The following is a 67982-nucleotide window of genomic DNA, read 5'->3' as shown; positions in this document are numbered from 1 at the left end:
TATATTTCCTAATTCAGTTTGACGAATGAGTGACAGCTTGACACTTCATTCGGCAAGATTAATAGAACGACACAATATTTACGTGGCAGAGACAGCCAATTATCCCACCATCTATCATCCAGATTATCTTTCTGATTGAAAACTACTCGTCCATGTAATCGGAATTATTTGGAATTAGAAGAGAATTTATGGCTTCTTGTGTCACTTTTCCTGGACGGTGGTAAATTAGAAATATTAGATACATAAAGAGAGTATAGGAAATGGGATAAATAGAGGCGTGGAATTAATGTCACACATTTCCATTTTATTTTTTATTTTTGGCAGTCTCTGTGCCCCTGAATGAACCCCCATTTTGAATCACTGTTTTATGTGTTATCTTCACATATTATGAAAACATACTGTAGGTTATATTTTCTGTTGATAATTCTGTAGAGTATATAAGAGTTGTCACAACATTTATCCTGCATTTTCTTTGCAAAAGAATGTATATATGTTTGATGGAACAAACAGTTATTTTAATTAGAAAGCTGAATTAAATGTGTTCAACTATGAAGACAGTAATGAATAGATCCTATCTACAGAGATAGCCTTGTGTGTATTGATCTCTGGCTATGTTTTTAAATGTCCATCTCACTCAAGGCAGAACCGACATTAGTTTACTCCTTCAACCTCTGTCCTTCAGCCTCTGTTGATTAATTCGCCTAACTCTTTTCTCTCTCACCCTACAATACTTTGTATTCTGTTTTCATACATCACCTTTTTGTACCATTCTCTTCTCAAACTTTCACCACTTGATTAATTTACCTAATCTCTCAGCTCTGCTTAATGTCTTTGAGTGCCTACTTTTCACAGCCAAACCACATTTTCATTCTGCTTTTTATGGAAATCAAAAGAACAGAACAAATCAAGTGTAGCCGCAGACTGTACAGGTTTGTTATGTGGTTGTCAGGCTGTTGTCAAATCAGCTGTGACACTGCAGATGGACAGGGTTCACAGTAAAGCTATGGCACGTCTCAGCATCTCGCTGCAGGAATCAATATGCTCCACTTCTGCAGAATTTGAGACTTGTTTTTAAACAGCTCTATCGTAAATTAAAATAGACTTATAATGTAATCTGGTGCCAAAGTGGTCAATAGCTGAACCAAAAATAAATGTACCTAATATTTGTTATGGTGCATGAATTGACTGAGCATTTTTCGCTGTAGGTCTTTAGTAATGAAATTTGGAAAGTGACGTTTCATCCATTTAGTAAATCCTGGCAGTCTAAAAGCCTAGCACTCAGTCATTTCTTGTTTTAGAAATGGTGAAAATTGCCACATATAACAATGTTGCTGGGCTTTGATTTTATTGGCCAGAGTGCGTTCAGACTTGTAAATGGGATTATGCCATCCCAATATAGTGCTTCAACAACTCGCTTGTTTATTTTTATCCTCTTATTAGGCGAGTTGAATCCTTAAAGGGTGCCAAAATTATCCTGCAAACCGCTGACAGGGAAAAATGAAAGGTCTCTAACGGTTATTATAAGCAATCTGTCTGCATTGAAGCACAATGTGACTGCTGCGCTTGCGATACCAACGAGGTGACCTCAGTGAGATGGAGGAGGAGAGACATGTTGAAAGTCAGACACACCGTCTGGATGGGACCACCAGGAATATACACACACCTCGCGCGCCACGTTCACACCACATCCACCCCGAAAAGGACACTCGCCATGGACTGTGATCCAAGTCTTCATATGACTGTTTAAACAATGTATCCCATAAACTCTTCTGAATATTTTACTGGAACAATTACATGTTCAAAATTACATCAGAGTCTTCATAATTGTCCAGTGTTTTATAAACAAGCTACAGTATAAACATATATGCATAGAGGCTAAACTTTTGTCATTGTATCCAGTCTTTCATGGCAGTCTGTGCAGAATTTCATGATATTACTCTGTGGATTAAGCTTGATTAAAGGAGGTAGTGATCTTGCTATGGAATAATACAGTAGAGGCAGTGCAGGGTGGGGTGTGAAGTGGAAGTTTAAATTTCTGATTAACAGAACAATAAACAAACACAGAGTTCTCTCATGCCAGCAAAAGCCTATCAAGATTCACTTTAGTGAGATTAATTCAGATTGCAAAACAGGTAAAGCTGGATTTACTCTTGACAGTGAAGAAAAGAAAAATCGATGATACTCATCAAGTAAACACATCAGAACCAAAAGATGACTAATGTGTTTTGCTGTCAGCTTCACTGTCAGTGTACCAGGAGAGCCTCCTGTTTTTTTTTTGTGTTTCCGATAATATTCTTTTAACAAAAAACATTTAACTTGGCTCGTTTTTATTTATTTATTTTTAATGTTAACAGATAATAGAAATTAAATTGGAGTAGATGGGGTTTTTCTCTGCTGCCATGAGCGATCGTGATTGGAAAGTTTAAAAACCACTAAGATAATATATTATTTCAAATTTCATGATTTTAATATTCAACTAGACACGGGAATTTGTTGAGTAATGACAAAGAAAAGCGTTATAGGTGATTCATTCCTTCGCCCCACAGTCTGATGCATGTCATGAAGTTGCTCTTTGTCAAACTTCTTTATCATAGATGTGTGCAGACTGCCGCAGGAGTTGGTATTTTGGATATATCTCATGAGTTAAGCAGAGCCAGATCACTCTGCTGGTTGACTCCATGAACCCCAGGGAGCAAATTAACAGTATCGAGCTCTTGGCTTAGCTGTAACCTTTCCCCCATCCTGACTGACATTTGTGTTTTCCTTTGCCTTGGGCCTGGGCGTATGGCAGCCTGTGAGAGGATGCACAGAGAGATGCTGCATATGTTTAACAACTGCCTGTGTGTGTTAGAGAAGGGGTTTTGTCTGTGTGTGATGTGAGAATGTGTAAATGTCTGTGCATGTGTGTTTGTCTGTGAGCCAGTCCAGCTGTTGTGTGGGGGCTGCCTCTGCTGTGAAACTGAAACTTTGTGCAGGAGGCGGCTTAAGCGGAGGGGTCGCGACCTCAGACCATGGCACAGATTCACAACTCTGTCTGGGACGTATCCAGAGAGACACTGGTGAAAACAAGAGCCTCTAAAGAGATTGGATATATTGTTCTTGAGTTGAGAAATCTTGTCATGGTCTTGTCACATTATCATTATGCTGGTACAGTACAGCTGATGTCTAATGTATTTTTTCAAGTTCTCTTTGCTCTGCAAGTGAGAAAGTTTGGGAGGGATGTGCTCAGTGGTGTAATGTAACTTAGGTACAATACAATTTTGATTTCCCTCATACTTACTGTACACTCCACTGCATTATTCAGGGAAATCTTGGACTTTTTTTTTACACACTACAGGACTTTTATTTGACAGCTATAATTAGTAGGGAGGTTAAAGATTAAGATTTCAAATTCAAACATAATCATGTATTATAAAAGTTTAAAATGAAAATAGTTAAAATCAGCTTCACCTCGACCAACATCAAAATGCTTCTTATATGTTTTGTGCATCAGCACCAATCCAATAATACTCTGACTGGGGCCATTCTGCTGCATACAAGCACTTAAATTTTTGATACTTCAAGTACATTTTGTTGACAGAACTTTGAATGCAGAGCTTTTACTTGTACTGGATAATTTTTACACTGTAGTATCGGTCATTTTACTTATTCAAAGGGCAGGATGTGAATACTTCTTTTATCACAGGATGTGCTTGTAATTTTTGATTATGTCCAGCTCTTGTTTCTTCTGTATGGACATGTTGTTGGACACACTGAATAACAGCTATGGTTACATGTGTAGTCACATTATTTAGAGCTCATGTTTGAAGGAAATAAATCATCACTGTATTAGCCCTGGTTATGATTTCAATATATTGCACCGTATATTTACTTCAGTAGTGGAAAAAAAGTAGCCAGAATGTCGTCATTATTTTTACGCTCTTTGTTCACATGCTATATTTTCATTGCTGTTGAGCTATAAAATTTAGACCACAGAGCGTAATGCTGTGACTGGATGATAAAGCTGCACTGAAACAAGTGTAATTGAAGTTTTGAGGAGTGAAGGGGACACAGTGGATTTTAGTTCCCAGACCAGCTGAAGTGGTGGGGGACAAGAGGGATGGAAATACGGTTGAGTATATGAACCTTACAGTGGAGCTGTCATGGTGCTAATGGAGGAAGTGGAGCAGAGGGTCAGAAGTCCTCGGCACCTGTGTGGAAGATTAATGACCACGGAGCCGTGGGAGGGAAAGACAGACAGACAGAGAGAGAAACTCTGAAACAGGCCCTGGCCTATCTGACTAACTCAAAGGTCAGAGCTACTTGACCTTTGCTAGGAAGCTACCATATTAAATACATTATATCTGTGGACTTGTGCCACTAGTTCTAGTCTTAGGTAATCATATAAACACATAACATATGTTAAAACTTGCCTGTGAACAAGCTTCAACATCACCCGGGATCATCATGTTACATGCAAAGTCTATGTAAGAGCAGTGAGATTCATATTCAGTACAAGCTGTTGTCCCTTTAGACCATAAAAGGTGCTCTCAGGCAGCGATGACAGTAGAGACCTTTAGGATTACCTCAGTAGCATGTAGCGCCACAGAAAAGAGATATCATCATTATCTCGACACAAAGGCGGCCCTCACATTGTTAAAACAATTTGCCGCTTGCTAATGTAGGCTGTCAGAGTGCCGCACAGGTCTAGTTCCAAGAGTTAAGTTGTAGGGTCCCCCCCCTTCCACTCCCCCCCTCCCCATCCCTGCCTGCCTGCCTGGGGAATCACGGCGGGTACGAGGCTCATTTCCTCATCAAACACAGGACGAGTGATTTGGAATATTTATGAGGCTCCCAATTTAAGTTAAACATTTAACAAAAAAGCATCCGATTAAAATGAGGCAGCAGAAAGGGTTAAAGTCCCTGTGGGCAGCCAAGGCTAAAAATTAAACATGGCATGCTGGAGATGAATTAAAGTAGCAGGTCTAAGACAGATTTCAGCTCAGTGGCATTACTGTATAGAAGCTGTGGTGATGTGGTATATGTTGAAACAAGCTTTTCATTGACTGTGACTAGAATTCTAATTAGGTATGAAGAGATAATGCTTTGATAAAGTGACTGCAAGATCATTTTTGAATAATCTGCATGCTAATGTGAGAATTTCATATAAATGAGACATCATACTAAATGTAAGAAAATCACACAAAAATGACGTACTCAATATTTTTTTTATCTGTTCTGCAATTTAGAAATTTTCACTGTGTGAAAAAATACATCCCATGAAGAAAACATTTCATTTGAGTCTCTTAACAGAAATTAGATGATCATTATGTGATATGGTTAACTGGTGAGCTAGTTAATAATTTTCAATCACTAACCAGAACATTGCAAATGGAAAAAAAAACCCTGATAAGCACACTACATCTAAATGTTGAATATAGATAATTACAATAAATGTATCCTCCAACAGTTTTGTTGAATCCTAGCGTGCAGATATCACAATAAGGATATCAGAGCTAGTAACCCTGCTTAGGTCAGAGGGCACATGTAACACAACGCCATATTGACTTTATTGATAATCTATGGCTCCCTTTCATTCTTTCCCTCCTCTCTTCTACTCTCTGTAGCAGCAGATCAGTGAGCGGCTGAGAAGGAGGGGTCAGCCCAGCTCCTGGTCTGCTCAGTAACTCTCCCTACTTCCTGTTTAATCACCGGCCCCTCTGGGATATTCTGCCGTCCATCTATCACACCCAGAAAAAGTTCAGGTGCTCTATATCGCTGAGAGATGAAGGACTTATGTCAGGCGTGTGTGTGTGTCTCTTCAGTATGTGCCCCTACTCTGGTGCACTGGTTTCTCTGAGATGCATATGAGATTGTGAATAACCTTTACTGGATAATTTGAATGTATACGTGTAGTGCTGTTCTTCTGTGCGTGTTGTACTGGATGTACTGGAAATAACCACAGGTTTTTATGACATGTTCTGGTAGAAATACATCTCCTTGTGATCTTACAGCCATCATCCTGGGATATTCCCTCACTCACCTCAATAAGACGCCACAGAGATAGCAGATCAGCTCAGAACTTAAAGGAATAGTTCAACATTTTTGGAAATACTGTCAGTTGAAGCTATAGCTACTAGCCGATTAGCTTAGCTTTCTTGCCAGAAATTAAAGGCGGAGAAGATCAATACTATTTACGTGTCTGTATGCTTAATATGTAACCAGCAGCCAGTTAGTTTAGCTTAAAGCATAAAGAGTTGAAACAAGGAAAGACAGCTAGCCTGACTCTGTCCAAAGGTAACAACAGTAATACCTGTTTTATTATTGTGACCAGTTTATATTAAATCATTTTTTAAACGCTCCCCTGCAGAGGAGGAATGTTGTTTGTTTATGTTTTCACTGGCAGCCCTGAGGGAAGTGACTGATGCCTAAACCAGAGAGACACCGCCTCAGGCCATCATATGTTGCCCTCCAAGGTTCCCTAATGCAATCTGCATCCACCAGTGTGTGTGGGGGCATGTATATCCAGTATCTATCTATTTTTAAGATATAAATGTTTTATTTTTTGACAAGGTGCCTGAATTCAAAGACTGTGTATCTGTGGAACAGTTGAGAGTTGGCACTAATTTACATTTTCATAAAAAGACACAGAAGCTGTCTTTAGCGCTGTAGCTGCTGCTAAATGACAATAACTGAGACTCAGTTAACACCTGTTAGTGCCAAGCATTAAGAGAATTTATCACGGTGTCTGATTTATTAGAATGTCCCCTTGGTTGATGCAAATGGTTTTCTGCTATTATCTTGTAGCCTGGAATGAAGGTCTTCCAAAGGCAGCCCCCCTATTGTGGCGGTGTGATCTCATTTTCTCAGCAGAGAGGTGAACTGCTAGCCTCCCTCTGATCCACCTGGCAGGAGGGGAGTTTGGACTGAGACAAGCTGGCCAGCCCACTGACCTCTGGGTAAAATCTCTGGCTGCGCTGGGCAGGCAGCCGGTGTGGGCCAGTGGTGGGGCACGAACAACTGAAGCAATAGGGCTGTGATTAGCTGACATGGCGGCTGGGTTTTGCAAGCTGTCCTATTCTCAGGCGTGGGTGGGCAAAGGGGCAGAGCAACTAAAATGGGAATGAATGTATTGATCCTGCTAGCGTTATGAGAATGACACACACAAGCTATTTTTACAGGAGGGGGGACACAGTGCTGGCAAAGGCAATCTGCCTGTGACGTAGATAAGCTCCTAAAGGGTATGGAGCCAGTGAATGGGAGAAAGATGCAGGCGTGATTTAAAGGTATAGTAGTTTTAGAATATTGAATGTTTCCAAGAGTTAAAGGGGAGACGATCAATACCACTCTAAATACTCTATATAACTACAATCAGCAGCCAGTTAGCTTAGCTTTGCACAAAGACTGGAAACATGGCAAAACAGCTAGCCTGGCTCTGTCCAAAGGTAACCAAATCATTAAAAGCACCGCTAAAACTCACTAATCAGCATATCATTTCTTGTTGGTGTTCCATTCATCATACTGTTTTACAGAGGTATTTACAGTATGTACTGTTCTTAGCCGTGTATAGTAACTTCCTGTACTGGCAACCTCAGGGTGACAACGAGACTCCAGGACAACATACAACCAAGGAATAATATGGCACATTAACAAATTTTAGAGGTGCTGGTACTATTGGACAGAGTTGGGCTTGCTGTTTCCCCTAGTGTTTGTACAAAGCTAAGCTGGCTGGCTGCTGGGGTACCTTCATTTTTATTACAGGTATGAGAGCAGTATCAATGTTCTCATCAAACTCTCTGAAAGAAAGTGAATAAATTAAATAACTAAATGTGAATTAATGCATGAGTCTGAATTGATTTAGGAGGGATCACCATTCAGTGTGAGCATAATACCAATGATTCATTGTTATTATGTAAGAATATTACAGCAGCAGTATACTTTCCGAACGATGGGCGATGTCACAACAAGATCTCTGTCACAGTGCTACAAAGCTGTCCTCTGCCACCTCCCCTCCCTCCTCGCTGGCCTTTTACTGCCCAGGGGAAGCGCGCTGCTCCTATTGGAATGCTGCAGCCTGCCGACAGCCCGAGTTCAGAGGAGGCTTATTCTCACTCACGCCACTCACTGAACTCCTCCACTCTTTTTGCATAAAGTAATTGCTGTCAGGGAGTGTGCACTGCAGAGAGTTGCTTGGGCTCCACAAGCACAGAGGGTGAGATTAGGGAATAAAAGAGCTAAGTCAGTGCTACTTAGGCACTCCCAGATCCTGCCTCTGTCATTGTGCTGCTATGGATGAGGGCTGACAGTGATGAATATTGGCCAAAAGTTGGTATTCCACATGATGATTTTCCCTAATGAGAATTGATGAATGCGGGAGGGGGGGACTCAGGATTGTGTGATGAGAGGAGGGACCACTCATTAGAAGCCAGTTATGCTAAGCTGAGCGGCTTTAAGGTGGGCAGGGCTGCTGGCTGAGCTATGCCACTCCAGCAGTTCTTCAAAAAATATCAGCTGATATCGCTGATCAATACTGCCTCGCACAGAAGAGTGTCAAATGAGATATATCCATAAGCGGAAAGAAATCAATAAAGAAACTCCTCCCTGTGCACAGAAAGCATTTAGCAATACTGCCCACAGAGCAGTGCATTTATAAATAGTGTGTCAGCTACTACATATGTTATCAGAGATCTATAGCAATCTTTGTATCCATATGCATGAAGCTGTGGTAACACCTGGGTGTGGGACAGTCGCGGGTCCTCTGCTGTCCCAGCTGCAGCTACGTCAGCCCTGAGATGAGGACCAGGGCCACTGATTTAGCAGATGGCAGTGTGGGCTTTGAAAAGCCATGGCCCTGAACGAGCCCCAGGCAGCCCCAGAGGCCAGCGCTCAGCCAAAGCTCCACATGTGGCAAGCCAGGAAGGACATTAAGTGGATAATAGTTAATAGTGAACCAGGTCATTTACTATCATGTGCGTACTTTATGAAGCACAACCGCCACTCCTGTGTGCAGAGGGGGCTGTGGCTAAGCACAGGTTTAACTTTTAGATGCAGATAAAAGTGCTAAATGATAGCGCAGGGCCATTTGTATACTGTCACTCTCTTGGATAAACATTGTGCAATACTTCAGGTGATTTAATAGCTTGTTGTTGGGTTGATGAGAAAGCAAATTAGTGGAAATGTTGTTCTTTCAGTCATATGACTGACCACAGAATATGGCCTCGCACATTTCAACATTTTCCATCCTAGAAGTTATTGCCCCTCTCCTTTACAGGGCCCAGGACCATGTGATGTGTCACTCCACTATGGTTAAGTAAAGATGAAGAGATAGCCTCTTTAATATCCAGGAGCTCATTTCACAGTGGCTGGCAGGTCACAGCATGATGACAGCTAAACAAGCCAGCCTACAGGATGGAACATAAGCCACACAGAACATGTGGACTGAGGCCTTCGCTCTCCTGCAGTGCACAGAGGATACTAAATACTTGGGATAGATTGTTACTAAGATACAGTTGGAGGGGAAACATGCAAACATTTGTGATTTGCTCTGGTATACATGTTGAAATGAAAATGCATTAAATTGCTAAACGAAATGCAAATGGCCCACACAAGCCAAAACGTTTTGAACTCCTCTGTTAAGGACAGTCTGATTGTTTTGTCTTCTTCAGCCACAGTGATAGACTTTGTCAGTGGCAGATGCAAAGCAGAGATATCTAGGGACACATAATAGGATTGCCTTGTCTACATTGTATTTTCTCTCAAAAGTGAATTAGGATATCTCTTTTTGTCACAAAGTGAAATAATGTATCCAATAGGTGCATTCAAAACCCTTTAACCACTTTGTGTTGTACTCATAATTGGATTTTAACAGCAGCTTCCTTCAAACATCTAGCCATCACCATCTCCAATATTGGATTTTTCAAATACTTCTATTCACAAAGCCCTGTTTTTATTCGCTTCCTGTTGAAATGACATGGTTTTTAATCAGCCAATGCACGAAATGTCTGACTGCACTGGAGTCATTAAACCTGCCTGCCTCTTCACAGACACACGCACACATCCTACTGACTGTGTAGCTATTAGAGAGATGGAAGATTATGGCCTAAATGAAGCCATTAGTTACGCAAACCTAATGATCATCTTATTTGTATGTATAAATCTGATCCGTTTCTCTTGCTCAAGGCAAATATTTCTCCCCTCAAATGATTTTGGAGCAACTGAGTAAAAACAACATCGGCATCGACAACAAAAACAACATCAGGAGCCATAATGAAAGGAGCGGAGGCAAAGGCACTCAGGCGATTGCATCCATTACCCCTCTCCACTATATGGACCCCTTCATAGGGATTACCCCTGGTTCCAGAGAGGTTGATTATTAGATGCTCGCAAAGGTTTCGTTTGAATCGCCCCAGTTAAACGAGAAATTGCAGGCTGAGGAGAGAGGCTAATAACAGTTATTAACCCCGTGCGGGCGGCGGTGTAAAAGAGCGCCACAATAACGAGGTGCACCACCAAGGTTTGAGGCGCAGCGCAGCTAGCACACCCCCGAGGAGAAGCTAACTTATTAAAATAATGAATTAGCCGACCAGATTACTGCAGCCTGCGGCAAAGGCAATTATCCCCCTCCAAATCCCTGGACAGGGCTCCCTAGCGCCACCATAAAACAAGTGCTCAGAAAGCAGGAGCCCTCCGCTCCACACAAATGAATAGGCTGTTAATTAGGATCTCTCCCGCTGCGGGTAGCCTTCCCACTGCCATAACAGAAACCACTTCCACGACAGGGAGAGGAGGAGGGGAGGATGTAATGAGAGGATACTGAATGAGTATATGATTGCAAAAGATGGTGAAATATGTAAAGAGTGAGAGTGGGTGAGAAAGAGTGAGACTGCAGATAGTTTTAATATGAAAAAACCCATAGAATGACAATGCAAGAGTTGGAAAGATTAGCAGATGCATATAGAGACAGCAGGAATTGTTTGTGGCCCTAATTGTGAGCTCTGCGTGAGGCCTATTTGGAGACAAACAAGGAACATTCAATCCCAGCCCAGTGCTGTGCTATCTGTCAAACATTTGATGGCTTTACTGTACGTGTTCAGGACCTGTGAGCTGGTGCAGCCTGAGGATCAGTGCCCTCTAGCCCTTCTACTGTTAACTAATCCACTGCATTCAGTAAATTTCATACTAAAAATGTCAAGCCTGTAAATGTCATTAGTTGTCTTTAAATCCCAAATATTTTAAAAGTAAGAATCACCAACTGCAGCTAGGATTCCCTTAAAGTAAGAGTCAAACTCTTCCTCCTGAAGTATAGGGGTTATCAGTCCTCGCATGAAGAAACACTCAGACAAGGATGGAAGTGAAGTAGGCCAATGGCCACCCTGAAAAAGAGCCCACGCTGTACTTCGTGACATATATACAGCCCCTAATGGTTAAAAATACTAAAGTATCACATGGTTGACATCATGAACCAAATCTGGCCACCTTCTGCTATCACCTTCCAACTCCACATTGGTAGAAATCACAAAGTTTTGAAGGCTGGACTCACCTTGTCCTGCATTGCTATACTTACACAGCAGCAGGGAGATAACTGTCAAAGTGGAAACTGTGCCAAAGGGATAACTGCTGTGCATATTGTAGTTCAGCTACCCCCTTAGATTTAGTCTATCATGTGCTTCAGTTATAAAGCCTGTGTAGCAGAGTCATTTATAGACTCAGGCTTGATCAGAAGTCTTTTTTTAACCATAGGTAAAGATTAACATACAGATACATGTGGTCTGCATTTGAATGCTTCGACCAACTTGTGAAGTTTTCCTCCTTGTTCATTCAGTCTTTATTTGCACTGATAATATCACTGACTCTCTGTCAATTTTAATATATTTTCATGAGGAATATTTCATGCTGTTTAGCAAGAAACAAAACAGGTAAGTTATGGAAATATTATCTTCCATAATGGCAGTTATTCCTGTCACCAATTTTAATTAGACAAGACTGATATATTTACATTGCAGTGAAGTGAATTGCATTTCCTTGACACCATACAGTGCTGCATTTACTGTATATATGCAGTCATTTGGCAATTGAAACATTATGTATTAATAGTTTGTAAAGCATACTCTTTATAGTGTGACTTGCTCCCAAGAGGACGATTATATAGTCACACAGATATGCAGGGCACGAAACAAGACATTATGCCAGTGTACTGTATGAATATGCCTGCAAGGCTTGACATGAATGCAATTTCATGTAATTTGAATGCCTTTCATGAGGCAAGGACTCTTTTGAACTGTCTTAAAAAGCTCATCCACCATGGTAGCTGCCAGTGGCCCTGGGTACAGAGGAGTCATGTCGACAGGCCCAATTAATGATGGGGCGTCTGAGAGTGAATGAATGAGGAGCTTTGAGAGGATTCCTCCACCTTAAATCCCCCTGTGCTGCTGCTCCCAGACTGCCTGTGAAGAACAATCAAACGGCAGCAACCCCCTCCTATTTATCACTTTAAGACATTAGCCAGACATGGGCCTGAATATTAACCAGCTCCTTTTTCCGGGAGAGTTCCACACCAAAGGCTGCGTGTGGCAACATACATTTTTAATCACAGGGGGAAACGAGGCCTCTCAATCGCTCTCATCTATTACTGTGTGCTTAACTCTCAGCAATTTTTTCTCCAGGGCTCTCAAAACAAGAAACATGTCATCACTGTTGTTGCTCTTTCCTTGTGGTTTTAGTTTCATTGTTTTTTTTTTTTATTGTTTAACATTTTATCAAAATGGCACAGATCAGAATTTTGTACTCAGTTTCATTCTGCGGTTTCTTGATGGATCACAGTGAGTCCTTATCTGCTACAAATTGTTTGTAAAGCGTAATCTAAGTCTCTCAGTGACTATCTTGGCTGTGCTGACAGAGTTCATTTCCCTGGGTTGACTGTGTGTCTTCCTGTGTAGGACAACTGGGCTGAGGCAGTGGAGCATGAGCTGGGCTTCCACAGCTTAATTGGAGTCATGTTCTCCGGAGCCTGGAGCTGCTTCTCTCCCTGCACCGGCCTCTATGGTGCTGGGCCTGTGGTGGGAGCAGGAGGGGTAGGACACTGGTGCCATGCATGCAGGGAGATGATCTGTTCACCCCATCCTCTCCCTCTGGGACCCCCCTCCACTGTGACACATGGCACCCTGGTAACAAGGTCACTCCACTGTTGTGGCACCACAGGGGCAACAGGCCTTATTATCAGGAGAGAAGACATTCTTAAGAAGGATCTAAAGGAGAATCTGATCTCCAATCACATTTGTTCACACAAGACGACAAGGTTCTCTATATCCAGGAGCTTTCTTTCTAAGTTTGTCAAGGGTAAAAAATTAATTCAAATGCATTAGATATGCATATAGATATCACGAGAAAAGCTCAAATATATTTTACATGATAAAATCATGATGGATCATTATTGCATCATGTGTATGTACGTTTATGCTTTATCAGAGATATGGTCATTTTAAAAGGCAAGCTAATCTAACAAGATCTCAAGATATATATATATATATATATATATATATATATATATATATGTATGTGTATGTATGTATGTAGTATATGTGTGTGTGTGTATATGTATATGTACAAGATCCAACAAGATCTCAGAGCAGTGCCAGCCCATGCATGGTCTACCTGAAGACGATGAACTGAAGACGATGCATGCTCACCACAATTTCCCTGACTCACTGTGTATCAAGTATGACTTTGTGATGAGACTTTTATTTTGAAAGTATTTCATTTTGAAGTGTTTTCTCCTCTCTTAAGTTATGCTTTATGTGGGGTGGACGTCATAAACAATTATGTTAGTATTTTGCAACACAGAAATGGTTGCTGATATAGAGATACTGAAATGACTAACAAATCTGGACTCTTCCCAACACATTTCATTAGAGTTACAGATTTACAGTTGCTCCTAAACAGAGCCAAAATGTATAATTCATGCAACATAATACAATCATGTAATTTGGATTATATATGTATTGTGTGGTTTCCAGAGTATAACATCCTTGATATACTAGAAGTACTAATGATGTCCAGTGAGGCAAAATCCTGCCAGAACCTTTCAAAGCATGAATGATTACTCTATAAAGAGTACTTTATGGTTATAAGACAAGTAATGCACTTTGCCTTGTGGTTAAGAACTTAAAAAGCCTTATTATCAAAATTTATTCTATGGTCTATTTTTCATTTGTTTAGGTAACCATTTATTATTCACTGTTTAGCAGGGAAATTACAGAAATCAGTTAAATGAGGTAGACCATGCATGGGCTGGCACTGCTCTGCCAGCATTTATCAATCTCAATCTCTCTCAGTGTAAGAAAGTGAAAACTAAGGAAAGTCATTTTGTGCCCAATGAAAGTTTTCCTCTGGAAATTTTGCCTTCCATTAAGAATCAAATTAAGCACTGGACCAGTGCTTTTCAAAATGCCCACCCCCTCGAAATACACAGACATCTAATTTGTGATTTATTATGTTCCTGAAGTAGAGGGAACATTGGTGTGCTGTTGAGTGAGGAGTGGTTTATCCGCTCCTCAGTGGGTACAGTAGTGTGTGTGTGTGTGTACGTGTGCACGTACATCTGTATTTACCAGCACGTGCGTGTCACAGAGGGGGGTGAAACAGAGTATGCGGCCATCATTCACTGCTGTGGGTCAGCCCTCGCACGTGACAGCAGGTGACCAGTGTCAGACAGGAAAGGTCACAGGCCTGCAGTCTGCACACTCTCCCAGTTTACACAGCTTAAAGAATCCTGCAGACAACCAGGCAAAATTTGACTCTATAAGACAGATTATTTTCCTCTCATGCCGTCATGGAACCGTTCAGAGGTTTGGGTCATGATGAGATATTTACTGTCTGGGGCAGCTAAATGTGCAAGCTTGCTTAGCTGGATGCCTCTTTGCCTGATGCGTTTTCTCTGTCCCGCTCCCCTCTCGCACTGTTTCACTTTCTTCACTTGTCCCTTTTTCTCCTGAACTTAGACGGCACGAAGCCTTTCTTCCTGCCTCGTCTGTCTGTATGGACCCTGATGACAGCGAAGTCTGGAGGCAGTGTTTTTGAACATCTTTCAGCCTGGCCACTCTCTGTGGGAGTCCCTTTGACTTGAAGGTACTGCCTTATTTGTCTAATGCGTGGTGATGCGCATTTGACATTCACCTGTGTGTGTGTGTGTGTGTGTGTGTGTGTGTGTGTGTTGTGTGTGTGTGTGTTTGTCTGGCCCATTAGTTAAATAGATAAAATGCACTGTTCCTTTTTCATCTCTGCATCGCCTAAGGGGTGTTTTTACTTGATTGCATTACAATCACAGTAAGCTTTTCCTCATTAGTGGTAAGCATGTTTTAATTTCTTATTTTAGACAAGAAATTTCACACAGTCACATCTGTACATGGTTTTTGGTGTGAATACAAGTAGCCTTTTTTTAATTATGTTGGTTGTCTTGGTTTTATTTTTTTAGGGAGGCTAAAATCTGCCGGATGGAGATTAGCTATGAAGTTTAACGTGGGAAACCTTTGTACCAGCCCCTCCATTGTGGGAAAAGGGCATTGATAGGAAGGCAGATAGAGCTGATCAATAAGAAGTGCAGTTTTTCTCCCCAGGCCTTCTTTCATATCTCTCTCTTGTTTGTGTTTTGAAGGGGTCGGGGGTAGGGTCTGGTAAAGTGGTGGCGTGGGCGGGCTTCTGCCCCTTTATCAATCAGGATTTTAATTACACACGTCTAGGGCGACAGCTAGATTAGAAACCAATCGACGCTATCGGCCACAAAATCTAATTACTGTTTATTGACAGATAAGGGCAGGCCCCCTTCACTTTTCCAAATAAGATAAACCTCCCCCCTCGTACACAATGAAGAGCAGCTCATACTGTCCATGAAAGACGCTATGATAAGTAAACCCCCGCCAGAGAATTCCTCTATGCTTATGGAGAGACATTACCTCTATGGACTTCTCTGTTGTAGATGACACAGGATCAGAGCGAGGGAGCCAAATTACACCTCCTCTTTAAACTGTATAAGCTCTGTAACAGTAGAAGCTTTTAGTTAATACAGTATATCTGACCTGAGGATTTTCTTTCTCCACACTCATTCTGGGAAATGTTTGAGCTCATCTCTGCGACCTTTAACCTCATGTTTCATAAACTCTAGTTACTCCCTTTTTTGTTAGTTACTCATAAATCAATGGGGTCTTAATGATGAGTAATGAGTGACCCTTAACCCTGCAGAGCGCACACAGGTGAACCATCCCGTCTCCTGTTGACACACATACCCCTCAGAGGACAGTCCATCCTCGGCCCTGCTCGACGTCCTCCTCTCTGTCAACTAGAAACTGCCCCTCCGCACCCTCACCCTCTCCCGCATCAGCCGTTTTACAGCCTCCGTCACCGCGTGATGCACTTTGCCTTTAAAGCCGAGAATCTGCCTCAGGTAAATATGGAGTAAATGATTGGATTATTGTTCTTTCATTTGGCTGTGTAGTAATGGCTGGATTATAAACATTGCAGAGTATAGATTTCCTGTCAGATCCTATGAATCAGACATCCTTATCTCATTTCCAGACTGCCGCTCCACCCAGCGCTGCCATCTCCCAGCCAGGGAGTCTGTGAGAGCATGGGGAAGCCATAGACGTGCGTGTTTACACACACACACACACACACACACACACAGACATAAACATAAACAGACAGACAACCAGACAAGCACTCACAGTTACACACACATACATATGAGTTAGAGGGAGAGCGAGAGGGAGAGACAGAGAGACTGTTGTCACCCAGCACAGCACAGGCACTCCAAAGTCCATTCGAAGATTTCAAAAACCACTTAGGCCCCCTGTCCATATTTGTTAAGCAAGTAAATCTAAGGGCTACAGCGCACTGAATTCAAAGAGAGAGGAGAGACAGCAATGTAGAGAGCATGAGAGAGAGGGGGAAAGGGAGAAAGATGTCTCCTAAATGAAATTTAGGTGAGGGTGGGATGGAGGGTGGCTGACAGCAGGTGGAGGGAGAGAGGCTTTGGACCCTGTGATTTGGTTTGAATCGCGCAAAGAAAAATGTTTGGGTTTGAATTATGCAGCATTTTTGACCAGGACTGGAGATTGATGCCTGATTCCTCTGATGCTTGGACATCATATCAGTAGTTGTGCTTGATATGTCTTATGTTTTTTTTCTCTCTCGTCCTGCCTCTCTGCCTCTTCACTAAATTTCTCTTCACTGGATTACCAACACTGTAATTTGGTTAGGGAGCTGTGTGGACCAGCAACCGCTGCACAAACATGCTCCTGTTGGAATCCATCAAAACTCTGTGCACAACTGTGGAAAGTCAACAAAACAACACACACTAAACTGGTATGAGAAAAACATAGGGTACATATGTACCCCTGTGTAATGTATTCTAAAGTTAAAAACAACCAGTGTGAGATTTCATTCTTGCTAAATTAAAAGTGCTTGAGCTTGACTTGTGTCTTGGATCCAATCCAATGCACTGGTCATTTGGCCATCAGAATAGCAGGCAGGAAAGACCACCAAAGAAAGGTGCTCTCATCAGCCACAGCGATGTCTTCCATTATCATAATTTATATGATAGTGATGTTCAGAAAACTGTAAGAAAACCTCATGGAATTACACTTACTCAGGTATAATCAGTTGATTTCAATATTCAAATATATAAGTATGTTTTTGTAAATGTTGTACATCAACATTAGTTCAAATCTGGCTGCCAATTATTTTTGTTATATTTTATTGACTAACTGAATCATTTACCCATAAATTGTCAGGAAATAGTGAAAAATGTCTCCTAAAACTCAATGTGGTGTCTTCAAATTACATGTTTTGCCTGACCAGTAGTCAGATATTTGGTTTACATTGAAAACAGAAAAAAGTAGCAAATCCTCACATTTGACAAGCCAGAACTTGGGAGCGTTTGGCACTTTTGCTTGAGAAATGACTTAATTAATTATAAAATAGCTGATTCATTTTCAGCAGATCATTTCAACTCTAGTTTGAACTACATTAAGGAAAAACTTTCACTTAAACAAAGTTCTCCAACTCCATAAAATCACTCTCCTGCTTATTAGCAATCATAGTTCCAGGCAATAGCTCAGTGACATTACATATTAGAGCCTTACACCTCATGGCTCCTACATTTACGAGAGGATTGTTTATGTTAGCCAATAAAAATGAAAAGAAAAAAGAATGAATTCTTAAACTGGGTGATATTCTTCTTTACATCACAGTCTGAATAATCTTTCTGTGGGTTGTTGAGAGCCACTCACTGGTAGTTAACACACCTAACAGAGGGAACTGAACAGGACCGCTGTTGTCATTCCTTAGTGCAGAAGCAGCGCTGTGCCATTACATTTATAGATTTTCCCTTTGATGGGATAATTTGGTCTTTATATCTCTCACAAATGAAGTGATCCTCAGTGCTCCTTGCACGGCTCAGTGTGCAGGTCCCATTTTCAAATACAGTTAATTGCATTCGAAAAGAATCAATGATACTTTCACGGTGACAATATCATTCTTTTAATGTCACTTAATTTCCTCAGTGAAATGATTACATCAATAGCCTGGAACCCATTTCTATCTTTCAGCATGAATTAATCTATTAAGGACAATAATTACACGTTTGTAATGGATAGGTTTTTGTGCTCAGAAGTAAATGTAGTCAAGTCTCCATTGTGCGCCTGGTTGTTGGCACTGTCCGGACTGTCATTCATTCAGTTTATGAATTACACTATCACCCTGGGAAAATAAATAAATAAAGGTACCTCTGCTGCAGCTCCTTGGTGGCCTTGTTGTGAGATAGCCCTCCCTCTAGTGGAGATGATAGAGTTGGTTACTGCTGTCATCTGGCTTCATGCTCTGGTCCACAGCTGAGGCAGTCAGTCAATGATGGAAAATTTGAAATGTGTGGAGGAAAACCTTTCATGAGACAGAACAGAACAGAACGTATATGAACACATTTTTCTCATCACATTTACAACATGAAATAGGCTTCAGAAGTTTAAGGGTCAGGTGTACTGCTGGGAAAATTAGATTTTAAATAGTTTTTACATGTTGATGTGGATATGTGATGTTTTGCCGTAACACTGACAGTGAACAGGACCAGAGAACCAGCATAAAGAGTTGTGCCATGAGGTTCACCAACAAGCTTCAAATTTCACTAGTATATATATTGATTATAGTTTACTTTCACATGGTTGCCTTTCAGTATCACACAGAAAACTACACACCAAACTACACTCTAAATATTTTTTACAACCTAAAAATCAAATCTAATGGAGTTAGTGAAGTTTGTGAACACCTGGGTTATGTGATACATTGTGATCTCTGCCTCAGACGTGACGCTGCTATTGTCCTGTTATTTATTCATCAGCAGTGGAAACCAACCGACTGCTGAACCTTTTGCACGTCTGCTGTCACCTGCCGTTTTCTCAGGTGAAAATGTAGGCTGCCTACCACACCCCGGAGGTGTATGGGCAGAGAGGCGAAATAAAGCAAATTAGAGCCTCTGACAGAAGTCAACAGACCTCACAACAACTGTACAGGAACACGTAGGCGCTAACGACGGCCACGGTGCCTAAATGCTATTGAGTGAATTTCTTCACCAGTTGGGGTGCCTGTAGAAATTCACGAAGCAGTGAAATAAAAAATATTAACGGTCGAACACTAATAATAATATCCACTGAAACCTCTATGATTTTTTAAACTTGCCCCATTAGGCAGAAAGTAGGAGTTAATGTCTGGCAGAACGGTTATAACTCATTTTCTCCTCGTAACAGGCTTTTTCCTTTGAATCATATTTGACCCCGCTCACCGGGGTCCTGCTGCCGGTGGAGGTGTTTGGTTTAGGCACAGGGCGCGCGCCGGAGGAGGAGTTGATAGTGTGGCTGCGGTGTGTGACGGTTAAACGGCGCGCTCAGACGCACAGAGCCACACCACCACCACCACAACCTGGAGACACCACTTCCAACAGTGCGCTAGCTGTGCTCAGCCGGGGATGTGACATGACTTGTCCGAGTAAGGTACACTATACATTCATCATCAGCCGTAGTTTATCTTGTTACACATTCACAGGCATGTCATTTTGTTTTTCCCCGCTTCGCGTTCTTTCTTTTTAATTTGAAGATTTTTTTTAGCCTGTTTTAAATTTAGCTTTTGACGCACCTGTAGCTGTACTGTAAATTACATCAATGTGCACGCGGGTTAGCTCTAATTGAGGCATGTCCAGTGCACGCGGACCTGCAACACTGTACCTATTCCTCTGGGAATAGTGACTGAATTACGTTATCGATTTGACCATCACTGTATGCATGAAAAGGGCTAAATATCACGACTTTAAGGCCTATGTTGTCTGTTTATTGCCAGAGAAATTCTGAGCTAAAACTGTTAAACCATTAACCACTCAGATTTGTTTGCTAATTCTTGGAAATAGTGTAATTTTAAGCATGCTAGGTTAAGAGCTTTTATGCTCTTTACTTTGACCAAATGTGTTTATATCACCAGACTTCAGTTACATTTTGCTATCAAATGAGCTTGGCTGTTACAGAGTTGATTAAAACATTATTAAACAACCAGCAAACTGAGGCTTCATGTTGCTCAACTGCCTCAGCATTAGTTAAACTACAGCCCTGTGTAAACTGGAATACCCTGGTTGGTTTTATGTGTCTTTAATGCATTAACATGGCTGTATGATCAGTGAAGTCATCCTTGTTTTATGCATACAAATCATTTTCAAATAGGTGACCAATGCCTAAAGCCACTTTATTTTGCTTATGTAACCTAAGGTGACTGTTTTCTTCTGTTAAGTTAATTTACAGTAGTGTTCTCTAGTTGCACCACCTACACATACAGTGCATTTAAACAGACACACACATGCATGTGTGTGCTGTACACAGGAGTGAATAAATGCAGATGTTTGATGCCATAATAATCAGAAAGCCCAATCAATAAAACAAAATAAAAGTAATTAGCAACATGTTACAATAGATGGATCAACTGAGACTTTCCCTCTGGTTGTCATATTGCGCTAACTTTGTCACGCCACATGTGATCGAGTGTTTACCCAGTGCAGCTCTATTCTTTATTTGTATCAGATCCCTTCCTGTCAAATCAACTGTCACACGCTGTGATTTTTTTCATAACAGAGCTGATAAGGAGCAACGATAGCAGCAGCAGGGCTTTCATAGCTCACAGTGCCTGACAAAAGTCTGTATGGTGTCAGTCGAAAGCCTTGGGAGGCCAAAAGGAAAATATGCAGAGATGTGATTTATCAAAGAGAAGCAGTTATCAACTTGAAAGAAAGTACACAGGCTAGATACCAGGGTTATATTGTGGTGTGTCATGAGAGAGTATCACCCCTTGTGACTCTGTCTGGTTGTAACTAAGTATCTTAACCCATGTTGGATCAGCTGTTACTGCTGTTGGGATGTGAGCTGACACATTTGGCACAAAATGAGGAATTGTTTTGACGGTTTATTTAATCGAGCTATCCTTGCTAAAGTATTTTTACATCCTAAATGAGGTAGACTGGGTTGCTACAACTGGCCACAAATGTTATTTTTTAATTATACTGAAATTCTGTTTAATAGTGTCTATAATGAAGTACAATATCCAGTATACTTTATGTGTCGTTTGTGCCCTGTGAAGTGTATAACCGGGTTTTATTTTTTCTTTTGTTCTGAGGTTTGTGCAGTCTTTTTAAGTCTGAGAACCTTGTTTGATAGTTGATTTTATTCCTCTTTAAGGGATTAAACTGACAGGTGTTTGAGTTGGCATCCATCTTAATTAGATTTTCATTTATTTAGTCATTTGTTTTTGTGACAAAAAAGAGAGCAGATGCTGTGTGATCTGTGCCACTGTGGAGGCACTATTGCTGCACATCAATAGGCCTGTGATGATCAATAGGGATTGCGTGATGTTTTTGCATTGATTATAGAAACGTGAGCCGATGAATGGAACCGGATTCCTCTCCGGGGGTTATGCTGTTCCTGTTTCAGCAGAGAAAACTGGAGAGCAGCAGAGCGACCTAACACACCTTATTTTGCATGAGTCTGCTGGTAGACTTCGACTCCTCCTCACTCACTCACTGTTTTTCACTGAAGTAGCTGAGGACCATTGTCAGGCACCTCGTGAGTTTTCTGAGAAGTGGGCAAGCTGCCGTTTCTTTCTGCTTGACTCAGCCAAGTGTCAGCCATTGTCGGGGACTGCTCATTTCTCCAATAAGATGCCATGGTAAGCTCTGCTCTTATAATGTGGGGATACAGTAACATGGAGACCCTCACTGACTGTGAAATGGTATCTGCATTCTCGGCATTCTTACTGAGCTTGATCAACAGTGAAACACAGGCGGTTCTAAAGCCGGGGTTAGAGAAGACAGAGCTGGATTTTCCGCCGCTTTAGAAGCTGATGGGGCTTCCAGAATATGAGTTATGGCTTGAGATCATCTCTCACAGGTGGTGAAAGGTTCACAATGGTCCCTCACATGTAACACCCGCAAATGGAGCTAGTGACACAGCTCAATAAATACATTTACTGTCCTCAGTGGCTTGAAAGCTATTGGTTTTTGAAAGTGAAGTGCTGCAGATGCACTCGACTGCTTGCTGGAGCTTCTATAGTGTGGCTTAGACTGGTGTCAGATTTTACTTTTATGATGTATTATATAACAGTGCAGGCAACATTTTGATATCTTAAAATGCGTATAGTTAATTACAGTAAGTTTTTTAAAATCTTTGTAGTCAAGTTCTTGAGATGTCAGCTGCTTGGTAAAGTTCCCTGTTGTTGTTGTTGTTGTAATTGTAATATTACTTTGGCTTTCCTGAGGCTTTATTTGATATCATTGCTGTGAATGTATATTAATGCCACCATCTAAAGAAAGACGTAGAAACGAGAGAGTAGAAAAGAGAGAGTGCATTTTTTTCAAAAAGATATAAACGAATAAAGATAATTTGCTCTAACATTAAGAACACTACATTTTCTACAAGTTAAAACAGAAATTATTTAAGCTTCTGTTATTTTACAATGACACTGACAGTCTCCTATTTATTATCTGCATTTATATTTAAATTTGAGTTCTCAGCATCCAGAATTGGACAGCTCTTTTTATTTAATTGAGATGGAAACTTTGTGCATTCTCCTGGTTGCATCTCTGTTGTTCATGTGATAGCTTGTTTTGTCTATGTGTGTGTGAGCCATGTGTGGCGTGTGTGTGCAAGAGTGCGCGAGTGAGCGTTTGGATCCCTCCTCCCTGGTGCTCCGCCGGCCCCTCTGTCGCTTTAAGTCCTGCCCCTCGGAGCCAGCCAACAGCAGCTGTTCCATATTCATCAAGCCCTTGAGTCTTAAAGAGCCCTATCCCGACCATGGAAAGAGTCATTCCTCTCGCTCGCGCTCTCATGCTCTCTCCATCTTAGCGCTCATCCCGCTGCTGCCTGCGCTTCTCTCTCACTCACTCTCTCTCTCTCTCTCTCTCACCCCCCTTTACCTCTCTGTCTATCTGTCCCTCCCCCCTTCACTCTCTCACTCTCCCTCTGACACACACACATTCACTCACATACACTCAGACACACACTCTTCCTTTCTCTCTCTCTACCACACATACATAAACACACACACACACACACACACATACACAACACACATGCTCACGCACACACACACCCACTCAATCCATCAGAGTCCAACATACCTGTGCAGGCTGGGGGGTGCGGTGCTGGAGGGGCTTTTCGGCAGCGTTGTCTCTGAGGGTGCTCTGCTATCATTTGGGGAAGAAGCGGGTCTCAATTGTTTTCTCTTTCCTCTTCCTCTCATTCCTGGAATGCTAAAACTGGACTGATGGACATTTCAGAACTTTGTCTTCCAGACCCTCTCAGCTATCATAACCAGTAGGTGCACTTTGTTTCTTTCTTTTCCTTCTTTCACTTCTCCTTTTAACCCCTTTGTGATGTTTTACTTTTCTTTCCTGTCTTTCTTTTTCTCCTTTTTTTATCCTCCTCCTCTTTTAACAGTGCCTGATCTTGTTGTTTCCTTGAACCCTCCTAGTCTAGGCACTGAACTTTTTCCTGTTTTAACTGTGATGTATTTTCTTTTTACTGTCTTCTTCTCACTCCTACTCACACTCTTATACACACACTTTTTCTTGATCATTGTTTTTAAGGGCTTTTAAATCATGTAGGACTTTACAGCATAGAGCAACAGGGCAGGTGCAACTGTGCATGTGTGTTTCTGTGTGTGTAGATTTATTGTGTGAACACGCCATGTATGCCAGTCTTTATAAATTTCATTCAGAGCATGGCTGATTGATTTAGCTTCCCCCTCTGCAAAGCGTGTTTTTTCTTTTTTTTTTACTAAAGAATTTTGGGTACCTGTCCAGTTGGGTTAGGAGCTTGTTTGCTGATGGCTTTGTTCCCAGATCGGGCCACCCAGGGAGAACGAGAATAATATTTTAAGGAGATGAGATTAACGTGAATCCACAGCACTGGAGAGGATAAATTACACACTGTAATATTTTCAGCCAGGGAAAGACAAATAAAAGGACCCTGTAACCTCGGTGAGCTGGCAGGTCTGTCCCAGCCAGCGGCACGCGAGGCAAGCTGCTGTCTCAACATCTCTTGGTTGCTGGGACAGTCTGGGCTTACATCATACTATAACTATATAAATCCATTGATGACTTACATTGCACACAAAATAAATTATATTAAGTTGTAGGAAATATTTAAATTTTGTTTTGTTTTTTCTCATTCTCATTTTTAAAATCACTGATAATGTAAGAAAAAACAGACTAAAACATTGGGCTTGTGTAAAGAGTGGTTGCAATATAGAGATAATTTTTCCATCAGTCTTTAATATTTTCAATAGATATTATTGATAAAGTACTATATATAGAGAAGTAGTGATTTTCAGAAGACGAATCAGATGTTTATTTTTAATATCTCAGTGCATTTAGGTTATTATTATTATTATTATTTTCCACTGGAGGGTTCACTAAGAAAATATCTAGAAAATTGTTAGAAATTACACTGTGCATTCTTATTATATGCCAAATTGTGTGTTATCTTTTCATGTACTTACCTATCTTCATTTTCATCATAATTAAGCATTATAGTTTTAAAAGTCAATTACATTTTAAAGCAATACAGGCAGTGAAAGTCCTTAACAGAAAATAATTCAGTGTAAAGTTAGGGGAGTTGTCTGTATATTTGTTTACTTTGAGCTTTAATCACTGCAGATACAAAAAGTCATTGTCTAAACATATTAATATCTTAGACATATGTTATAATCTCCTTTGGTTTTTTATGAGATGGATTATGCAAGTTCTCCTTTCTCTCAGGGACACCTTGATACAAAATCACACAAACAGCAGTAAAAAAGTGGGTATTTCTGTCACACGTCACATATTATAAGTTAAAGTGTATTTATATTTTTTTCATTGCAGTGTTTCCCTAAATTGGAAGCCAAAACTAAGCACTAACTTTAAGCAGTTCTTTACACCACTCAACAATTTCTGTTAATTAAACATATTCATTTATTAATATCATTGGATTTGAAGAGACATTGAGCTTTTTCATTTTTGAATTATTTTCTCCATAAATTCAGTGTCCAGCAAATATAGAATCATAATCACTGCAACCAGGAGAAACCTTATTAAACACTTTTGACATTTTTAACTATGTTGCAAACCTTTTCTTAAAGAACATGTTTCAGTTGACGTTGTTTCCCTTCAGGTAATCTGACAAATTTCAGCAAAATATTTTCAACTAAATTTCTAAACTTAAATGTAGTAGACATGATATAATATTCACTAGTCAGTTTATCAAATATGAAATAATAAATTCCTAAATGTGTACATGTTAATTTCCTCAGTAATATATTGCAATTAAGGTTAATATTTGTTAATTTGTTTTTTTCCTCCCAAAACAACACAGTTCTATTAACACAATTACAGTATTATTAAAGATTTAATGATCATCTGCACTGATTTCAAATTTGTATATAATAAAAGGAAATACTGATTAATATGTTAATGTTTTTGTGTCCCACGTTCATAACAGTTTATTAATATAAATAGATGTAACATTTAAGATAACAGTGAAAAGAGCTTTTTCTCTTTCAGAGCTTGTGAACAGGTGTTTGATGTATAAATAACTTCAGTCACTTACTGTAGATATGTTAAGTTGAATAGTTTTTTTTTTTTTTTTTTGGTAAAATGTAGCTCTAAGAATATTTTTTCTCTAACTCTTAAACTAAGAATCTGTCACAACAACTTTCTGTTACAAAGAAATGATGATAGTAAATTAGCTTTTTCCTGATTAGCTGTACCAACTACCAACAGCTAGTTATTTGTGGGATCTCTCCAGCACTGGCCTGAGTGTGCTGTTTAATTTTGGTTCAGCAGTGGCTCTCCTCTGCTAATTGTACAGCGGTATTTGCTGCCCCTCACTGAGGGCTGGATGTGGCCGTGATGCTTGGTTGAGAGGATTAGTGGGATGTAGGTGCTCCATGTAATTAGCACAGCACTGTTGTGGAATCATTGTAGTATACGCTCTATAGATTGACCTGAGGGCATCGCCACTGCCTGGGAATTAGATTGAAACAGAGTTTTGTCCTCAGAATAGAGAGACACACTCCTCTTGTCTCTTTGCAAAAATGCGAGCGCATGGAACTTATTACTCAATATTCTGATAGTACAGTTTTACTGAAACTATATTTGCTCAAATTTTGTTTCTTTCATTATCACTTGCATACCCTATTACACTCAACCTCTTATTCATTTTTGCTTGACTTGTTTTAAGTCTAAATATCTCTTGGCTCATGCAGTGAGACGAGTCATTTACTGTATGAGTCTGACAGGCTTATTGTTGATCTTGTATTGCAGTGGCTGTTTGCGCCACTCAGAAGTCAGCCAGTGCTGCGGATTGTCAGTTTAAATTCCTCAGTGCTTGCTGGAAAACACACACACACGGTCTGAGCGGCAGTGAATTGAGATGTGACTTCTTTCTTCTAAATGTTCCATCAACACCCTTGCTTTCCTTAAGCCCTGGCAGAGCCACTGCTTTAAACTAACTAGGCTATCCAATTTCCCTTTATGAAATAAGAGCTTTTTAATGTATTTTTTAGAGAAGCAGAAAGAAGTTAGCACACAATGATGAATTAGATTTCAATTTATTTGACTTCATTCCCAGCTTGCTGCATTAGAGCCTGCAAACACCCATCTCTAGCAGTCCGTCCGCTTGATTCTTATTAGGTTTCAGAAAACAAGGCGAGGGAATTGCATTAGTGTATCTTAAGTTAAAAGCTCTTTGCTCTTTGACCAAGTGTTTCATTGTTATTGGGTTAATCAGATTTTTGCTGTCTTCATGGAGATGCTATCGCAGGCTAGAGGCAGTGGTGGGTAACCAAAGCAGCCGTGCACAGACACTATCCAGATGGGATCAGCTTACGGTAATTTGGTTTCAGAATACATTACCAGAAGAGGCTCCTGGCCGAGAATGGCCACCCCGCTATGAGCCAGGAGCTGGTGGCCTCTGTAGCTGTAGTGTCCAGCCCAGCTGACCGGCCGACCCACCTGTCCCACTCCCACACTCCTCATCTCCCAGAGCTTTTAGGAGGTGTCGGGATGTGTGCCTTTTAAAGCAAACCTAATGTTTTTAAATTAAATTTGTCACCCAATTCTAAATACTTCTTCCTTGTACCAACAGGGCTTTGTTGTCCAATTCATTAGAGAGATTCCTGAGTCCACTGGCCACGCTGGAGCCCTCTCATTTCTGGTATCTAGTATCATTACTTTCACTGTAAATATGTCACTCAGCTCAGGCTGAGAGGGGGGGAGGGTGGAGCATGTTGTCCCTCTCCAGGCCAAATGGGGATGCAGAGTATATTGACACTCTCTGGATGTTCACTATTCTGTAGCTCCAGAGGTATTCAGGTTCATACTTGTTACCACCTAGGCTGTCTTTTAGCTGAGATGCCACATCAAACCCCACCCTTGGGTGATTTATTTATTCCCCAGGTAATAAATTGGGAAATAAGAATAAGAAAAGCATGCAGTATCCCGACTTGTTCTGTTTTAAAACCTGACCTATTCTTTTTGGTATTTATTTTTGTGGAAACCAGTGCTCTGTATTTAAAAATCTGTGTTAAATTAGTCATATTGCCACTAACACAACATAAATTTCACTGCAGAAAGTATTCTGTATAATTTTTTTCATTATTAGTCTGTATTTTATATTATTAGTCAAATTTAGATTATTATATATGTTTATTATAACATGCTGTCTCTTGAGACCCCATCTGATGTTTGGCCTTTACACCTCTCAGTGATTAGCTACCATGCGTCTTTGGCTATTTCACCACATCCACCTGCACAGAAACCACCAACCGTCACCGCACGCGTCCCTCCTGATTCCTCGTCCATTATAACCTTGGACACTTCCACCACAGTGTGAGAATCTGTTTAAAAATAACCAGGTCCATTAGTCTAGAAGGATAATGCTAGCCTACGTGGGCTCTCATGCCCTTGTGGCAGCAGAGTGCTATCACTGACACGGTGCGTCAGCACTTCTTCCTGTTGCTCTACATTGAAGGGCTCCTCTTCATTTACACACACATGTATGCATGAACGTATGCATACACACACATACCATAGATTATAGAAGTTGAGAAAAGTAACTGAGTCAAGAAAAAGCTGTTATCTTGGTAATGCACTTGACAAAATACTGTAAACTACAGTTGAGTGGTAAATTAGTCACAAGAAGATATCAGACTGAGAACACTAAAAGTAAAGTTGGCTATGAAGTAAAGTTTGTCATGTTTCATACAGTTGTAGCCATTAGCATTTTTATGACATCTTCTCTAACTCACAACAGTTCTGACACTCTTTGAAGCATATTCTGTGTCCATTAATTCACACTTGGTAAGAAAATGTGATGTAAGGTGGGTAACTATATGGGTGTTTATCAGTGAAGGCTATTGGTATTGAGCGGCCAGTTGTTTGAAGGTTATGTTTCGGAGCAGTAATTGAAATGCAAAATAACATTAGGATCGATGGTTAGCTTTGTTTATTTATGAAATCAATATTGAAACCGTCCGTCACAGTGGCAGCTCTGATTCCCACTGACAGCTTCACCAAGTCTTCTCTGCATGGCCTGGATGAGCCTTGCACTCATCACAGCTTTTAGATCGAGCACTTTTTTTTTAATCATCCCACTTTTTGGAAATATTTCAGACTCGTGTGTTAAAACACACAGTCTGTGCTTTGAAAGAAAGCTGTGAGGCATCATCAACTGTTGAAAACTGTTAAATTAAAAAGACCAATGCAGTGTGCACACTTAGCAGTGTTATGGGTGTGTCTTCGAGAGAGCGACAGTACTAGTGTTGCTCAACCCTGATTTGCCCAAGGGAAGTAGATGTGACCAATAACTAGCCATTAACATAGCAGTGTGCAAAAAGCCAGCCATCATAGGCCTAGTTTCCCACTGATGAACAGCTATTTCTATTGACGTATTTGTTTCTCTTGACCCATGTCAAATATGCATCGCTCATGTTACAGAAATAACAAAATTCTTTCATGTGGAATTTTAGGTGACTCATACACTCAATTGTGTGCTTTGAAATCCTTTTCTTAGAAATCAGAGAGAGGTTTTCAAAGCCAAACATGGTTAATAAACATTTGGCAGTGCAAAGATATGTTTTATTAGTTTTGTAAGGGCCTTTCAGTTAACTAACTCTAACTCACAGAATAAGCAATGCTCAGTAGTTCAATATGATATTAAAATATGATATAAAACACTATATTTTTACTTTATACCCTTATTTATTTATTACTTGTGTTTACCATTGTGTTTACTATGTTTACCATTATGTCAGGATCAGTGTTTTTCTGTGCCTGACTGGTTCCAAATGTTTAAATGTATCTGGCTCCACTCCAAATTTTTCAGTAATTCAAATATGAAAGTGAAAAAGTGACATAGCAACTCAGCCTGGGTTCTGATTCTCCATTACACAAAATGTTCATTAGAGACTAACCATGTTTGTTTCATGTCTCATAAAAACTCTCTCAGACATATTTTCTAACAGCTTCACTTTTGTAATTCAATAATTTGACAACTGATGTCTGACAGATTTGTTAGTTTAAAGGGGAGTCTCTCTCTCTCTCTCTCTCTCTCTCTCTCTCTCTCTCTCTCTCTCTCTCTCTCTGTGTGTGTGCTCTCCTGCTTGCTTGCTTGCCTTCAAATTATATGACTTTGTGCTATGTGTGTATTTGCCTGTTGGTCACAAAACGTGTTTGCATTAAAACACCTCCTTATGAGCCCACCCCTACAGCACTAAGTGCAATCGAATGGTCACATTGAGTGGCCGGTTGTTGAACCTGCCACTGGGAGAGTCCCTCCCTTCCTCCCAGTACATCCGGTGACACCAGACATGGTGAACACTGACATGTATGTTTAGATTGCCTCCCCCCTCAAAGGAGACGAATTAATTCAGGAAATATCCCCAAAGTTTAATTATTCCTGAATGGTGTGGTGGTGGATACTACCGTATAAATCAGTTAGGCCCACCCGCCTTTTTATTACCAGCACTATTTATGGGGAATGTGTGGCAGCTGGTAGAGATGAGCCTGTAAAAAGCTAGAGGCTATTGCCATGACTATGTCAGACATAGTCATAGCAGTCGTGTTTTCAGTGACATCAATTCATTTTGGAGCTGTTTGAATTGTGTGCTTAAAATAACATTTTAAATGTAAGAAATCAAGTCAAATTTTTCTAACTTAACGATCATGTTGTATCATGCACTTTAAACTTACCTACTGTATGTGTTCGTGATTACACACTGACTGTGAGCCTGTACAAATATTTACACATCTGATTGCGTTGAAATTATCTCGGACACCTGATAAACCTGCTAATTTTGGCCCGTTAATTTAGCCTTTTATATTTGTGTGTGTGAGTCCATGTGCTTGCATGTGTGTTTGTCTGTTTATATTTGGCTCTTCTTCTGATGAAGAGGATAATTTATGGAGGCAGGCTGGGCTCTTTGTTTTAAGCAGGTAGAGTTCCCCCCTAAACAAGGACAGCCTATCAGAAGAAGATTAATGAAGTAATTTCATGCATGGCTCTATGTCTCCGTCCCCCTGTACGCACAGTCACTGTGTCTAAACCTGTGATTTACACTGGACTGTGTTAAATAGCCTTAACCCTTTATAATAATATTTCTCTCTGTTTGTGATACACACGCGGGCACAGACAATGCAAAACACAGGCAACACAATCAGGAATATCCTTCACCTTTCTGATCAAATGAACCAGTCTCTTGGATCTCTTTTCTGTGACAGTTTGTTTCCATAAATATCCAGACAGTGAGCAGCGACTCCCACTCATATTTAATTTTTTTCCTCAAGTTTCCATCATTCATATTTTATAATCCTCCCTCTTTATTTTACATAAGGAACCCTACTGAGAGGACGTGAGAGGTGTGCTGTGGTTGATATCTGCTGGCTTTCCACATAATTTATGGCAGTTAAACAAAACCTACTCTTAAAAGGCTTTTCTAACACAAAACAGAATTTTTATGACGTGTTCATACAAATTTTGGCTGGACAGATCTGTTAATATTCAGGGGCATATTACCAAGTTTAAAATTCAAACTACTTTTCAATGAGATGGCTTAAATATTTGGTATAAGATCTCGTCTAGATATTAGTTTGTGTTGAGTAGCAAAACAATATCTTGGTAAACATTTATCTATGATAATCTGTGTAACTGAGCATAATTTTACAATAGACACGATTCAAACACATTCAAACACATACATATACTTAATTTGCTGCTTTACTTATTTGCTTAGCCATATAAAGTTTTATGGCTAAGCAAGAATAAATAATGCTTATTGACTTTGTTTGTTGTTAGTTATAAAGTGAAAGTTGAGAAAACAGAACATTTTAGAGTTAAAACATCTGCAGTAAAAGATGGATCCACCTGTGCCTTGGTATTCAGTGTACTGTGATATTGGTGCCAGTGTATCAGTAACATATCACACAACACCAGGTTGTGTCTGATATCATTACACATGCCAGTTTTCTGGTGACTAGCTTTGGAAGAGACTTATAATATTCAAAATGTCCACAGTCAGAAACCGTTTTTGCCAGTACTAGACTATAATTAACTTTTTCTAGTTATCGTGAGTCAAATGTAAATTTATGTTGTTAAATTATACCATGGCCACGCTACATAATGGATGTAATAGAAACTAATCTTTTCTAATGAAAAGGCCGAATTAGAAATTTGATCCCAAGTGTACTGCACGGCAGGCTAGACTTATCACTGAACTTCTTTTTTACATATAGTATGATGAGCTTTCCAGTTCTGCTGGGAGCTTCCACACTGGGTCTGTGTAGAAGATTGTTAACTCTTTACATTCTGTAGTGAGGACGTTTAGACAGACGACAACTCTCTCACATCCCCCACTGACAGTAGCTCTATCATTAGCCATTTGTCTTCTCTCAACATCCTGAACTCAGCCCCTTATAAGAACTAGATCTGCCCAGCGCGGCCCAGACAGTTTACATCAGACAAACAGCAGCGCCTGTATCACAAGAGGCCCTCTCTTTCCTGCCAGCAGCATCTCTAGAACAGGAAGGAGCGGGAGGGGGGGATCAATAGATGTGATCTGCTTCTTGGCCAGTGCTATCTTGTGGTACCGCTGGAGCATGGGGCTCATGTTGTTGTAGTGGAGTGAGCTCATGGCTTTATAAAGACTTCAGTGACATCGCTGTGGAGCAGCTAAATATAATCCTCTGCTGGAGACTGAAAAACTTAATTGCCCAGGCCACAGAGCAGTATGGTCCCCCCAGTGGTAACCCTGCACGAGCCCCTAGCCTACGGACTATTGATCCGGGGCCCTCGCTCTCCATTGGTACAATAAACACCATTCTCTCTGTCTCTTCTCTTTCTCTCTCTCTCTCTCTCTCTCTCTCCCCCCCCCCCCCCCCTCATGTATCGCTTACTTTCTCTTTTCCTGTTCTTCTGTCTCCTCAACTTCCCTTTTGTTTGCCTCCATAGATCTGCACATCATAAATCTCTGTCAGCTTCTCCTGAGTGTCTGGCATATCTGTTAATAAAGAGGCCCCTCCCCTCCCTTCAGGTCCACCCTCCTCTCTCTGCCAGAGCAGGACTAATGAATGAGAAACTCCAAAATTAGGGGCCTCTCCCTCGTAGATTAGAATGGGTCCCTACGGAGTGCCGGGCTTGCCTCCAACCAAACCACAGCCGTCAACCAACCCCCTCCTCTCCCTACCATATTTCCATCTTTCATACACTGTCTGCAACACAAACACACGCTCAGACCTATGATCACATAAGCCCATGCAACGTTGGTACAGACGCACACACTCACGCACATTGCCCCAAGAGTCTTTTGGCCCCCAATTCCCCTGATGGTCATTAACCTGGAAACAGTTAGACAGAGAGGCGTCCTCCATATTTCAGCTAAGTGTGTTTTGGAATCTCCATTCCCTTCCTTTCTCCCAAGGGCCACCCCAACCCCTCCCTGAGCCCCAGTCCTTTTTCATTTACATTTTCCCCCACGAGAACACACACCACGCACCCTTGGTGGTGGTGTGTGCTCATACAAGCTTCAGTATGTATTACTGCAACTTTAGCGGGGCTGTGCAGAATTTCAGCATGGCCTCCGCTCTCCCCAAATATGAGTCCCTGGCTGTGTGTCGGAGCGGTAAGAGGTGGCAGTGGCCCCTGGAGGAGAGGTCAGCGTGGCAGCTGCCAGTGGGTTCTGGCTGTGGCGGCGAGGCTGAGCCGGGCTGAGAGGAAGGTCTGTCAGGAGCTAATTGAGTTCGTCCCACCAGCGCTGACTCTGGGGCCAGTGGCTTATCAGGCCACATCGCCTGGGGCCTTCCAGACAGATCTGCCCCTACTGGGGCATCTGATATCACCGTCACCCTGCCTGCAGATGTCAACCCCAACCCCCACCACCCACCCTTTCCCCCTCCACTTACCCAGTCTGATCAGGTAGCAGGGATGTGACACTCGAGGATGAGGTTAGCAAATGTTATAAAATGGTGTTTTTGGCATCTGGTGGCCTTGAGAGTGAAAAGGACATCAGGAATTTACTCACCGTTCTGAGCCTCTAGCACAGGTTTGCACTGAACGGTTGTGATTTACACATGAAACAGGGAGAGAGCTGTAGTCACCCAGAGAACAGCAGAAGACGTCTATATCCTGTAAGTGAGCAGGAAGCTCTCAGCAGGAATACTTACAAATTGGCTCAATTAGATCCTGGATGTTCTGCCTTCTTACAACAGTGTCATCCTATGTTCAGAGTTTCGCTTGCAGGCGAGGGAGGTGTTGAGACGTGAGGGAACGAAAGCTTGTCGGTTCTCCTCTTGGAAGTCGAGGAACAGCGAGTGTGAGACGAGCTGCCAGATCATTAGGCCAGCTAATCCTGGTCACAGCAGCACCAGTGGAATGATATTAGGGATCTGAAATGCTGTTAGGAGGGCCAGTTGGAATCAGATTAAAACCAAACTGTGCAGTGTGCGTTTGTGGGCCCATAACCCGCTACTCAGCATGAATTTTGATCGGTACAAAGGGAACAAAAGGAGGAGGAACAGAGGGAAAGTAAAAGAGAGAGAGAGAGAGATACTGTATCTTAGACGAGCGCTGCTCCTTTGGGCAGCGAGGCAGCAGAATTTGAAATGCTCTTACCTTGAGGAAGGAAGTAAGACAGAACTATAGATTTTATAGCATCAAGTCTCAGTTAGTTCAGCAGACCCTTTCCTGTCTGCTCTCTGTGTAGCACACAAGCTAATTAGCACCTGCCCCACATATTGAATTATTTATCAGGACTATTGCTGCTGTCAAACTATTTAATGTTCATAATTCATTTTCCCATACAATGGTATTTATAGATTTAAATTGGACCTGTCCCATAAGAGATTACGAATATTTATAGAAATATTTTAGACTATTTGATTAATACGCCAGGTTCAAGTGGTTAGTATTCCCTCAGTATCATTAATCAATATATGCAGGCTTGTTAAAAACACAAGCATAGCAGTGGTATAATATGTCATAGCAGAATGAGTTAAGGGGATTCTAGCCAACGCATTTATTATAAATGACCACATTGAGCTGGAGGGGAAACAGTTAAGACACTTATGCAATTATGCTAAGTGTCACCCTGAAGATGGCCTTTGAACCAGGGTTAAGCTTACTCTGAATTTGTGAAATAAAAGCTAAATGGAGCCATCTTGTGCTCCTGCGTTTTAATATATAGCCTTTAATAAGCCAAGTGCAGGTGCCCTATCGCACAGGTGCACATATCCATCTGAAACAGAGAACATAAAGCAGATGAACACAGAGCCGTGCATTAATTTATGGGGATGCAATCTGCATTCATTATCAAGAGCGGCAAGTTCTATTTTAGAGACGCATGAAATGGATTCACTTTTTCAATTTCTGTCTGCAAGGACGTTTAAGAGTACAAGAGGATAATTTTTAAAACGGCAAATCTGAATAAACTCCCACATTGCCATAATATGAAAATATTTCATGCTTTGTTTAAATTTAGAATAACTGTATTGCACAGCATTTTCTCCCACAGAATGGTAGTTGTGTATCAATTTTATATAGTGGAGGCTTTATATTGAAAGAAGAATTCCAGGAGTGCTGAAGCAAAGGGCTTATTCCACAAGGTCAATGGTTTTAACAGGGGGCATTTTTTATTATTTATTTTAGCAGTTAACCTTTTTGTGAATTTCCAGAAGTGGTAGGCACCTGGAGCTCCGATGAATATACATGACAGCAGGGAGGGAAACCCGGGAATGAGATTTAATTTGACACGCTGACCCCCATCTCCACGGGCCCTGGAAGAGAGGGTGAGAAAATAAGGTTGACCCACTGACCCCCGGGCCCGAACCCCTCCGTCACACACCCTCACAATTAAATCAGCCTCAGAGAGCAAGAGGCAGTCCGGCCGACCGATAGGGGACACATTGGAGGCCTCTCACATTCCCTGTTTCCTTCTGAAGCACTCTGAGACAGACAGCTATCGTCCAATCAAGCAGATAGAGCCCAGTGGGGAACACCCCCGTATCTCTGAGCTGACAGTAAACTGACATGTCAAATATGTAAACATTACCATTAGTTGGCAATATGCTAATGGAACTAATGTGCTAAGGCACAACTTGGGCTGTCTAGCTGCCACTCACCAGGAGCCCCCGTGTCTGAATTTGCATAAGCCATGCAAGGCTCAATTTTGTTAATGCAGGCAAGTGCAGGTGACCTTTCACCCCTTCCCTGGTACCTAATGCAAAGGGGTGTGTGTGTATGTAAGTGTGTGACCTCGCCTTGACCCTAAGAGGTCACTATGTCTACAAGGCATCCTCACTACATTGAGTTATCCATCTCCTCCACCAGTCCACCTCCTCAGTTCACTCTATTTGTGGACAGAAAAATGAGTCAAACACGTCCAGGCTACGTTTTTTCGCCTGTCGTTTTCCCCCATGCAATTTCAAGTTAAAGGTTATAGTGCAGGACTGAAATAGATTATATGGGCAAGGAAGGCTTCAGAGTGCATTTTGTGGCCGCAGCCAAAAGGCTGCACTTTAGTCTGCACACGTTACAGCATCAGATTGCATGTACTCCAAAATACAGTTATTAGGCAGACAGTGAAAAAGTCAATATCTTGCCATCATGTTTCCTTTTGGTTGACTGCTGACTCAAGGAGACAAGCCAAGGTCCGCTCTGCTCTCTAAACTATGGAGATGCCCCGTCTTGATGTGCTCTTTGTGTGTATGCACTTGTGTGTGTGTGTGTGTGTGTGTGTTGTGTTTGCGTTTGCGTGTGCACTTGTGTGTTAAGTGCTCTCTCTCTCTTCTTTCTATCCCTGTCTCTCATTCTCTTTCACTCTGCTTTCTCTCTGCCAGTGTGTTTTTATTGTACGCAACTGTGTGTGGATGTGCATGCTGTAGTTGTGTGTATTTGTACACTGAAGCACTTTCGCAGCTGCCGTGGTGTGTGGCTAATGAGGCACTTACAGTAGGATCCTCCCCCCGGTTCACTGGTTTATAGGGAAGGTTAGGAACAGAAAATCGGAAAGACTTAAAAAGCAGAACATGAAAATAGAGGATATGCAGTACATTTAAATGTGATTTATCTGATATGTTACATCATCTCCCATCTTTTCTGACTCCCGTCCTATAGGTTCATTAACTCTGGAAATTTCTACATGATGTCTAGATAAAGAAAAAGAGAATTTGTGTTGTAATTGTTGTTAACTGCCACAGTCATTATATTTTGTACTTAATGTCAATCAAGCATTTTACTGTTTAGATTAACACTGGTAGATGAGATTCATTTCCACCCTTCAAAGACTTGTGCCAATCATCTTCTCTTCTCCTCCTCCCTTCCCCATCAACACCCCCTCTCCTACCTGTCTCACCCCATCCCTCCCCCAGGCTGCTGAATAGAATGGCTGCCGATGACCGGCATCTACCCTCCAGTTGCGGGTCCTACATCAAGACGGAGCCATCCAGTCCCTCCTCAGTCATCGACACGGTCAGCCACCACAGCCCCAGTGGCAACTCAGACGCCAGTGGTGGCTATGTCAATGCTATGAATAGCCACTCCAACGGCCTGGACTCTCCACCTATGTTCACCCCCAGCGGGCTCGGGGCTGGCACCTGCCGCAAGCGCTATGACGACTGCTCCAGTACCATCATGGAGGACTCGTCCATAAAGTGCGAATACATGTTGAACTCCCTCCCCAAGAGGCTGTGCCTGGTCTGTGGAGATATAGCCTCGGGGTATCACTATGGGGTGGCCTCTTGTGAGGCCTGCAAAGCCTTTTTTAAAAGGACAATACAAGGTATTTTTCTCCTCTCACCTCCCCCCGAACAAACACTCAATACCAGTTATTTCATCCCATGTCGCTGCATCACCAGACACAAAAACACCTTCCATACAAGACACCTTTGGCCTCACAACAACACTGAAACATACTCAGTCCAAGCGATTCACTATGTAAAAAAAAATCACTGGAGTGTGGAAGATGTTCTCTGTACCTCCTGAGACCAGCAGCCTCCATAAAAAAAGATCGTTTGTTTTTTTTTTTTTGTTTTGTTTTTTTTTCATTTTATTCCAATGTGCAGTATTTTACTACTTTCAAAGGAGAACATTTAAAACAGATAAACTTATTTAGTCTTTATCAAATAACAGTGCATTTAAAGAGTTTATTTTTTTCTGATGTAAATAAAAACAGAAACCAGAGAAATAATTTGACATGACTACTACTGAGATTATGATGGCATCATCTGTCATGGTTGGTGGTGTATGGTGGACATGACATCATCACTCAGAGGTCAAATTTGGTGGAGTGTAGGGGCTGTTTGCCCAGATGCCTTGGGGGGCTCAGAGAATGTGCTTTATTATTCCTGTCCTGTTTTGTGTTGTGTGTGTGTGCGTACGTGCCTGGAGACTAGGGTGCGATTGGCTATCTACAAGGCATGATGTATCACAGCTTCTCATTAGAGAGGCAATGAAAGGCCCCCCTCTGTGAAACTGTGCGCTCTGCTCCAGATTAATCAGGAAGACGGAGATATTGTTGAGCCTGGAAAAAAAAAAAATCTGCACAACAGGCACAGCTGCCCATGTCTAAGCTCTGTCGGCTTAGTAGTGGAATACATGCAGTGGAAAAACTAAATAGAATAGGTAAAATGAGCCAAAGGGTTAGGTTATGGTGAAATGAGATGATTATGGGTGGAAGAAAAATAGGAATTTGATATTTAAACTGAATGAGTCAAATATCTTTTATCCATTGCTTTCAGTAAATTTTAATCAACACATGATTGCAGGCATTATATGGAGAGCAGGCTGTCTGTCTTGACGTTAGGTGTTGATTTTGGACCTTACAGCCATATCAGCTTTAGACAGTCTATGTACCTTTTTCAGGCAAACAAAAGCATTAGGCCAAATCCTCCTGTTTACCCATGCTGCCATCAGCAATCCTGTCTATTGACAAAAGATGAACATTTTCTCTCAAGTAACATAACTGGGCTTTTGTCCCCTCACTAAAAGTACACTGACGGCAACACAATGGAACAGAAAAGAGGCATCGGGGAAGAAAGAGGCGTCTTAAGTGGAGCAATGGCCCAAACAATTAAGAGGAAGGTACATGGAAAAAAAATGAAAGCTCCTCTTTTTTTTCCCCCCTCACTTTGCATTGTCGATTTGAAATCCCTCTCTTTCTCTTCTTGGAGGGCTGCCTGTAATGGAGCTAATCTGCCGTCGTTTGTCCGAGCCACAGGAGTTTTGTCAATAACAATCAGCGTTTGGAAAGTGTAATTAAGGCCGAGGCTTTTCATTAGGAAGAAGGGAGGGGGCCGTCTCTAGGGACAGGCATGCCAATTAGAAACTCAGGCACGCGTCGCCGGGTAATTTCAGGGAAAGGAGGGAAAAAAAACCCAGGACTTCTTTAGATTGGAGAGGGACCCTGCTGCTCTTTCAGAGGAGAGGAGGAGAGGCTTAATGGCATAATAATCAGACAGGGGTCCCAGGCAGAGAAGGCAGGAGGACGCAGGGACTTTTTTGGGGGAGGTGAGAGCCTTCCGAAATGATAAAAGAAACACATGCAGGATTGCTGGAGGAAAATGGAGGCGGTAAATAGCGGGATGTAGAGCCCTTGAAAGAATGAGAGTGTGCCGTTGATGAGAACTGATTAATTAAAGGAATAACGAGGCAGTCAAGGGTGGAGTGTGAGACGGCCCTCTCTAATGAGAAGAAAACAAAGGAGCTGTCTTTTCCAGCCCTTTATCACATTGTTCTATAGCACTTAGGGCAAACTGAGCTAAGTTAATGTTAACCATGTACATGACAGTTTCTTTATCACCTTGTGCTCACCTTGTGTAACTCTGTGTGTTTCCTTTTGATATAGGAACTAATTCTAAATAGGAAATTTATAGTTGTTTTTTGAGATATTAATATGTAGTCTTTTACTTCTTTGGTATTTAAACTTTTTTGACTTACTCACATAAACACATGCACACACATACACATACACATTTAGGCATTTATTCACTGAGTAATCTTTGTTATCTTTGCCTCACTTCCCCTTCTGGCCTGCACTTCTTCAGCTTGTGCCTATACCTTTTCAACAAAAGCACATGGAAAATCCATCTTCTGTCACCTGGTCATCTAGTGAAAAGCCCCTTGAACTCTTATGTGGAGATAGTTACATTAGTCAAGGCCTGGCCCCAAATTAATGTCAACCTGGATCTCCATCCATCCCAGAACCACCCCTTTTCTCATTGCTCCCTAATCATCCCCCCATCCCTGCACCTCATGTGCCCCACCAATCAAAAACATAAATCTCTTATTGAACCGTGTTTTCTTCCCATTTTGAACCCAAGTGTAAAATTGCTTGAAAAACCAACTGAACTCAGTGGCCCGCTTTTATATGAAGTAATAGACCTTGACAGTAAGCCTGTAAAAGTCAGTTTAGATTTTGATGAGAAATACCTGCCATTTTACTGTAATTTACTTACAAGACCTGACTTTCCCCTCTGTGCCCTGGCATGGGTCCTGAAAAGCCATAAAATAGATTGAGACAGATACTTATCAAGAGAAGAAGGAGGGAAATCTTTTTCTTCTCCCTTCACTCTGTAATGTTATTGGTAACCATACCATAACCTCTCTAAAGACAGATAAACCTGAGAATGGCCCTCAGGTTAAAGGGGTTCCTGCCAGTATGCTTCATTTCTGAGAGTGAAACTCACCATATCATTACTCTACAAGCCAGGATTTCCAGACATCATTTCTGAATGGAAAGATTGTTGTAAAAGGTTTTATAAATCCACCCCTTTAAATGCAACTTTAGAATCTAAAACCAGAAATCCCTTTTTAAATCAGTACTTACTGTATGTGTCTCTTTATTTAGACACTGTTCAAAGGCTGTGTTGCTTCAGTACATAGATAGTTTCTAAATCTGCTTATCCTGGTCAGAGTCACAAGGACAGTTATATTCAGTTCACTTCACTTCACTTCACTTCACTTCACTTCACTTCAGTCAGTTTAGTTGGAGTCAAGAAAAATGTTTTATCCCTTTGGGGTAAATGTGAGGCAAGTGAGACAATAGCTAAGGACAGTTACAAACAATATCATTCATACTCATAAATACAAGAAAGAGACAAGAGATACAAAAAAGAATGACTACATTATACAATAATAATATCTAATCTGTTCACAAAAATGTGCACCTGTTAAAGATAGTTAAATACGTAAATCTAAATAACTATAGCTACAACTTTAACAATTACATTTAAGGGCTAAGAACCATGTAAAATGCAGTCATATTTAGCAGAGTATAAATTAAAAGTTTGACATAATGATGACTGAACATAATTGAAATTATAGGCTTGTTATTGCTTTGGTTACAAACATCACTGATGCAAACAAACATTTAACAGCATCAGATGTTACAGTAGCTTAAATTTAGCTGCTCTTAAGTGTCTTAAAAATCCTGCAATCAGTTTAGGTGTCATAGCAGTACCAGTTTTGTGTTTAAGGTTTTTGCCAGCTTTTGTTTAGATTTGGATCATAGTTTGTGCCTATAGTGTTAATATTTCTTGAGGGCTAGGGTTGATTTAGCTTTTTTCTAAAACTAAAAACAACAGGCCAAGGGAGGTCACATCTTATTGTCTTCAGCCAAGAGGCTTTCGGCATGTTATGAGGTGGGACTTACTGTATGTATACTGATACTGAAACACTCCCTCTCCTAAATATAAACCAAATATAGAGTTGAAAAATTAGTTAATCCACCCATCACTCTGCATTGAGCTATGAGAAGCCCCCTCTGACAGAACATCAGACGAACAGGGGGCTTGACAGGACAGGTGGACACAGCAGCACAGTGGTGTGTGTTTGTTTTTGTTTCGGTAGCGTGTGATATCGAAGGGCTAACTCTCTTAGTTAGCCGCCAGGTGTGGTTTGTGCACATGTCCCTGGCACCCCTGTGAAAGGGAAGGGAGGGGAGGAGGAGAGAAAAATACCTCCATAAACAAAGCGTGCTCAGGGACACACAGGGTCAACTGTGCCGACGCTGGGACGTGCAAGCAAACCTGCTGCATAGCATGCACGTGTGGTGGCAATCTGAGTTTTAGCAATGATATAATGAAGTAATTTTTTTTTTTTTCCGCAATCAAAATCCATGTTTTCTTTTAATGTATTTAGGGCTTTACATCTCAGCAAATTACTGATTGGTTAGTGCATAATGTGAACACAAACCAAAAAGACCTCTATGAATTGATTCCAGCGTAGGGTGGCACTGATTGCCTCCTCCCAGCATAGGGGAAATGGGTAGGATTATTATGGTCTGGTTCTGCTATGACAACAGAGAAAACAGACAGAGGAAAGACAATCAAAGCTCATCAGCCGCTTCCCTCACACCTTTATTTACCACAATCCCAAAGAGATGAGGAGAATTAGCATAATGATTTCTAACCCAGATATAAGGAGGAATTTCTAATTATTTATAACATCTTGGGACCCTCCACTTGATCTGTCCAATAATGTTAACATAATTGCATAAGTTGTCAAAGGGTGTTGGAGGGCTAGTGGAGGAACGCCAGTGGAATATTACACAGCCTTCACTGTTTCTCTGTACAGGAATATGGAGTGAGGGTCAGAGCTGTGGAGCAGCAATCCTAATGTGTCTTCTGTCTGTCAGATAAATGTAACGATGCTTGCTCTGTTAAAGAGGGATGCTGCATGTGTGTATTTACTAGTCTGACCAGAAAATATATTTACTGAGATATTGTTTACTTGCACGCTTCTCAGTGGATGAAGAAAGCTGTATTTTGGGAATTATTGTGATTAAATTACATTTTTATGTCATTCAGTAATCTATTTCTGTACTATACTGGCAAAGACATAAACCCTAGGTTAAAAGAAAAGTTTAGAAAGATATCAATGTCAAAAGCTTTAAAGCTGAAAGCCCACTCAAAATGAGGATAATTCAGATTCCTGTGCTGAAGCAACTATTACGCTGAAACCCTTTATTGAAACCCCCTGAATACAGTAAAATGTAGGGAATCAGACAGAAGCGGAGGAATTGCCTCTCATATCCTGCCCTTTCTGTTGCTAATGCTAGAGTAGAGCAGAACCGACTCTTTTATTGTGTAGCAATGAAACTCTTTTTCATTGCTCCGTCCTGGAATCAGACGCTGCAGTTGAATAATGCATAAGGCCTCTTGCCTGTACACTATGTAAATAGTCAACAATGGCAACAGTGGTAACAACAGGTTTGGGTCTGCTGCAGTATTATGTAAAGTGGTCAGGGGCAGCGTGTCTGGCTCTCTAGCCTGCTATTGAGGCAGTGGCAGGCCCCTCTGAGTGCAGGGGGACTCGGCCTGCGCCCGGGGCCCGGAGGGGACATGCACAGAATTAATGACGCCAATTTAGTGTTGGACCAGGGTGGCGTCTACTGATGGGTCCTGAAGGACTATTGTAGCTTTGCCTCCACCCCTCCCACCCCCACCCTTTACCTCTTACCCCAGCTTTCTCCCCCTGCTGTGGCCCCCAGTGCTGGAAGGTACTGTACTCACTGGAGGACACCTGAGCCACCTGCGCTCTACACAAATGAATTCTTAAGGAATCTGTATGATTAACAAGTGCCCATGCCTGGTTAGCAAAAGATGATTTATTATAGACCATCTGATAGCAGAGAGTGCACACGGGTGTTTATTACATCAGTAGCAGTGCCCAATTTAGCATTGGCTTCTCTTTAGTGCTTGGTGAAATGGCCTCTATCTCATATAGTACCCATTATTTTAATATTTCCACAACAGTTTACTTTGAATTGTAATGCTTTAGGCCTTAATTGGCTTTGCTGGCACTAACCTGTTTTTCCTCTTCTTCTTCTCCTCAGGTAACATAGAATACAGCTGTCCCGCCACAAATGAGTGTGAGATCACAAAACGAAGACGCAAATCATGTCAGGCTTGTCGCTTCATGAAATGCCTCAAAGTGGGGATGCTCAAAGAAGGTAAGAAGAGTAAGAACATTTTTATTCTTCTTGCACCCCACAAGATACACATAAAATACTAAGTACGTATTTCTGGTATAAAAACACATTTATGCAAAAATGCAACTACCATTGATCTGTTAAGGGATCTGCCAATGGAGCATTACAATATCACACACTTGCTCTCATGATAGTTGTTTCCTTTAAGTCCTGCTGTATTTTTCTTCTACCACCCCAGAGTGAGAGATGCACACAACTGGCTGGCCTAGACAACAGTTCCCAGCCCCCCTGTCCTCCCCTTACCTACACAGCAGTAAATAATGTGCAGTTGAGCTGGGGACAGAAATATGCTGAATAGGTTGATCCCACCGTCTGAGTAATAGAAATGTAACAGTATTCTGCCTGGAAAGGCTCAGGCCGGGTCCCTGAGCACACACAGTCTCAGCTCTCCCCGGCATATTGATCCACTAAATGTTTTCCGAACATCTCAGCTCTCTTCCTGTGGATGGTTTTTTAAAGTCACGCCAGCAGGGAATTCAGTGACAATTAAACATGCTTCCGATGGATTTGTCTGGCTGGGTTTCTCTCTCCCCCTCCCCTCCCTATCACCACCAACTGAGCCCCCTGAGACCCTGAGGCTTGGCTACTCTTCCGGGGGGAGGCACCTATCCGTACTCTCTTACCCCATTGCATTAGTGAATGCGTTCTCACCTGCTTCTCTCTCTGTCTCTCTGTATCCCTGTCTCACTTGTTGGTTGCTCCAAAAAGGCCAGACAGATGAATAATGAAAGATATGTGGCTTAGGGGTGAAGTGGCGGTGTTATATTTATTCAAGCCTCCCGTGGGAGCAGCTCTGGGATTCTGTAAGGAAACGTGTTCTTGTTTTTTATTCTTTTTTTTATTGTCCTTTCTTCAAGTGCTGATGAGTGTGTGTCACGTAGCATTTCTGTTGTGCTAAGTGTGATTGTCCCTCATGGTTATACAGTGGTATAAATACTACCAGATAGAAGATCTAATGACAAATGAAATTCTGTAAAAACCTTACACTTCTAAATTCTCTGTCAGACTCTGTAGAGTATATATATTCCGCCATTATTCCTCCCATTATTCATTGGACAGTGGGATTTATAGATGCATATATATCCAGTCGCCACCTGAAGCCAGAGTCATAGCCTGTATGGATCTCCACACAGTAACAGAATCCTCTGGACTGCATGCAGCCAGATAAAGCCTCAGTGCCAGAAAGACAGAGTAATCGCATTACTATCTGATGAAAAATTTATGCCAATATATCATCTTGGAGAATAAGAGACTACAAAAATATGTAGCCGTGGCTATAAATGAATGACCAGTGTCAGGTCAGGAGTAAAAAGAGTGTAAAACTCAAATATGCAGACTTCGGCTAAGCCTCAGGTTCTAATGCACACTTCTGTGTATTCAGCACATTCCCAGAATAAGAATGACCCTCCTCTTTTACATAGCGGCTGTCATCACCAACCACTGCAACCACTGTCACAGACTGATTGAAGTAGTGTGCAGGTGTTGCCATAAATTCTTCTCAAATAACTGATTTCTCTCACAATCAAAATTGTAAAACTCAGAGAGATGTGAGGTGCAGTTTAACGTCAGCTCTGCCTTGAGGCCCAGCGCTTTAAAGTGTCACCAGGATGAAATGGAAAGAGAGACACATGGTCTGTGTCCACTGTAAGCTCTACGAAGCCGTCGGCTCAACGCTATGCTCAGGCCCAGGGTGTGGAGGTGGCCACCGCTCATGTGACTGAGGTTGCCACTTACTTTCATTACTGCAGAAAGGTCACATTGTATCTCAATGGAAAATCACCTAATTATAACTTTACAGCTCCAACAAAGTACAGTGCTGCCCCCCAACGAAACACAAGTCTAAATCCATCACTGTCTCTGAAAAAATAGCAATATTAGACATCTTCACAAGAAATGAAGGTTGTATATTTCTGCTTTTTATTTTTGTTTATACTCTCTTAATCAAAATTCAGAAGATTTTATCATCTACTGATCAGGCACCAAAATTACAATCAATAAGTTCATATCTCAAAGTGTGGGGAGAGGCATAGGGAAAATGGTCCCTGAAGATCAGCAGTCTAATTACAGGAGACCTGCGTAAACCGTGTGTTGAGTCGCTGTACTTTCCCTTGACTGTATAAAGGAGGAAGTGATCAATAGAAGAATCAGATGTCAGGGGCAACAGGTTTTTCCTCTGATCAATGGAAACGGATCAGAGCTTAGAGCAAGAGAGAAGACAAGATACTATTGAGAGATTACATTGACATCGTTCAGTGGCAGTTGCTCTCTGCACTCACTTCCTTTCTCTCTCGCTCACCCACACACAGATGCCTTCACATACATGAACACACACACAAGTGAAAGGAAAAAAAGTAAAAAGTAAGTAAAAAAAGTACTTTTTTTTTCATGAGGTTACATCTATATTTTTATCTACTCATCTGCGGCATTGACCAAAGACAATAGCTTTTTGTTCCATTGTCCGCAAAGTGTAACAGTGCTCAGTGTAAAGGTAGGAAGTATCCTGCTTTATTGTAAGAGAACATGGTGACAGTCACACACATTTGCTGAACAAAGAAGCAAAGTGTGTTTTGTGCTGATATATAATACACCTCTCATTGTTCAGTGGACTGGCATGCGAAGAACAACCACATCCCACAATAGCCCCATAGTAGTCACATACACAACATACAGAACATACACACAAACCACACTGCGCTCACACGTATAGTCCATGAAATACTAGACATGTAAATGTCCACCTGTGTCGCAGGTTGTCTCCAGCAGTTGCAACAGCAGCTATGTATTGATGGCAATAGCAAAGAAAATAATAGAAGTATTTTCTGATGCAAACTTCACTTCAAATTTTTTTTCACAATACTTAAATTCAGAACAATTAGCAATACAAGCAGCGATGGCAGCTCACTAGGGATATTGTAGCTAACCTGAAAATGGACTATGTGACGAGGGTGTCAGTATGGCAGCAGATGGGGAGGGGTGCTCAAAGGACTGACAGTTTTTCCGCTACCCTCGCTCATCACCACTCGTGATAAAAAATGCTGCAACACACTCACAAGCATGCAAAGCTGGCAACAGGAGCTCTTTGAAATAGTGCTGACGGCAGTTTAACGGGGCGGCTTCCTTGAAAGGCAAGGTTCACCATGCCTTGCCATGTGGCCTTCTGATTTTCCCAGCTAAAATAGGGTCTGCCTAAGCCCCCCTTGGCATTGCCAACCATCCCAGACATCCTGACACTTTCCCCCAGGGAGAGACACCCAGAACAGGTGAGGGACTCAAAATAAGGGCCCCTACCACGGCCGGCCACACAAAGTGAGTGAAGACAGGCTCTTCTGTAGGAGTGTGCTCGGAAGGGGATTATTATTGTTTTTGGAGAGAAAGAAGAGCCCTAGGTCAGCTGGCCCCAGCCCCCACCCCGAGGCCTTGGCTAATCCGTGCACAAATGCCAGCCGCCTTGGCCAAAAGCCCTCTCCCCCAGCACCCTGCTTTGAAGAGATGATACCCGAGCTCACCCGCTGCTACCCTTGCTACACTGTGTAGTGGGCCATAAAACGGTGAGATGACTTTGGATGAAATGGCGCACAGCTCTCTTCACACATTTATAACACACCTACTGTTTACTCTGGAGGAGGCACAACACACCGGCCAGAGTCAGACCACTTAAAGCTTCGGGTGCCACCAAAGGGACATATGAACCTCACAAAGGCCCCTATAAAGTCCTGGACTTAGTGTCTGACAGCATGAGTGAATGAATCCGTCTAGCTGCTCTTAATCACTCTCTCTTCCTCTCTGCCTGTGTCTGGCCCTGTTGGACAGTAAAATGAGACAGGTTAGTGCCAAGCTTTAATTCCTGTCAGCATCTGTTAATTATGGCCAGGACTGTTCTAATTAAAAGAGGCACCCATCTACCTTCATCACTGGCTTTACACTGGCTGACACAGGCACATGACTCAACCAGCAGAGAGGATCATGGAGAGCAGAAGCGCTGCCACCTGGCAGAGACCGAGCTCATTGGGAGAGCCGGAAGAAACTGTAGAAAGTGGTGACATCAGGTTTGACAGTGAGAAGAATTTTTCCATGCCTGCAGTAGTAACAGCACAGTCTCAACAGCACTTACACTTAAACCCAAGCACTAAGTGCAGGGTGTTTGAAGCCTATTCTCAAGATGCCTTCACAGGGAAAAAAAATCTGTTTCTTGATATGATACACATAAAAATGAAATTGTCATTGCGTGTGTGTAAAGCACAGGTAGTTGCCATCAGATGATTCCCTGGTGCTTGCTGGGAAGGATGAGGCTCTGTTGGGAATTGGGGGTAATTAGGTTAGTGGGTTGTCAGTGTCAGGAAATTGAAAGACAATCCTAATCAGATTTGTGTTTCTAGGGAATCAAATAATTTATATAAGTAGACGAAATCTCTATTCTACTGTTACATGATAATACAGTTTACTGGACCCCCCCACCGTCACCCCTCCCCAATCCACTCAGTTTGGGAGAGCAGGGCTGTGGCCATGTAAGATAAGTGGTGAAAATCAAGAGGATATTTTGCATAAATCCGCTGCTGAATTCCTCTTTGTTAAATAAAAGGCCTCCGTTTCCAACTTTCATCATCTGATTTTTTTTTTTTTCCCTTCCCCTTTTCCTCACCGAGCGACCTCCAATCACCATGCATGGGACACATCCAAACTCATCCTCTCCAAGAGCTCTTGCTGATGGGCAAATTGTATTAGGCTCATTTGCAGTGGCCATACAATGCCCAGGTTTGACACTGTCCTCCCCTGTTATAAAGTGATGAAATCATCAAGGAAGTGCTCTGGGCTGCTGGTGTTGTTCGCTCAGAGGACGTGGAAGGCTGACAAATTAACTCCTCCACCACCACCACCAAGCATTTCATTGAGCCTTTTCTCCTCCATCCTTTAGTATTAAATTTGTTTGGGTGGGGGTTACATTATGCATACAAGGTAAATTGAAGGGATTCTCCCTCTTGACAGGATTAAGATATCAGGGATATTTAGGCTGTACAGCTGCAGTGACATGCTGGCCCACATATAGGGATTCAGGATATAAATGTTTGCATACAATTACATTAAACAACCAAATACCTGCCCGGTGGTATCAAATAAATAAAACAGTGTAGATGAAATATTTTAACTATGATGAAAATTAATAGAATAGAAAAGACATCCAAATGGAAACATTCTTATCAAATAATGAGATAATAAATAACTTATGTTATGATGAGGCTGGTTTGACATTTACAGTATCAGTGCAGAACCTGGCCCCCTAGGTGTGGCTGGGGGTGATAAGGCCTCAGTGCTACTCCAGTGAAAGAGGGGTGAAATAAGGGTCTTTTATGGGAAAGCAATACCTAGTTATCTATCTGCTATATGACAGCGGATGTTTTGTACAGTGTGTGTGGGACTATGTCTTTGCTTGTACGCTGGTTAAGTTTCTTTTTCTGGATCCCGAAGACCACACACCTGAGCTCTCCCCCTCTTTCTTTCTGTCTCTGACACACACACACACACACACACACATGCACACAAGAAGCATGTAGCTGGCAGCTAATTAGTATGCAGTCTGCCTCACCCCAAAAGCTAAATAATTAGAAGGCCAGTCTGTGAGATCATTGACCCTGCGTTAAATATTCATATGTTTAGACCTGCTCTGGGCTCAGCTGTGTCACAGTAGACCAGCCAGGCATGGACCACATATGGGAAGGCAGCCGCGCCTCTGACACATTCACACATACATATGCGCACACACACACACACACCAGAGTGCATGCTCACACACACAGACACGCACTTATGCCCCCATGCAGTCCTTTCACAATGCTTACATACAAGCTAGAGACCAGTGTGGTTGCTCACACTGCAGTTTTTATACATGATCTTATACAGAATGTGTGAAGGTGTCATTTCTGATCATCATTCTACATTTTACATGTAGGTAAAGGATTTCTTTTGCATATCTTTGTTTCTTTACTACTGTATCACCTTATGTCTTAAATGATTGATCTGCCTTTTTTCACCTTGTTAATCTTCTAATCTAATCATGTGTTCGATATCCCCTAAAATCCATGTCCAAAAAAAAAACCGCTCTCTTCATTTTGTGTTCTCTTGTCGTTTCTAACGCAGGGGTTCGTCTGGACCGTGTGCGAGGGGGCAGACAGAAGTACAAGCGGAGGTTGGACACAGAAAACAACCCATACCTGGGCTTGACGCTCCCCCCTCCAACCAAAAAGCCTCGTGAGTACTGCTCCATCACTAGCCCACTGTCTCCCTCCTCCGTCGCCCCTCCTCTGCCAGGCCAGCACGCAGGTAAAACTGAGGCAAGAATTCTAGGCCAGACTCACACCCCCCCCCCCCCTTGTCTCTCCCCCATGTTTGGACAGTTGAGAGGTCTTTGGTCATAAATGTGGGCCAGGTATTGTTCCGGTCAGAGCTGAATTACGATAAATCTCAGAGCTGATGACCGATATAAAACGACAGAGTGCTCCAGGATACATTTTCTCACATATTTTTTTTTTCCCCCCACTGGCGTGCATTCTGTAGGGATAAGAGCTTTCAGTGCCTACATTTCACTCATACAAATTCAGGTTCCATCCATTAGTTTGCATAATGAGAAAGAGAAAGAAACAGTCAAAGTGAGGCCACCACTGGTGTGTAGGATATTTCACCGATGTACAATTTTTATCAGTGCTGTGCATCTTTGTGCTTCAGCTGAGCTTTGCAGTGATATAACCTTTGACCTCTGTTTTGCTTTGACACCCCCCCCCTTCCTCCTCTATCCTCAGTCACAAAGATAGTGTCTCACCTGTTGGTGGCAGAGCCAGAGAAGATCTATGCCATGCCTGACCCCACCATGCCGGAGAGCGACATCAAGGCTCTGACCACGCTGTGCGACCTGGCTGACCGCGAGCTGGTGGTCATCATTGGCTGGGCTAAACACATCCCAGGTAAAAAAAAAATAAAATAAATAAATATTATTTTTGCTTCCTTCTATTTTTCTCCAACCTTTCTGCTCAGTTTTATTTTAAGGCACTTTTTTATCCCATTTTTATTTTTCTCTATCTTTCTCCACCTCCTGTCTCACACACACAAAAAACACACACACACACACATAGATAATTAATGACAGCAGCTCATACAGCCTCAGGGTGTGTGGAGGATGGAGGGGGTGCAAAATGGACATAGCTGTGCGAGAAACAAATCAATAGAGTGCATCTAAAATCCCTGCATTGAATGGAGAGGGGGAAACACACCCGGTGCCAATGTATGTTGTAATCACCAGGGAGATTTAGAGCAAAGTTGGGGACCTGCCCAATCAAACAAGACATCATATCTCACACACACACACACACACACACACACATATGCACACATGAACGCACACAGGCGCAAGCACACACACATTGAATTATTGATGGGCATAATCATGTTTCTTCCTTGCCCCATAGACATTCTGATAGACGAGGTGTTAGGTTATAAGAGGCTGTTGAATTAAGGATACAGTGCCTCACGTCAGCAGAGATTTTGCTTCCTTCAAGAGTTTTCCTCTGATTTTGACAGAGAACACATTGTTTAGCTGCTCCTTTTTTTGCAACCAAGGCAGATTCTCCTTGATCTTGAGCTTGACCCCCATAACTCTATAACATTACAGTGCTGTAGGCATGGAGGGGTAACAAACTAAATGAAAGTGTCCCTCAGCGGCACCTCCATAACCTCCTCTGCTCATCAGCATAACTTGGGCAGGCACACAGCTGTCAGCACGCAGGAAATGTGCGACATCACTACAGAATTGATGCATACACACACTGTCCGCCACTCACACAAACATTTAAGTGTGTGCGTATGTTAGCATCATTTCAGGAAATAAATTTCAATCCCCATTCATAGACTGCGGAGGATCATTTATATTCAGTAAAGTGACGTGGACTTAGCTGACCTCAGACAGGTGCATTTTGTTCTGAAAAGGTATTAGAGTACTTCTCAGAAGGAGGGGTATTAATCAGGTACAGATCTGATAGTAAGGAGATTAGAGATGGATATGCTCCCAGCCCCTGGCCTCAGCCTCGGCCCCTTACGCGTCTAAATGGTTTGGATCACTCCACACGGGCCCTGCATGGTCAGCAGACTGAGAGTTTAACCAAGGAGCTTACTCAGGACTGGATCACAACTGACCCGATAACACACTCTCATCATTGTGACCCAAAAATTACGCCGGCGTTGCACACATGCACAAAAATGGCAACATTCCCACGCTGGCTGCTGAGTAAAGACTGTTCAGGCATGGAGGCATCACTTACTAAGACACATATACTGCACATACAGATGCAGTAGAAAGAGTGTCTGTTATCTTTTTTATTTTACTGTGGAAAAATATAAAGCCACTGAGTAACCTGAATTAGCTGTAGGTAACATTTGTGTACTATGCACCATTTGTGAAGATGTTATTTCTATATTAACCATAGTCTTACCAAACTATCTAATATACAGTAGGTTTTAAAGGTTTTAAATCACATCCTGAAGTGCATCATCATTTTAATATGTGTACACTCTAGCTCGGATTTTATGTGTCATAGTGCTGAAGCCCTGTTAATCAGATTATACTAACACGTATTGTACAGTGGATAGATTCATAATGTTAATGGGATTTGCCCCACAGATTGCGGCAGAGTACTTGTCATTCCAAATGCGTCGATAATGATCATTTAACCCAAAACCCGAGGCAGTAAGCCTGTTCCAACTGTGAGCGAATACCTGGAACTGAATGAGTGGCGCTCGACAACGAGCAGCACCTGCAAGATGATGGAATTTAAGCAGCTTATTCTGATCCACCTCTGTAAAAACACACACACACATACTTGTGCTTTTGTTTTATGTTTGGCCACTTTTTAACTTTTATCATAGGATCACACATGTTCTTTTTAAAGACAATTTGACAAAATAAAGACTTCCACTTTAGCACAGTGCTTGGTTTGTGTGGGTCCCTTTGGTGGGGTCTGTATTAGGACAGTGGGTGTCCTCTGGCCATGAAATGGCTGCATAATTGAGTTGTACATGGCTGAACCTGATCAGAGACGGTTCACTGGTTGAGCGAGACTCCGTGCTCTAACACTCTATGCACCAACGGTACCCCAGGGCAGCCTACCGTGCTCCTGCTCCTACCATATTTCTCCCTCCATCCTCTCCGGGACAAGAAAGAATGGGGAGGAAAAAAAACTGCTGATTGCATTGTGATAGATTTTTGCAGCCTTAGGCAATGGAATTAAAAAGATTAACAGTTCATTATGAAGTAGACCACATTGATTAGGCCATTGACAGATGGGCCAATAACTAAAGTCCAAATGTAACAATTTAAATGTCACAAAAATTGGCACTTACCTTCTCCCAATTGATTTTTAAATTTCCCATATTCTCAGCTAACATTTGAAAATGCGTTTCAAAGTGGCATAATGTGGAGTAGAGTGGCCCTATTGAGTTTTAATTGGAGGGCAATAGGAGGATATCAAAGCTCTATCATTAGTGTAGATGGTATCTTTGCCTTACAGGGTCCAATGTCAACTTTGTCATCTCGGCTCTATTTAGCATAACATGGAAGGTCGGTTTGAATCCATGAAGTGCTTTTTGGGTCTTACGGGTATTTTTAAGATTTTAATTGAAATAAAAACACAATCAGATCAGATGTACTTGATACCTTAGTTTAATGAGGTAGATATTGAGGGATGGTGTCACATATCAAGAGCCTTTTCACAGGTTTGCCATTGCCAGACCGCAGCCTTGCCCTCATTCAGAATCTGCCTTTGATTAATTGATAATCACTGCGGAGCTTTTGGACACTAGTGTCACTGCTCCAAATAGCACCACGAAGCAGAGTCTAACACGGCTGTTGCCTGAGGGGGGTGCAGGGTCATTAGAAGCAGTGTTAGGGGGATGCTGACAGATGGCTTGTTGCTCCTAAGGTGCTAACAACCTTTGACACACATAGCAGCCCACTGTCCACCCCTCTGGCCCCTTTCCATCCCACAAAGCTGCATTTCAGTCTGTCGGAGAGGTTTAGGGAGGAACTAAGTATACTGACAGCTTCAGTGCACTAGAACCTGTTTACCGCTGTGACACCACTACCTTCTTCAGGAGTGACAGAATACTAGTTTGACCCCCTGTAGTCCTGTGCCACCCCACACGCCTTCCCACCCGCAGTGGGAATGTCATATGTTCATATGTAAAAACTGCCATGCATGCTGCTTATTCAAGAGGTGCTCGTTGTTTGGTGTTTGTCAGCTCCCATCCCAGCTTCCCAGACCAGAGTGTTTTCAGCTGGGAATTCTCTGAAGGGTGAGGGGCCAAGTAAACATTGACACTCTGCTGCTGCTGCTGCTTTGCTTCTACACAGTAAAATATATTTTTGCTCTGGCATGTCAACACTAGAATGTAAAATATTTAAACAACATTTTAATTTATACTCTGTGTCTGAAGTTCTTTATAATGTTAAGAAATGAATTTCCTACACAGTTGTGACATCCTTCTAGTATGTTACTGCATTTTTTGGTATTAGATTCAGACCAGATTAATCTAATGAATCAGGCTTGTTTGCATTGTTCTGTTCATTACTGGTGTTTTGGGAATATTCATCATCTGTGCTGTTATTGGATTCCAGCTCATCAGCTCCGCATTTGACAGACAGCCACCCGCCGTGTTAGTTGTTAGCAAGGAGGCAGCGATGTTAAAAAGAGATCGCACCTCTTGTATGTTGTCGTGTTTGTGTCAGCTCAACCCTCCACCATAATCACCCACCCACCCAGCTATCAGCCCACCCTCCTCCAGCCCCCTCCGGGCTCCTGTTTTCTCTTTGCCATTAAATTGTGAAATCTACTTACTGTGTTGCCAGCCTGATCCCACTCAAGCTGCGTAATCTCCTTGTAATAGAGTGTGAATACTGCCCGGCAATAAATCAGCACCTCATCAGTGCACTTTATTAAATATAGACACCAACAGACAGCTCTTAGTATATTCAATTTACCCTCTGACGTAGGCTTCAACACGAGAGATAAAGATAGATTGAACAATCAGGTGGATGCTGAGGCCCAAACGCAGGCAGGAGAGCGGGAGGAAGGCGGAAAGGCTGCAGGGAGATTGAGATGGGGACGTATCGGAGGCAGACAGGCAGTCAGGAGTGTGCAGGGCCAGGAAGGGGACATTTGCCAGACAGGGTGGGGGGAGGGCTTTGTTTAGTTACTGTGACATATGAGCAGGTACATCCAGCATCACAGTTATGTGTGTGTGCACTGTTCATATTGTCACCAAGTTGAATCTGTAAAAATATGTATAAATTCTGAAACTGTATCATGCATTTAGAATATAATATTTGATATAAATTTCTCAGTAGGAAATCCTATATGCTTATGTGCCTTTAAGTGATCGTCAGCCAAGCGCCATCCCTCATTAAGCAATGTTGCTTGATGGCAGCGGAGATAAATTATGTGTAATTATGGCAATGATTAAAGCCTGATTCGTCCTGGTCTTTGCCGCTAAACAGAGATACGTAACAGTCAGTATTGGGCAGTGAGACCCTGGGGAGGACTAAAGACTTTCCTGCTAGGGTCAGGAGGTCATAGGGTGCAGATTAAAACAAGGGGATTACTGTATTTGACGTTCTTCAACCTCATAACGTTCACAGGCTACTGGTCAAATCACCCATTCCCCTGCTACTTACAATGGGATAATGGGCTGGTTATCGTGTCAAAAGAAGCCAAGATAGCTGACTCTCCTGAAAGCGAGCTGCTGGAGCTGGGGGGGGAAAAAAAACAAGATTAATTTTCATCCATCAACCTCTTTTTCACAGAGTCAGTTCAGTTTGTATTGACATGATTGCATCCAATATAAAAACAGCCTTTGTGTCATCAAATCAGTGTCCAGGGAAAGCTCGCAGCAAGCTGAGCTGTTTGTGTTGTACATGTGGCTGGACTTCAGGTCAAATTATTTATGTCAAGCGCAGCAATTTATTACCAAGCTGCTATTGATTGGGTCCTCCTGATGCTGTCATGTAAATTCAAGAAGAATCATGGTCGGCAGCTGCAAGTTACACATACACACACACACAGAACCACACAAACGAGCCTGTCCGCACACACACACACACACACACACACACAGCCCATTATGAAGCGGCTTTAAATTGCCATTCATTCCTGTATTGGTTATACATCTTAACACCGTAGCGTGTCACTCTGCCAGATCAGAGGAATCTATACAAATCAAAGGTGCATACATTTTTTTCTGCCCTATCTTAAGTGCTATCTAAAATAAAAAGCTTTGATATAGAATAAGCTTATGGCAGCATGATCGCTCAGTTCAGTTTGAGGTTTGAAAAAAAGAAGACGTGCTGAACCTCTGGGGTCCTGTTAGGGGCAGTTTTACTCCAACTGGAGCCCGGAGAGCACTTGACTTGGCTGAGGTGAGATTGCCTCTGGGCAGAAGTCTTCAGGGCCTGCTTGTCCTTCTGATAGCTGGCCATGATAGATCAACCCCCGTCCAGCCAGAATTACTCTCTTTCCTCTCTCTCTCTCTCTCTCTCTTTCCCTCTCTGTCCCTCTCCTTCTCCAGCCCCCTTTCGACTCCCTTTCTCTTTCTCTTATCTCCCTCCTCTCTGGCTCATATCTTCTCTTCTCTTTTATCCTCCATTTCTCTCCCTCTCTCTCTCTGTCTTGCCATTTTTTCCCTTCCTCTCTCCCTCCCTCTGTCTGCTCTGTTGTCTGATTGAGGGTGAGTTACGAGGGGGCTGCAGCTGGAGGGGGCCACCGTGCCTCGTAATTACATCTCTTTTTATTACCCGTGCTAATGGCCCTCGGGGAGAGGGAAACAATAATAAATTAATAGAATATGAACTCCAGCTCAACAGAAATCTCCAGCATTTCATTTTGGACCGTCCTGTGCTCTGGCAGATGAAACGGTGCACTGATTAATCTCTACGAGGGGTTTGAGGCAGCCGTCTGTGGGTCTGGGCTGCCCCCTCCTGCCAACAGCCGAGGGCTTTTGGGGAGATAAAGGAAGAGATGATGGTTTTGGCTTCTGTTGTTGGTCTTTACTGGTCTTGTTTTCACCCTTTGAGCTATGAATGATGGTGTGCTGATACAGTTAGTGGTCACTTGGGCTCTGTAGCGCTCCTTCTCTGTCATCTATATTTATTTTTGTTCCTCTGTGTAGATTGAACTGAATCTCAGTGATGCTCACGGAGGATAAAATATGTCACATCTGGGAATTTTGAAAGTGAAAATCCCCTTAAAAAATAAATGTGTGATTCCTATATAAGTGGGGTGCTTAAGTGAAAGTAAACAAAGAAAAACTCTGCATTGTTATTATCTCTGTATCCCTGCCACAAAGACTTTCAGACAGATATCTGCCGGTGCACTCAGCAGTGGAGTGGAAAAGGCCCTTCAAGTGCGCAGACAGGCCTCTCTGATTTGGTCAATATTGTGTCATGTTTGGTCAAACCCCGCCAAGGCAGTGGGCTGGAAATGAAGATGTAAATATTGATATTTCATTAGAGGAAATCACCCACTCCGACGGCACTTAACCGGGCCACCTTCAGAGTGTGGCGGCCGGAGCGCCGTGTGACCTGCGGAGTCGGGAAGTCACTTCATTACTCGATTAAATTGAGTGGAAAAAGGCGAGGCAACGACACGAGATCCCATTTGGAGCGATAATTTAGGCCCTGAAGAGAGGGGATGGAGCAGGGGAAAAACACCACCTCTCCATCTCACAACACTGGATTAAATTCAAGGACTTTTAGCGTCAAAGGTAATTGTAGGCTGCTGGGCTGCATGTGTGCATATGGCTGAGAGGTGTCTGCTATATCAGAACAACTCTAAAGCCTCTCCAACAAGCCCTGAACAAGGCCTTCACACGGGCTGTCACATTGGGAGCAGCGCTTTAGTTACGCTTCAGTCCTCCTTGGCATTAAAAGGCTAGACAAAGCCTCGCCTGTGATTGTGATGCCAACCTGATGCGGCAATCAAGACCGCGTCCATGCTTGCATGACAATTTCCCTCCGGCCAGTCCACATTCTGTCCAACTTAATGGCCACGTATGCAGACAAGGAAATAACACAACAAAAGATTTTAAGATTCCACCTGGATATGTGTAATGGCACAGGCCTTTACAAAATATGGTTTATTGCCTCCGCTGATAATAGCTAAGTGTTTTGAGTGCTTTCGGCAGTTTGCTTTGTTGGGTCTAATTTGGACTCTTCAGACCTCTGACCAGTCCAGTCGGGCACCAGCACCTTTCTGTTAGCACTCTATTCTACTGACTATTGATTCCCCTTCAAAATGTGAAGGCCCTCACATTCCGATCACAATCTGTTAATTAATGTATCCTCCAGCTCTTCCCCTGCAGTGGTCATCACCACGATAAGGGAAATTGAACACTCAGGTTCTACTCTCACTGGCTCTTCTTTTCTCTCTGCCTGTCTCTCTCTCTCTCCCTCTCGGTCCTGTTTCTTTTTCACTTTCTCTCACGCTACCTCATCAAGTCTCTTATTCTCCTCAACCCAGACATGTGTATGTATGTGTGTGTGTGTGTTCACAGTGTCCTGGCAGGAGGAGATAAACATCAGGGCTGGTGGCTGCACCCCAGTGAGATCATTTATATTTAAGGGAAAACGCGGGACGTAGGTGTGGCGGGCGCCCTGGTCAATACTGTAATCTATCGCCTCTTAATCACGCGGTGGCAGGTAGCGTGGCGACAGCAAACTTGTAAAAGCAATCATATTAATCAGGGGCGGAGCTGAAGAGCCTAATATGCTGTCAGAATGGGCCGCCTGCAGGCACAGTGTGCGGGGGGGAGGGGAGGTGGGAGATGGAGGGGGAAAAGTGGAGGCTGTGGGGGGTTATGGGGGGTGGCTGGTGGTGGAGGTTCACGCAGTTTATTGACAGCTGAAGGGTAGTACGAAGGGAAAAGGGATGAGATAGCTATCTGGCTATCTGCCCCTCGCTCTCTCTTCTTTCCTCTTTCTGCCTCTTTAATTTGTTTGAGTTTCTCACACCTCATCTTTGGGGGATCTAGCAGTTTGTTTTATTTAATGTTCTATTCTGAGCATATGTAGAGGTGTTGAAGGGGAAATGACAGTGGTTTGATGTGCCCGGGCCAATTTCAGCTCATCCAGCTGCTGTTGAAGAATGAGGCCCTGGATTTAAGCAGGTCTTCAGGCCGGGCTTCAACCATGTGACCTCAGCATCCTATATCTGTGTGCGTGTGTGTTCTTTCATGTATATGGATTTATGTGCATATGTGTAGGTGTCATGATCTGCGTGTGCCCATGTGTGTCTGTTTGTTTTCCTGGTTGGCACATGTTTGCGTATCTGTGCAGGTGTGTGAGTGTGTGTGTGTGTTTCTGTGTGTCTGTGTACGTCCTCTCATCACCTCCTCCTGATACACAGTACATGTCATGTCCTCAACCCCTCCAATGAGAATGTGTCTCGGTGCTAATCCCCCTCACACCAATAGAAGTGTGACAGGATACAAGGGGTAACCACATGGCTTTGTGTATCCCAGACCTTTGCACCGATTTACTGTCCTCACTTACAGTAAAGCCCACTCAAGTGCTCTGACACAGGCTTCAAAGAGGACCGTCCACTGTGCATTTAAAATTAAACACCACTCGCTAACATGTACCTCAGCCTGTACTCCAGGCTACCAGGGCTCGACAAGTCATGTTTGGTTAACTTAAGTGCTGTTTGTTTTTCTTTTCATTCACCTCTCTTTTACTTCTTGAATCCCTCTGACAAAAGAAGACTTCTGGCTGGGTCATTGAAGAGGAACAATATGCTTTTATTTATTCTTTTTTTTGGGGGGGATTTGAACAGAAATGCATAATCGCAGACTGGCTCCATTTCTTTCTACATTATCATGTAGTCATTCCGTCCTCACACAGTTTCCTCCTCCGCCCCTCCAGGCTTTTCCACTCTCTCACTGGGAGACCAGATGAGTCTACTGCAGAGCGCCTGGATGGAGATCCTCATCCTCAGCATCGTGTTCCGCTCGCTGCCGTACGAGGACGAGCTGGTGTACGCCGAGGACTACATCATGGACGAGGAGCACTCACGGCTGACAGGCCTGCTTGACCTCTACGTGTCCATCCTGCAGCTGGTCCGCAAATACAAGAAGCTCAAAGTGGAGAAGGAGGAGTTTGTCACCCTCAAGGCCATCGCTCTCGCCAACTCAGGTGGGGCATCCTCCACACACTGACACATCATAAATGACATTCAGGTGTCATGATTTTTTGTTGAAGCAAATTGCATGTGCATTTCAATTAATACTAGGTTTTTTATAAGCATCAGAAAAAACAAAAATAATTGTGATTTCAGAGAAGAAATTGAATTATTTATTCCATGAAATGATTTTTAAAACAGTATTATTTTAAACATTTTAGTATTGCACAACAACAATGTCAAAATTGTGCTAATGATATAAAGACACAGGAAAAATCACTGTTAGTGTAATTTAGGAAAAAAACTAATTAACCTAGTATGTAAACAATTTATTTTAACAACATTTGAATCTAAATTTAGAATCACTATTAGAGGCACAAATCTGTTATTTGTTTTGATTACATATACTTTTTGTAGAGTTACTTTGCTAGATATTACACCATAATTTAATTTATGTTTATATTAAAAACTACTTAGTTCCACTATATTTTTTCTGATAAATGATACAGTATTACAGATAATGGATAAATTAGATGTTGTATTAGCTTAATAAAACACATAATTATATCACATAACAAAAAAATGTTGAAAATTCAATTTTCTTAATGGAATTTCTTCACAACAAAAATCTAATCCTAAAGTAAAATGCACTTTTGACCTAAAACCAACCAAGAGGAAGCTAAAAGAATTAAGCAATTTTATATACTGTATCAACAATATATATTACAATACAATACAGGAACAATATAGATTATTACATGTATTAATAGTCATACAATATATGAAAAATATACTGACAATATTAATGTATTTATTAAAATCTGTAGTGACTGTAGACAAAAACGTTGCTGAGACACCCTTCAGGTTCATTACTCTCAGAATATTTCACTTCCTGACTGGACCTCTGAGTAATGCAGGCTATACAGTGTAATATCCAGAAACAGTGAGGTATTGTCTAACACAGTTTCAGAAATGACATTTCTTAGTTTTTCAGGAGTTTCTCAGTGTAACCTTTAGTTTGGAGCATGAGATGGAGAGATGGAGGGAAGATAAGGGCAGGGCACAGGAAAAAGAGGGATGGAGGAGTGAGCTTTTTTAATTGAACACCTTCCATGTTGTGGTATTTCTCCAGCGCTCTCTCTCCCCTTTTTCTCTATCTCCATAACAGTAGCTGCAGGGCACAGCAGCCACGGGAGATAAATTTAGCATTTCATTAGGAGCGCAGGGGCTGTCAATAAAATGTGTTAAGTCGAATGGAATGAGTATCAGGGAGTGATAGGCCTCGTTTGTTCCAATGCGAAGACGGCACGCCACTATTGACAGGCTCCTTTTGAGGAGGCAGGACCTGTCCCGCTCTGATCAATGCACGCCTGGGTCACCGGGCCGCCTTTCCCTTGTTTTGTCCGGGGCTGAAAAATGAAAATGCTGATGGTGGGGCTTTGCTTTCAGACAACAGAGCCTCTGGTAGGGAGGTGGGGTGTGGGAGAGAGAGAAGGGGAGGAGGAGGAGGTGGAGGGTGTCCGGAACGTTAGAACAAGGTCTCTGGGAGATCACTCTCTCGGGAGCCCCTCCGTCTGACAGCTGTGAAAATTCATAGCGATTGATTTTGTAATTAGCAGTTTATCAATCGGATCGACGTGGGCTCACTGATGGATTGCGAGGAAATTGTTTCTTCAAAGTTGTTTTTTTAAGTCCACCCCTCCTCCAAGGACTACGATGAGTGTGCTCGTCGTCTCCTGCCCTCTTTTCCCTCCCATCTGTTGAGATGTCTCTATCTCTCTTTTCAATTTCTCCTCTTTTTTCCCCTGTCACTGGAAAACATTTCATTATAGTACAGCTCAAATCAGGTTCATTGCTAAAATGTGTGTATTTATGAGTGTGAAAAACAGAGCAAAATATCAGTTTGATTTGTAAAAATGCAGCTTGTTAGACTGTGAGTTCAGCCTCCATGAAAAGAACAAGAGATAATTATGTCACACCACATCCTCATCTGAGATTTTTTTTTTTTTTTTTTTGCCTTTTGTTCTTCTATCCTCCTCCTCTCACCTCCCTCCCTCCCACATTCACTTTACAAAACGACCTACTTCATTTTACCACTGTGGATTTGAAAACCGTCAGGGTGAGAAATGTCTCAAGGTCTTGGGAATACAGTTGTTCCAGTCAATGAATTTGGGGCGAAGTCTGAAATCTGTTTTGCCTTTTATTGTCCCGCGTGGTAAAATATGCATCGCCAAGGTGAGACGAGTCAGGCAGCCAATGACACGCCGCCTCCGGAGTGCCAGACACCGGTTAACCAGTGTGAGAAAGCGCGACCCCGGACCGTCCCTGAGAGAGGCCCGAGAGATAGAAGCAAGAGGCAGAGAAAGGCGAGAATGAGAGAGGGAGCGCTGTAACATGATGTACAGTAGAATCAGTTAAAAAAAAAAAAAAAAAAAAAAAAACTGTAGCGAAACGTTAGAGGAGCGAGAAGCCAGACTGAAACTGTAGACTGCTCTAAAACTGGCCAGGAAGTGAGAGAGAGAGATTTGGGCCGCCTGACGCTCAGAGAGAGTCCCAGTTTTTATTGTTTGCCATTACAAAATAGGAAGCAAAATATACATAAATAACACAAAAATTCTCAGTTTTTCATTCCTGTATTTACATAACTGGTTTTCTTGTTGCATTGAGCAGTAAAACAGCCCCATTAGTATTTGTTTTCTCCTTCACTGTGATGGTCAGAAACTCCTCTGAGGGAGAAGGAAGGAAATTAATTGAAAGGAAGTGTTGTATTCATCTCAGGCTCTGTTTATGGCGTCCAATTCTCTAATGGAGCCCCCTTTTTTTTCCTTTGTTTTTTTTTTTTTTTTTTGTTCGAAAACAATCTGTCCTTTGGAACAGAGAGGTGTTTAATGTGTACTTACTCAGCAGAGATTGGGTGCTATTCATGCCATTGTTACTGGAGGATAACATTGATTTTCAGTCTCGGTGGTCAAGGGCCGTATGAATATCCCGCCCAGTCCACCCAAAGAGTAAATATATAAATAAATAAAGTAAAGCAGATGTTCTTTTTTTATGATCTATTCTTTATCTTGTCAGGGTGTGAGTTATATTTATAATGTGTTCTCTACCTTGCTGCTACTGACAGAGCAGTAAAGATCAATCATGAGATTTAATTTTGTTTTAGAAAAATCCATTTCCCATCACTCCTGTTATATTACCAGTGTCTCAAAGTGCAAACTACAATTCTTACAAGTTACTTTTTTTGGTCTTTTCAAATTTGAAAATCCATCAATCCTCACACTCCTTTTCTGTGCTCCCGTCCAGACTCCATGCACATAGAGGACATGGAGGCGGTCCAGAAGCTTCAGGACGCCCTCCACGAGGCCCTGCAGGACTACGAGAGCAGCCAGCACCAGGAGGACCCGAGGCGGGCGGGCAAGCTGCTCATGACCCTGCCCCTGCTGAGGCAGACGGCCACCAAAGCCGTGCAGCACTTTTACAGCATCAAGGTGCAGGGCAAGGTCCCCATGCACAAACTCTTCCTGGAGATGCTGGAGGCCAAGGTCTGATCGGAGGGTGGCTGATTGGCCACGGCAAACAGAGGAGGGCTGCATTAGCGATACAGAAAAGTGACTTGAACCAAGGCTGAGGGTACTCAGGAGAGGGAGACCCCCCACTGACTGTGCTAGGCAGGACAGAGACCGACCTCTCTCACTCCCCCTCCTGGAACCCTGGGGCACTAAATAAAAAAGAACAAATGCAAAACTTGGTTATTAGTATAAATATAAAAATGATGCAGATTAATTTAAAATATATAAGAAATACTATGTACAGTAATAATTTTTTTGGTTTTTGTTAATTGTCAGTGGTAATGCTGTATATGAAGAAGGACCCTTCTGCCCCTCAGCATCTTCAGAATAAGTAGTTGCCAGTTCTTGATAGAGACAAGGTAAAGAGGTTTCTTTTTTTCAGAAAACAAAAAAGGTTCCTTAAATTTGTTCTGAAGACAGCAAAGGTGTCAACAACCGTAAACAGACTCACTTGTCTCACAGTTGTGTTTTTGCCTGGACTTGTCCAGGACTTGTATATATTTATTATTGGAAGACTGAGTGTACAGTTCAAAGTCTGGTGAACCTGGTGGCCATTTTCTCTTGTTCTCCTCCCTGGAAAAAAATGAACTAAAATTGTTACCTAAATGTGAACTCTTATCAGTTTAAATGTCCTTGGATATACCTCTCCAGAGCAGTAAGCCGTGTGATCTTTGTGGATCTGTCTCAGACTGGAAGACTTTGCTGGTCCCATGTTTAACTAAACTAGCATAGGCAGGTACAATAGTCAGTCGTCTTATTCTGTAGTAACTCAGCAATAAAGGGAGCTGTGGGGAAGCTGGGCTTAACCTCTTATCTTTCATGTGCTTTTCAATGCTGCTGTTGCTAATAGACCATGCCTGTGCATCTCAGTGCCATCAGTGGGACACACCACTGTACCACTGTTGCACATCAGTGTTTCTCCTCTCCTGTGGTGGTTTGTGTCAGTGCTGTTCATGCAACACCATTGAATCCCAAATTTGGTCATTGTTTAAGCCTGTGGAAATTGCCTCTTGGCATGGAAACAGATGACCTGATTCACGCTAGGTGAAAGATGATCAGCGGGTTTGGTGTGGCAGTATCAAAGGATTTATGCCGAGTGGCAGAAGTCCAGGAGATTCCATGTTCAAACAATCAGAGGCCCATATGTCAACCCGCTCTATTTTGGGTCCCCTTAAGCCTGTGGCAGAGTCATCCCACACACAGGGAGCAAGGTGCCCAGCATCTGCTCTCACCATTTTAGACACCTCCCATCTTTTAATAGCTGTGCCTGCATTTATAGAGCTTCAACCAAACGGAGGTAAATGGCAGGTGCAGGGCCGGAGCGGTGGCACTTCACACTGGGTTTATTTTTAACCCAGCAGGAGGTTGTTGTCTGCGCGGCCTCCCTCCAGGAGTACAGTAGACACGTGGAACACTTCTTCTTGACCTCATGTTGACACAGTGGCCAATGCAGAGTAACACCCTTCCCACTGGCCAGGAGGCAGGCAGGCATCTGCGAGGAGAGCTCGGGATGCCCAAGCATGCACATGTGAATAGCTATGCAAGAAACAAAGTGTCAGCATGCTCCAAAGGGTAACAGCAACCCAACAGTGTGTCAGTACAAGGTGTGATCTCTGGTGGGAGAAAGAGATCTTGTGCTCCCTTCTCCCTGTGTTTAGCTACATGTCCATTACGCCGGGTGCAAGACATACTTAAGTCCAGTCCAGCAGAGCCATGCCGCTCGTCTCCATGTGAGAGAGAATGTGTTGGAGGTGAATGCTTATACTACTGAAGGATTTTATGTGATGTGATAAATTGTGGCGCTGTCACAACAATATGATACTGTGATCAAAGGAATCCCTGACATTGCAGTAGGGTAGAGTTGCCGCCATGCTTGCGATATCAGTGGCTAGCACTGATCCAGCGGCCGGCATGCCTTTTTTACAGCAGCCTGACTGGCCACGTAATGGAGGATGACTACCCACTCCAGCACCCAATCATCCCAACTTGAACTAGCCGGTGTTCAGTTAACAAGCTCCACTGTAGAGGGTGACAATATAACTTGAGTTATTTTACTGTTGTGCAATACAACAGGGACCAATTCTGACTGAAACCATGCTAAAAGCATGCTTTTACTTAGATTTGGGAGAATTTGTACGCTATTAAGTAACATACAGTATTCTAAAGCCCTCTAATCAGAAACATGTATCCCGTATATCAGAAGAGGAACTATATTTGATTTGCTTAAATGGCAAAAAGACTTTTGTGCTCATTTCAATAAAAGTGCAGTATAAATTAAAACTTTTGCAGAAAATCTTTACAACTAGAATTTTGTAGTGTCCCAAATGATCAGCCATAAGAATCATAACGATGGGAGTCCTCTCATCTCCCTTTTCCTTTTTACCTAGCAATGTGGCACTGTGTTAAGGAAAAGATAACATGTCTTACATTACAAGCTGTGTCTAAGTGTGTAAATATATCAGCGTCAATACAGTAGGTTGCCGAAATACCATTGAAAATAAAGTATGCAGCGCCCTGCTGACTACTACCTCATTATCATATTGTCAATATTTCTCTGATTCAACACTTTCTGCTCTTTATCATCTTCACATGTCTGTGACATATACCTGAGCCATCCATGTTTTTATCAAAAACTGTTTCTCCCTCAGTGCTCCTGCCAAAATATTTGTAATTGTAGTTTCTGATCTTCTCTTCCCATTCTTTCTTCATAGGTCTGTTTGTAAAGGTAAAGCATGCTTCACGTTGACCACATGACTTGGCCATCAGTGGGTGTGACCCCCATTTTGGTTACTAAGCGGGTATGTGTTTTTATGAACATCAATGTGTCAGAATTGGTCCCTTGATGATAAATTGCAGACAGGGGCAGGTGACTGATTTCCTGCTTCTGTGCTATGAGTATTTATGGTGTGAAATATATCATTTGGCAATGGTGTACATTGATATCTCTGATCGTTGAATCACCAATATCTGTGTAACTTTTACGTTTTGATTTTCAAAAAGGTAAAGGATCAATGAATTAAATACTCCCTGAACTCTGTGATTCTTCTGTGTTCTGCCTAAAAATTTGTTGTAGAGTAGTTTTATAAATCACATTCCAACTGGTGTTTTAACAGCTTTACACGACTAAAGCATGCTAACGTAGACTTTAGTCACATTGGCAGGTTTAAGATTTACCGTGTTCACCATCTTAGTTTAGTTAGCATGCTAACATTTTAGTTAGCATGCCAGCATCTGAACTTTTGTCCAAATGCCACAATTTACAATAGTTTTGGCATTTGCTAGCACAGTTACAGGTGAAAGTAATGGGCATGTCATTAGTTTTGAATTAGCATTGAACAGTTTGAAATTTGGACAGCACTAAATGAAAAGGTTTCACCGAAGTGATGACAGTTCATCCTGAGGAAAGCATGAATTTGTCTATTAAGTTTCATGGCAAGTTTCAGGGTACTTAAGGCCCCAGATATGAACCTCATTGTGATGTAAGATAGAAAGCCAGAGGATCTCCAAAATCATTAGGATTCATCCTCTGGGAAGCATGAATGTTTGAACAAAATGTCAAGAAAATCCATCTTGTAGTTGCTGAAATATTTCAATCTGAAATCCAGCAGAGTGGTGGACTGCCTCCATAGAGCCACGCTGCTAACGTGGCTAAAAACAAAGCTATATCATTTTTATAAGCTATTGAAGTGCCTTAGCGAGAAGTATCTACCATACCACAGACATTTGTTCTGTACTGTGCTTACCATCAGTATAGTGTGTCTACTTAGTCATTCACCCAGCAGAGCAACTCTTACCTTAACCCTGCCCTCTGCGTGGTGTATTTACCCATTCCACTGTGACCAGTCACTCTCACACATCCACTGACTGGGAGTTCAGCGATGGGAGAACAAAGAGCAGATCAGAGATGGGTGGCAGTAAGTGAAGCAAGCCAGCCAAGCCAAAGATTCACGTGGGCCACCCGACCATCCAGCCATCAACCGCAGCCCACTGCAGGGCCAGGAGCTGTTGAAAATGGATCCGTCACAGGAAACAGGCAGACAGACACGCTAACGCTGATGGAGGTGGGGGGGAGAAGTGAGGGACTGTAGCTCCATTATTTCAGGAAGCTGATATTCCAGGGAGTTAAAGTATTCCCTTC

General features: G+C 42.2%; 1 protein-coding gene and 1 long non-coding RNA gene across 8 annotated transcripts; both read left to right on the top strand.

Moving 5' to 3' along the window:
- Positions 1 to 14980: 14980 nt before the first annotated feature.
- Positions 14981 to 16629, top strand: LOC127143647 (uncharacterized). The gene is made up of 3 exons (XR_007815214.1): positions 14981 to 15102; positions 16213 to 16414; positions 16546 to 16629. It is a non-coding gene; the product is annotated as an uncharacterized LOC127143647 (long non-coding RNA).
- Positions 16630 to 19826: 3197 nt separating this feature from the next.
- On the top strand, positions 19827 to 66884 carry esrrb (estrogen-related receptor beta). Of its 7 annotated transcripts, none has more exons than XM_051078242.1 (8): positions 23466 to 23867; positions 27681 to 27749; positions 37451 to 37860; positions 43915 to 44040; positions 50203 to 50385; positions 50862 to 51023; positions 60020 to 60289; positions 63579 to 66884. In XM_051078242.1, the coding sequence occupies exons 1-8, from the start codon at positions 23818 to 23820 to the stop codon at positions 63821 to 63823; spliced, it is 1515 nt and encodes a 504-aa protein (XP_050934199.1). In that variant the 5' UTR covers positions 23466 to 23817; the 3' UTR covers positions 63824 to 66884. The 7 variants fall into 7 exon arrangements, with proteins under 7 accessions (XP_050934203.1, XP_050934202.1, XP_050934199.1 ...); XM_051078243.1 differs by having other exon boundaries at positions 23467 to 23867; positions 43915 to 44031; XM_018690266.2 differs by having other exon boundaries at positions 23468 to 23867; positions 50203 to 50313.
- The last annotated feature ends 1098 nt before the right edge of the window (positions 66885 to 67982 follow it).

The sequence above is a fragment of the Lates calcarifer genome, linkage group LG19, assembly GCF_001640805.2.
Source record: "Lates calcarifer isolate ASB-BC8 linkage group LG19, TLL_Latcal_v3, whole genome shotgun sequence".
NCBI lineage: Eukaryota > Metazoa > Chordata > Actinopteri > Centropomidae > Lates > Lates calcarifer.
Note: the sequence above shows the minus strand (reverse complement) of the source record. Positions and strands in the feature narration are given on the sequence as shown.

Bases quoted from the DNA above. Each gene is read 5' to 3' on its own strand.
- esrrb (XM_051078242.1), top strand. From the start codon at position 23,818: ATGGACATTTCAGAACTTTGTCTTCCAGACCCTCTCAGCTATCATAAC. The intron at 37,861-43,914 runs GTATTTTTCTCC...TCTTCTCCTCAG, and splicing joins TTTTAAAAGGACAATACAAG to GTAACATAGAATACAGCTGT. The intron at 44,041-50,202 runs GTAAGAACATTT...TTTCTAACGCAG, and splicing joins GCTCAAAGAAGGTAAGAAGA to GGGTTCGTCTGGACCGTGTG.